The sequence below is a fragment of the Tauraco erythrolophus genome, chromosome 1 (assembly GCF_009769465.1).
Source record: "Tauraco erythrolophus isolate bTauEry1 chromosome 1, bTauEry1.pri, whole genome shotgun sequence".
Lineage (NCBI taxonomy): Eukaryota > Metazoa > Chordata > Aves > Musophagiformes > Musophagidae > Tauraco > Tauraco erythrolophus.
This window is the reverse complement of record NC_141465.1, coordinates 121,286,598-121,352,068: the sequence shown is the minus strand read 5'-3', so window position 1 is coordinate 121,352,068 and position 65,471 is coordinate 121,286,598. Positions and strand designations below refer to the sequence as shown.

The following is a 65,471-nucleotide window of genomic DNA, read 5'->3' as shown; positions in this document are numbered from 1 at the left end:
CTGACAAAACGAACACAGTTCTAGAAAGTGACATACATCTTTATGCCTAATTAGCCAGAAGCAATGCAGTTTGTCAAAAACCCTGTGTTATCATAACAGTGGGATTTTAAAATGGAATGTCTAAAATTCAGTCTGAGTCTTGGAGCCTTAGTTTAAAATGCTTTCTATGCAAAAAGTAAGGAAAAAGACCTTGAGAGATTATAGTTAAGTCGCAGTTCCTGTTCACATGGGAAAGAAAGTTCTATGTGGAAGTTTGCTTTTTCCCCCACTGACGTAGAGTTATTTATGGTATATTAATCTTTAGAAAAAATGGGATAGAGAATATGACACATTTGATTGTACTGAGATATGTTTGAATGGACAAAAAAAATTCCACGTAAACACTTTAAAAAATATGGAACAGAATCCTCAGGAAGTGTTTTTTCTCATCAGAAGGATGGGGTAAATTTTACTCTATGTTATCTGGGTTAAATCCAGGGTGACTTTTATAGATGTTGTTGGAAGCTTTCTGGATTTACGCTGATGTGAATGGAAGATTAATTTGTCTGTCTCTGGTTCAGATGCCTTCTACTTGCTACTTCCATGAAATAGATTTTTTTTTTTTTTTCTCCTTGTAGACTCATCTCCTGATACAAGGATCACAGAATGGTAGAATAATAGAATGTTTTGGATTGGAAGGGAGCTTTGAAGGTCTTCTAGTCCAACCCCCTGCCCATGGAATCTTCCACTAGATCGGATTGCTCAGAGTACACTTCTAGGTAAACCTTTAAGAACTCTATTTCCTATCACATCTTCTGAGAAATTTGCCTTATTCCCTCACAGGATTTAGTGTTGTAGGATATTTGATAAGGGACTAATATGTCCAAAGGCTTTTTATTCTAATTCCTGGAGGTGGAATTCTGGACTAGAAGTATTTTTGCATTGACTATTAAGGGAATCCATTCTACCTTTGGAGGGGATGCATGAAATATATGTATGGAAATAGAGAGGTGCCACAAAACAACTTTTAAAATCCCCTTAGTTTGATGCAATTCAAGCAGATGCCAAGAGGAATCTTTTATTAAAGGAGGGACTGTAGCAGGGAAGCGTGCAATCGAGTGGAGTGACTCTGGTAGCAATGGGTGTCTGTTGCTAGAAGTGTCCTTATTTTGTTATCAACCTGTTGGTTTGCCTTTGCATTATTACAGAACCATCAGATCAAAAGTGCCTGAGCCCTAATTCTGACCTTTGCAAGTTGTGTCTGACTGCTCCTGCTGCAAGGAGTATTTCCCTCTTTTGTAGTTGTACTGGGGCTGAGGCTGCAGCCCTCAGGGGGGTCTGCTTGTCTTCACCTACTCATTTTTTGCTTCTTCTCTTGTGTTCAGGAAGGAAGAGGATCCTAGTGTTCTCCTTGTTTCCGTTACACATTCATCTAGGCTCGTTATGACACGTTGTTGTGGTGTTCATTTTTGTGAAACAAGCGTTCCAGAAAGTTAGGTATGATCACCATGTAAAATTAAACATGTGAAGAGATGCTGGTTCCAGAGACACTGATCAGACCTCACAGCAAATGTACTAGAAAATGAATGTCATCAAGGACGTTTACTGAGTAGAAATTACAGAATTAAAAATGAAACAGAAAATAGTTTGAAGTAGAGACAGGAAGAGAGTACAGAAGACACTTAAAGAAAAAGGACGCTTGCTTTATATTTTTGTATGTGGCATATTCTAGAAAACAAGACTTGTCCTTTTTGCCCCCAACTGAATATTGTATTGATCATGGTAAGGATTTCTACTTTTTTTGAGCAGTCAGATACATAAGTTGAAGAAATAGTAAATATAATAACAAAACATTATAATAAATAATAATAATAAAGTAATATGATGATATGTAAAGTAAACATGATGAAAAGTAATATGATGAATATGGTGATAGTGATTAAGTTTAATAAAAAGAAGTGAGGCAAGCAGCATTTGCTGATGTTGTAGGAGTCCAAAGGAGTTGGATACTGCAAATGGGTGCGCTGGGCTGGCAGGTTTTTCATGGCAACTATTTGCTTTGGGATGCTCTTTGTCGATTATGGTGAAGTCTCCCTGCTGCTGCTTCTGGCCTCTTTTTACGTTGATCCTAATGATATAAATCCTGATCCTAGGCTAATGAGATCCGGTGCACTTGTTAGCTCAAGCTTACTGGGAGCTGCAGTATGTGTCATCTCACAAGTTGGCATGCCCTTCCAATAAAAAAAAGTAAAAAAGTATTTCAGAGTACAATTTGGAAACATGACTAATATTTATCATGACAGATATTGTTATAACACTTCTCCTACATTAAGCCAATCTCTTTTCTCAATACTTTGAGTAACTTGAGGATGTCACATTTGGCTTTGCAAAACATGACTTTTATGCACTTGCTTTCTGTGCACTGACATTTTTGGGAGAGGCGTGACTTGAAAAATCAGAGCAGAAGGCAAGGAAAAAAACAGCATAGATGTTAAATTTCCAATGAAGTAAGGCTCTGAGTCTCCTCACTCAGTATATCAGCTCTGTTAGATCCCTTCCTACGGCCAAGATGAAGACCCCTAGCATTTTCTGTTTTTCTGATGTGGTTTGGCTTCCATATTTTCCTATATCCCTGAGCAGGCTGCTGCTTTTCTCTATGCTGCTTGTTTTATTGCCTGTGAACTGTATTTTTAGGGCTGACAGAAAACAGTAACAATTTCCACCTCCAAATATTTTCCTCAGTCTTTTCCAACAAACAATTATTATCTGTAGTTCTCTGGCTTGTGGTGGTTCCTGCTGTAACAATAATCAAAACAGATAATATTTTCTCTAGTCTTTTGCTAACGTTTTTACTCTTATAGATAAATCCAAAATAATTCCATTGACGTCAGTGGAGCTGCTTCAGATTGACATTGCTCAAACTGAAAAATATTATTATGATACCATTAAGAACATCCTGTTTGAGGTGGGTTTTGTTGAAGGTATAATTTTATAAAAACAGACAAAAAAAAAGCATCTTGAAATTGAATTAAATTTCCAGTTAACACTATCAAGGAAAAGCCAGAGAACAGTACTGTGACAGGCCATACTTCATACTTTTGCAGCTCATCAGCTCTTTCCCATTATATGTGTGAACTTTTTACCTGTGGCAGCTATAGTGTTTATTGCTAAGGCTGGAATTGCTGCTGATGTAATTAATTTTTTTCTCCAGAGATCTTATTCCCCTGTTAATACCAGGTATCACTGGCGCTCACCCAGAGCATGTAGCAATTAAGCCTCATTAAAGAATTAAAAGCTGAAACAACAGGAGCCTTTGTGTGAAGCCAAGTTCCTGCACAGAGCTGGAGCGGGAGCTCAGCTGCCTGATGGCAGGTTTTTCCCTGGATCTGAATGCATCACAGGTGACAGGGTGGCAAGGGCAGTACCTTTATTTCTCTTAGGAACAGCAGCCAGTAAAGGCAAATATATATTTTTGTTATTCATCTGAGAAGGAAGAAGGGCCCTGGATGGAACTGTATATAAATGAGGAAGAAAATGGAGAAATATTCAGAAAACAGTGAGATAGGCAGTAATTAAATAGCCAGATGAAGATAGGGTTGGCAAAATAACCTGGTAAAAGAAGTGGAAGAGGGCCCTTGGATGGATTGCAGAGGTTGGAAAAGCAGGATGGATTTATATATATATATCCTATAGAAAGGAAAAAAAAAAGTCGAACATAAGGATAACTATACTGGATCCAAAAAATACCTGTGTAGTTCAGTGTTTGGTCTTCCATAAGGGCCGCCTAGACAAGAATATCATATTAGAGCAAACATACAGTAGTAATTCCCAAGAAAAACATATTAGCTTTTAGTAATTTGTAGGTCAGGAAGTCCATGCGGTAGGGACTAATGAGGAATCATTTAATCGATTTTTTTTCTCCATGAATTTGTACAGACAGTATTTGAACTGTATAAACTTTAAGTATTCAGATTATAAAATAAAAGAAATTTCCTCAAGAACGATGGCCCTTTTGGAAGTGAAGAGTTATGAATATTACAGCACCAGGAGTGGATTCTCATGTGTTGAAATCAGACAAGCTCCACTGAATGTCACTGTTGACACTGTGCAGAAATACCTCACTGCAAAACAAAACAAAGCTCTGGGAGCAGGTACGGTTCATGACATGACTTCTATTTTTTATTTCTTTGATTTCAGACATGGAGATACAGAAAATGATGGGTTACAGGCTGCCATATAAAATTTAGAGCTGGGCTTACTGTCACTTCATGTGTCAGAGGACCGTTTTCTTGTAGCTGAGAACTTGAAATAAAGGTGTAATTCTTACCTTGAAATGTTTTATCTAGTACTCTTTGTCCATCCTCGTGATGTCAAAATGGCCATCTCACTTCGCTCCTGATGCACTGTCTTGGTATTTTTTTACTATTGTTTGGTTTTTTGGTGGGCTGTCGTTGGGGAAATGAATAAATTAAAAGATAAATGAAAATGTCTTATGCCCAGTATAACCTTCTTCCTGGCTTTCTTTGAGTAATTAGATGTTTCAATTTCCAGGATTTCAGAAGAAACTAATCCCAAGGACATCGTGCCATGCATTTCACAGAGAAGCTTTGCATTAAAGATGATTCTCCCTTGTTTGATAGGAGAAATGGTAGATTGCAAGAAAGGACTGAGGTCATGTTTGAACGTGCATTACACTGTAGCCAAACACTGTTACAATCACCAAGGAGACAGTAATTTAAAAAATATCTAAAAAGATCTGAAAATGAGAGATGTTATATAAAGAGATTAACATGAAAGGAAAAAACAGTGACTTAATACTAGGAAAGGAGAATTGGTAAGTCCCCCCTACTCACCTTGAAATAGTGTGCATTTAAACTGTAGAAATTGCTAGTGCTTTGAGTAAAATGCTGTTTCTACTGTATTTGGCAAAGGCAGATGAGAAGAGACAGGGACTGTTCTTGTGGTATTTCTGATGGCTTAGGAAATGACAAGCTTCATCACTTTTTTGATGTCTTCAGATATAAAAATTGTTTCAAAACCTTATAGAATAATAAATATTTAAAATCTGGATAATGAAAAGACTTGCACTGTGCTTTTAGTCAGAAGAGTAAGATAACTAACCTGTGATAATGTTTCAGTTTATACTATTCGAATCTAATTTGTATGTACATAGTTATGGACAGATGAATTTATGTAAGACAATTATATTTAAAAGTATTTTTTAAAAGAAATGAAAAAAAATGAATGGTACAATTAAAATTTTCCAAACGTGTATTTTGTCTTAAAATTTTATTAGACAGCAAATGGAGTAGAATCAATAGTGTAGTGTGAATTAAAGCTAAATATTTTCCTACAGGTCCTGTGCACCTCTTGTGCACAATTCTATCACATGTACATCAACTTTGCACCCTCAGAATATCACTCCATGTTTGATGGAGTAGACTCGGGATACCTGAATAACTGGGTAAGTCCCAATAATAGCTTCTCTAGGGCAGTAACCATGACTTTTTTAAAACAGGAGTAAAGCTTATCCTTTATGTGTGGATGGTCAAAAGACCCAGCAGAAATGTGAACACATTTGAGAGTTCATTTGCTGCTCATTGTACTATCTGGAACAACAAAGCTGCATTTAAATATATTTTTATTTCAAAGAACAGTAGTAAAAGAAAACAAAAATTCAAAGGCTTACTAAAACAAAATACTATGTGATTATCCATTTCTACTTCTGTATGGAAGAGGAGGGAGCAGATGCTATCTAAACGACATAATCCACTTAGGTGTCCTCAGATATGTACTAGAGAGAACATGTAAAAACTTACACAGAATGCAGTGGAATAAAGTGAAGAAGGAAGAGGCAGCAGCACCCTTGCTGAATTTGCTCTTGTCCCTAATTTCCCCTGATGGTGGGATGTATAGTAGTAACTGCTGTGGGCTTGTAGACAGGTAAGATGCACTTTACAACAGGGTGTAAAGCCAGTGCAGTTTCCCCAGCTGTACCACTAGATGGAGACAGATATTGCGTCATTCGCGTTTAGTAAACTGGGTTTCCCCAAAGCAGGGGTCCTGTATGCGAGTGGCAGTACAACAGGAGCTGGGCAAGAAATAAGATGCTGCTGACAGGTCATCAGTGGTACTTTCTCCCTCTCTGAGGACAAAAATCCTGGCTCCTGCTTTATTTCACATGCTGTGGAGATGATAGCTGAGCGCTGCTGCCTCTCAGAGATGCCTTCTTCAAGACACAAGTGTGCTTCACTCCCACCTCGTGCTGGCCCCACTGCAGGCCAGTCAGCTGGTGTGCTCGCTGGAAGCTGTCTCCCAGATGCGTCCCATTGTCAGGACAGTCTTCCTAGGAATACACCTCTGGAGTTTTGCTCCATTCGTCCCAGTTCATATGGAAATTAACTGTACACTGGAAAACAGATCTGCTACTTCCAGTCAAGTATTTGTTCTCATGCCTTCCTCATTTGTCAGCACAGTGCCTCCTCCCGTGTGGTGCAAGGATTGTCTCATGCATCCTTACGAACGGTTCTTTCTGCACAGTCTTTCCTCTGATGATGTCTGTCTTCTCTTTAAGAAGCACTAGCGAGTAACTTGAGCTCAATAAAGAGCATGATGTGTCTCAGCTTTGTGCTATGTTCCCTGTGGGTACTTTGGTCAAGAGAATAGGGTACTTTCTGCCAACATTGCATCTTTCCAGGAACTGCCAGGTTGACCCAAGTTGGTTGAGAATCCACACAGACTGTGGAGCTCACTAGTCCCATTCTTCATAGTCTTTAATGCAGTCTGATGCTCTATTCTGGGACTTCCTTTTTTTCTCATACCTCAAGACACCTGTGCCCTCAGAATAATATTCCCTTAGCTCTAGATACTTCATCTTTGAGCTTCATGTGGAAGAAATGGCTAGTATCTGATAGGCATGTTTTCAAACTGCTGTCCTGTCAGAGGTGAGAAGCCTTTCTGAGGGGGATGCACTTGAAGGAACCATGCTTCGTACCCTATCCTCATTATCCATAACACTCTAGATGTCTCAGTCAGTAATTTATTTCAGCCATCCCACCATCTGTTGCTGCTTCTTGCAGCAGATACTAGGTTAGATGGACTGAACTAACAGGAATTATTTATGGAATAAATGATTGTCCATCTGACAGGTCAAGAGTTCTAGTTTCTCTCTTTCCCTCTTCAGCTGTTTGCTCCCTCTCCTTATGAAGGAGGTAGCTGTAGGGTTGCTGTCTTCCCATTGCTGGAGGCACTTCCAAGGCAATCACAGAGCAGTGGTGATCCTGTGGATGATGAAGATCCTTCTTCTGCTGCAGTACCTTGAAGGGAATGTGTCAGCTAGGAAGGGAAGGATCAGAAGGGAAGGATTAAAAGTGGTCAGAAGGAAAGCATGAAAAGGTAGTTTCTCAATGTGACAGAGATGAATTGACTTTCTTTCCTTACAGCTTGTTTCACATCCCTTCCAGCTCTAGGAAGCCAGGAGGAGCAAACCCCAGAGATCACTTGGTACCCAGAAACTTGGCTGGGAGTTAAGCCTACCTCGGGAACTGCATTAGTGTTTAGATGCTATCCTAGGAAATGTAGATGTCTGGTGACTGAGAGGGCAGGACATGAGTCTTCTGAGTATAGGAAGATTAAAAGTGCCTCTCCTTCTTTCCACCCAGCCCTTGAATTCCAAAAGATGCCACTGCTTTCTTGTGTTCCACATTGCCCATCAGCAGACTTCTTTCTCTCAGGTGTCCTGCACCAAACCTGGGTCTGGGCAAAACTTTTTCCCAGTTGTATGTGGACTCAGAGCCCTTGCATCACGAAGCAGCAGCACTTGAACTGGAAAAGGTTTTTGAATGAAGCCTGTGAAATGCTGCCAAGCTTTTGAGAGATTAGACCTTAATGCACATTTGGTAAATGTGTTCAGGTAGAAGAAGCCTTCTTTCCCCATCAGGGAGCATAAAAAACTCCTAATGGAGTAACCATTGGTCCCATAAGAGTTTATCCTGTTAAATATGCAAATAAGCTCCAATGTTTGTGGACCAGTACCTGTGTGCAAATTAAACTATTCTCATGACATCCTTCCCAACCTTTCCAAGGACTAAGCTGAGTGGAGTCTTTGAAGTTTCTCAGGTGATGCTTTGCTCAGGAAGCCAAGAAGGCACGGCCATTTTCTCCTGGCACTGAGAGCCATTGATGCATTTTCCGGTTTCACTTCAGCTCTTCAAGTATGGCACGAAGACAGGCATCCCACCCTGCAGCAGAGAGCAGCTCAAGCCACCGGGTCAACTGACCAGCTTCAGCAAGCAGGAGGTCAACCTGATTTTTCCAGGGTTATGCCTGTCTGTGCCTGATTTTGTTTTCTGATAATGTGGGATTAGTCTTCCAAAGGAGGAAAGGAGAATTCCTGTTTTTGTTTTTGTTTTTGTTTTTGGTTTTGGTTTTTTAAATTTCAAAATACCTGAGAGGTGTTTGAATATCACAGTGGACAATGGGACTCCTAGTCCACTACTTCTTGAAACTGCCTCTCTGGCAAACTGGGGAGGACACAGAGTTGAAAAGCTGTTCCCTTTGGGAAAGCATCCCAGCCCCTGCTGAAGGAAGTGCTGTGGAGACCTTCTCCTCTATGTATGAACTGTATGGGAAGCACACTGTGATACTGAGGAGGCAGCAGTAGGTACTGTGAAGGGCCAGGACGTGCACGGGGACTGAAAGCAAGCCAGGAGCAGGGTTTGCAACTCCAACTGTAAATGCACATAGGCTCTTTAGTTACCTGTGCCTCTATTTGGAAAGTTATTTGTCTGTCTGTCTATCACACATGCAGGAGTTATTTAATCCCCCAGTGAAATGCCAGAAGAAAAAGATCCAACATTAGACAACAGAGTATACAGGTTTGGGTATTTTTTAATTGTTAAGTGAAATTGTATAAAGTGCAAATTAATCAATATAAAAGTTCAGGGAGAGAAAGTGAAGCCCATGAGTTTACCACTTTAATTAGCTAGAGGATTAAAATTGTTTTGGAACACCAAAACAACTAGATGTGAATTCTTTGGTCTTTTTGAAGAACTTTCTTCAAGAGTTTGACGACTTTTTCCCTGTGGGAAAGAATCACAAAACATAGTGACTGTGCTGGAAATGGACCATGCAGAAAACCATGTTTTATTCCTAGTGTTCTTCTAGGATGCCCTGAGGAAGGTGATGCCTAAAGAAAAGCTAACCTGGCAAAGTTTACCCCATGACGTCAATTCTGATTAGGCTGCACTCCTACTGCTGAGTAGTTTCTGCCTTTCCTGAACTGTCACATTGACTTGGTAAGCAACATAGTATCTCTCATTTCCCTACCAGTAGTCCCACTCGCTGAAACAGCTCATTTGCACCGCAATGTCCACAGAATTTGGCTGGCAATACGTAGGTGTGCAGGAAGACAGTGTGCCAAACTGCTGCACTGCTGCTCTGTCACCTCTTGTTTGCAGTGGGGACATGCTACAGAAGGAATATAGTGGATGGAGTATACAGTTATGTGTTTTTCCCAGATTTGTTCCCCTTCTTTCTTTTTGATAATATGACAAAGCCCTTGCAATCACAGAGAGTAGTGAAACCTGTACTCCTGTAGGTTTTATCTTGAAAATCAAATCTTGTCATGAATTTACCGTATAACTTCTGAATTCCTCGCTTATCGTCCTCTGAAAGTTTGAAGGTTGCTGGGTTCACGTAAGAGTAGAGAGGGTACATCAGAGCTCCACGGACATTGGAATGAGCAAGTCCCAAAGAATGACCAAATTCATGAGCAGCAACAAGGAACAAATTAACTTCTGCAGCACAGAAGCATAGAAAAGTATGTTAAAGGTATGGCATTTTTTTAGTATACAAAGAGTTGAAGTAGCAGGAGAATTTGTATCTTTTATTTCCTTGGAATGAAACCTTCAAGTTCTGATCAGTTATTACTGACCTCTCATATGTAACTGTAATAGTTTAGTAAAAACATTACTGGTTCCTTGCATATGCATCTAGAGACCTTGAGTCTCTTTCCAACTCTGCTTTTAGTCAGCCTTATTCCTACAAGCAAGTAATTTTACTTTTTCATAATTTATGTAGAAAACAGAAGCTCATAGTCCTTGTTTAACATGTGAAAAGTGCTTTAAAATCTGGACGGAACAGGCATTATGTAGCTGCTAATGATAATGAAGCACAAGTACATAGAAAAGCAGTTGAAAAGAACAGGAATGTTGGTACTGAAATGGTACTGAAGCTTGAAGAGCTATGGCTGTGTTCTTCTAACATATACAATATTTACCTTTCCCCTTCATACACACATGTGGGTTTTACCTCGATTGAACTCTGACCACCTTTCATCATCATCAAAATGAGCATCTCCACCAATCCCTTCTCCAGGTGCAAACGCATGAGCTAGTGTGTTACCTCTTCCATCAAAAGGATATCCATCACCATGCTCTGCATTTGAAAGAAATAAATGTCATCAGATGACATCAGCTGTAATGTTTAAATTCAGCAAATTAAAGCATGTTGCTTGTTTGTTTGTTAGCAGTCCTTAAAAAAAAAAATCCTACGATAGCAGCAAGGTTGTAAAAATGAGGAGCAAGATTTAGGAAACACTCTCCAAATTCATGACTCAAGTTCAAAACTTATGTTTGATAATTCAGGCTGCTGCATGTTTCAGAAAGAGCTGAACATTTTTTATGAGCCTTTGTCAGAAATGTTTCTGAGGCAGCAATCAGGGATTATTTTGGAATAAATACTTAATGCTTGACAACATTATGTGCACCTCAGTGTTTTCAATGTTGGAAAGTGCTGGGCAACATTAGTGGTAGACATTCTCACTTATACTGATTTTAGTGGAAGACAATGATTTGGGATAGATAACCATGCTCCTGAAGAGCTGAGTTTGTTTGTCCCCAGCCGTGAGGTACAATCTATTAGCTACTTCTATCACAGTGCATGTGGAATGTTACCATTTCCTACCTCAAGTGCAAGTGCTGGCAGAATGGTATGTTTGTACCAGCTCTGAAAATTTACCCCTACCCCTTAGTAAACCTCTGACTTGCCTGAGGAGTATTTGGGGACTCAAATGTCACTCTGTGTCCTTTCCCCCAGACCATGTGGCTGGACCTTGGGGCAGGGCTAACACAGGCAGAAGAATCACAGAATCATAGTATGGTTCGGATTGGAGAGGACCTTAGAGATCATCTAGTTCCAACCCCCCTGCCATGGGCAGGGACACTTTCCCCTAGATCAGGTTTCTCAAAGCCTCATCTGACCTGGCCTTGAAAGAGACCTAGTCCTAGTGCGTGACAAGCCATTAAAACCCATTCCAGTCTCACTTTGACCGGCACACTGGTCACTTTTCATGGCAATGTAATATGCTTCCTATCAGTGAAGCATGAGCTTGGGACATTTTGGTGCTTATATGCAGTCATCAGCTTGTAAGCCAGGTGTCCAGTCTTCACTTATAGTCAATGGAGAGCCAGTAAATACTATCAATGGATCTAGAGAACAAGCCAGCTAACCTTAAAGTAGGCATTTAGTGTGGCTAAATTGAGTCAGTTTAGGTTCCAGACACAAGGAAAAGCTATGTCTACATTCAAGTAAAAGTCTGAATCAGAAGTGAGCTTCTGAAGTGATTCTACTGGTCATCTGCATTTACCATGCTTTGGCTTGCGCCTTGGTGCAATCTTGGAGTGCACCAATGGAATTCCTTCTAGAAGAAAATCAACCAGAAGATGCTCTCTGTGGCCAAACCTAATGCACTCCAGCTGCCAAAGACTGTTCAGTCCAGAGAACCAGACTAGATCTAGACCAAAGTAAATCTGTCTGAACCTGCCTGAATCCAGCCTGTGGGATCTGGATCTTCAGAACCAGCTGTTTTGCTCTGCAGACCTGTTCCCGTTAGTTTGAACTATTTGTCAAGGCAGAAAGAGCCTTGAACATCTAAGTGTAGGTGTCATTCTGGAGCCGAATTTTCCCTCCTTTTCACAGTTGTAACTGAAAGGATTTTTTAATGGCTTCATAGGAGTAAAACTGAATCACAATATATACATTTGGTGGCATGATAAAGAGAAGATAAAATTTATACAGACTTCAGAGTAATTCCAAACTCTTTGTTCTTTCTTAAAGCTGTTGCTATAAAAATATATACTTTGAGTCAAATATGGACTATTGCATTTTAAAAATGACTGGTATTCTCACCACGACGTCCGAATCCAATCACAATGTCTGCATATCCCCTGGTTACTCTATGGAACTGCAGTGGAGTCACATCACTCCATACCATAAAAGCCCTTCTAATTGCATCATCCACTTTTTTTTCAGGTAGATCAGGTGTATAATTGACAATCCTGGCAGCAAAAGGGAAAGAGAGTAATGTTTAGGATATGAAGGAAACTCACATCGTAGTTAAATATAAAGCAACCCCTTTCCCCGTAAAACCTGAAACAGCACTAACTTGTAAGTCAGATGTGTCTTTTTCCATCTTGGACTTCCAGCAAATGTATTGTATTCTGCCATATCGGGGACTCCACATCTGGGCTTTTTCATTGTTTCTTCTGTTTCTGCATTTATTTTTCCAGTTACAGTCAGGTGGAAAAACTTCTGCATTTCTTTAATCCTGTCTTCTAAGCTTAGGCTTTGTGTTTTTGTAAGAAGAGGAAAGAATTTATCAAGATATTCCTGGAGGAAGAAAGGGAAAATAAAAATTAATATTTATGATCTTTTGGTAACTGCATTTTTAATCTGATTGAATTATTTCATCATCCTGCAGTCGTGACTAGTTTTCAGTGTATTTTATCTTTCCATTTCAGTTTACCAAATGCTGTTCTCTCTGTAGTATAGAGTAGCATATATAAAAAGAATTGCAATAGCAGCAAAACACTGTAAGCAAGCAATCCTTTAAGGAAATACAATTTACTGAGCATTCAAGTCTGCAACCTTCCAACATACTATACATAATATTTTTGAGATGTTTAAAAAATTACATGCTCCCCTTTATCTACCAGTTGGAACTTGGTCTCTTTCGTAAGTTAGGCTCAGAGTGCCTTAGCTAGTCAGCAAGTTTATTTTTTTTATGTCACCGCTGCAAAAACTGTTGTGGTAATGTAAGATAAGAGAATATAAACAGAGAAAAAAGAAATCTAGAAGCTGTATCAAAAATCGGGTTATTCATAATACAGTTATGTTGTCCCCCTGGTAACATACCTTTGCATTATCTAAGTCTGTGTTGCTCCGTGGTTCTGGTTTAAGTTGTACTGGAAAAGCAAGACTCTCAGGTAGAAGGATGGCAACACAAAGTAGGAGGTACTGCATAGTGCCCAGCTTGCTGAGGAGCTTTGCTACAGCAGAAAGAGTTTGACCTTCTGTCTTCCAAGATCACAGCTGAAATACTTATATAGATCCCGACAGCTCCAAGCAGCAATTACGCATGTGACTCACTTTTTGGTGGTGTTAACGTAATGTCATCACTATTCTAAGAAGTAAATGAAAGCATGATAAACAAATCTTTCCTTTGACTTCCCTGTTGATGTCATGTCACAGCTAGCAGCCAGCTTTGGCTCTCTTTTTTCATGTTATTCCAGTAGTGAAACCACAGGGTCATAGGGAAGTTCACGTTCTGTAACTTCATCAGTACAGTTACTGTATAATCACGTCTTACTGCGCTTCCCCCAAGTTCCTTATACACAAAGGCATTTTGCAAGAGCCTTTTGGTCAGACAACCTGCCTGTATTGGGTGATGCAGAGGCAGAGATGAGATGAATGGAAGCACTGTCTCGCTGAAATTACTGGCATTTCCAAGGGAGCATGCACAACACCGTGTAGGTAATTTTTCTAATTCAAATTCTCTTGTGAGGTATCCTATGCTACAGGAAATCCAGTTCAGTAAAGTTAGAGGTTTCTGCTGTTTTTATGGAGACCAGAGGAGAGCTCTTTAAATGTGCCCTCTAGAAATAGGAGGCTTTGGGAAGCCTTTGTACTTTTCCTCCCAAATGAGATGACCTTTCAGGAGAGTCTCTTTACATTGGAGAAGTAGATATAAAACATAATGACACCAAGCTGTGTGGTGTTATGGGCACGCTGGAGGGAAGGGATGCCATCCAGAGGGACCTTGACGGGCTGGAGAGGTGGGCCTGTGAGAACCTCATGAAGTTCAACAAGGCCAAGTGCAAAGTTCTGCACGTGGGTTGGGGCAATCCCAAGCACAAGTACAGACTGGGTGGAGAATGGATTGAGAGCAGCCCTGAGGAAAAGGACTTGGGAGTGCTGGTGGATGAGAAGCTCAACATGAGCCGGCAATGTGCGCTTGCAGACCAGAAGCCAACCATGTCTTGGGCTGCATCCAAAGAAGCGTGGCCAGCAGGTCGAGGGAGGTGATTCTGCCCCTCTACTCTGCTCTTGTGAGACCTCACCTGGAATACTGCATTCAGCTCTGGAGTCCCCAACATAAGAAGGACTTGGAGCTGCTGGAGTGAGCCTAGAGGAGGGCCATGAAGATGATCTGAGGGCTGGAACACCTCTGCTATGAAGACAGGCTGCGAGAGTTGGGGTTGTTCAGTCTGGAAAAGAGAAGGCTCCAGGGTGATCTTACAACAGTCTTCCAGTGCTTAAAGGGGGCCTACAAGAAAGCTGTAGAGGAACTTTTTACAAGGGCATGTAGTGATAGGACAAGGGGCAATGGCTTTAAACTGAAAGAGGGTAGATTTAGATTAGATATAAGGAGGAAATTTTTCACTCAGAGGGTGGTGAGGCAGTGGAACAGGTTGCCCAGAGAAGTTGTAGATGCCCCATCCCTGGAAGTGTTGAAGGCCAGGTTGGATCAGGTTTTGAGCAACCTGGTGTAGTGGAGGGTGTCCCTGCCCATGGCAGGGGGCTTGGAACTAGATGATCTTTGAGGTCGCTTCCAACCCAAACCATTCTGTGATTCTATGATTCTATAATTTACAAGAATGGGTGAAAGGAAAAAAGAAAGGAGCTTACCCTAACAAACGTGAAGCTATCTTTTACCTCCAGCTGTACCAGTGCAACCTGACAGAGGTCCATGAAGCACTGGCAGGGAAAACTGAAGCTGAGCAGGGCAGCCACAACCTTCCTGGTCTCCTGAGACCAAGACTGGTCTCAGCTCCTCTCCGCCAAATGCCACTAGAAATTATAGTTTTTGAGGACTGGAAACACCAGTCCGCAGACTGGTTTGTGTGGGTTTTTTTAGTCTGTGAAGATATTACCTCTAATCCAAAAGGAAAGGCACATAAATGGGATAAGATTGTAGCTGTTTCTCACAGTAGGACAGCTCATATCGGTATAGCTGAACATGTATGGAAAAGTTTGTGGGTTACTGGCGTAAGTCCAATGTACTTCTGACTGATGTGAGGAGAAAGACTTTTTATTTCAGAGAAAGATAGTCTATATCAAAACATTGCTGAATTTTGCTGGTGAGGAGTACGTTACACAATAATGTCTGAAACAGTTGCTAAAGGAACGAGGCTTCCACCTGATATTAAAAGCAACCCAGGTACTCCTCATGTCATAATTTCTGTACATTTTGGTAAACTTGCAGGGAATCTATCAACTCACGAATTTTAAAGATCGATGAGAAAAAGGCTGTTTTATTGTTAGGAGCAGGTTCATCTTTTTCTTCCTCAAGAACTGACTTTATGTCTGGCTGTGGCAGTAAAGTAGGAACTAGACCAGGGTCTGGGTGGTAGGAGATGAGGATGTGTTTAAACCACTTTGAACTCCATGAGTCTAGCATGTGGTACTGATTATTTCCTCATACACACAAGAGGAATTAGAAAGCCTCGAGAGCCCCATGCCAGTAGACAAACTATTGAGCAGCTCACACATATTTAAGAGTTTGAACATGAGAACTTGGCTGAGAAAAGACAGGCATCATGTTCCATTTTATTGTCTGCTGGAAATTTGTCAACTCCCTTCCTTTTTTTTTTCTTTTTTTTTTTTTTCCCCAAAAAAAGAGTGTTTCGATGAACATTGGGCTTGAATTAAATAAAAAACTTTATGTGAAGTAATTTTCATTTCTTTGGGCTCAAAATCCCAGCATCTAATTCTAACAAGATCAATATCAAAAGGAAAGAGATGCTGATTTTTAGATTCAGGTATGTGAATTTTGCAGACTATATCTTTTTGTCTTGATCTTAAATGACAAAAACTGTTGTGGGTCAGGAAATTAATTTCCTGCCCAAACATCATAGTCATATCATTTACATTCAGCAGAGAACCCGTGAATATGCCAGAGAGTTTGGCCTGTGTAGAGAATGTTCAAGGAGGTCAGAAGAAATGCTGTTAGAGACATTCAATAATATAAGTTGTTGTAGCCACACAGTAAAAATAAAAGTGCTCCATGATGTAAAATTCTGTTAAGAAGACTCACAATATTGCCACTGAAATGTTTACACTGTGACATTTTCCGAAGTGAGTAACCCTACTGTGAACAAGGATGCTTCACGAAACCATGTCCTATGCGGAACTCATTGATGGGCATCAGAGCTTTTGTGGTATAGAGAAAAATATGTATATAGAAACTAAGACCTGAACCTCCTTTGAACATGCGTAGGATGAAAAAGTGAAGTAGGACTAAATGATTCAGTGGTGAATGACCACTGTTTCTTGGTCATTTGACTTGGACAGGAGGCTCAGCTGAATTCTGCCCAACCTGAATGCAGCCAACAGTGGAGTTAATGACAGTCAAGAGCTGCTCAAATGTCTTTGTGAATGTACTGGGTCTAGCTGGGATGGAGTTAACTTTCTTCATAGCAACCCTATGGTGCTCTCTTTGGATTTGTGGCTAAACCAGTGTTGATAACAGACCAGTGTTTTGGGTATTGGTGAACAGTGTTTGCACAGCGTCAAGGCTTTCTCCATTTCACACTCTTCCTTCATGGTGTATGGAAGAGGCTGGGTGAGCAGGAGGCTGGGAGGGGACACAGCCAGGACAGCTGACTCAAATTCTCCAAAGGGATATTCCGTATGGTATAATGTCATACTCATCTATAAAACTGGGCTAGCAGAAGCAGGTGGAGTGAGGATTGTCTTCCAAGTTAGTTGTTGCCTGGAGACTGGCTGGGCATCAATCTGCTTGCAGGAGGTGGTGAGCCTTTGCATCACTTCCTCTCCCACTTTCTTTCACTTATTAAACTGTATCTTAATCCATGAGTTTTCTCTCTTTCGCACTTCCTAATCTCTCAATGCCTCCCACTGTGGATGGGGAGTAAATAGGTGGCTATGTGAGTGATTAGCTGCTGGCTGTGTGATGTACCTACTACAGTGAATATCAAGCAAAAAGAACAGCCAAAAATTTCTGGGAAATGTTTTGTTTTGGTCACTTGCGAATGATGCAATATTGTACTTAAGGTTCTACCAGACTGGGTAGACCTGAATTCTTATGGTCCCCAGGACACCTGATTTGTTTCGTTCTGTTATCAGGTTATTCAATTTGACTAACAAAAAATAAAATTCAAACATGGCAATTATTTCTCCATTCTGAGGATGATGAGGCACTGGAACAGCTTGCCCAGAGAAGTTGTGGATACCTCATCCCTGGAAGTGTTCAAGGCCAGGTTGGATGAGGCTTTGAGCAAGCTGATGGTGTGCCCATGGCAGGGAGATTGGAACTAGATGATCTTTAAGGTCCCCTCCAACTCAAACTATTCTATGATTCTATGTTTCTATGTACAGGACATGGGGAAGGCAAGAGGGCAGGAGGTAAGTCAGCTGCATTTCACTGCAGCGTGGATGCAAAACTTGTCGGGCAGGAGCAGTGGCATAGCCTCTTATAGTCAACTTTCATTTGTGAATGCCCTTTTTGTTGCTGGCTGTCCCCATCCATTTATAAGTCTGGCTCAACACTGTCTTTAAAGGACTGAATCAAGATGCAATCTAAAGCCCTGCATACATCTTGTCTTGACAAAACCATATCCCTTCATGTAGGAAACCTTTAACTTAGTACTTGGACTAAGGCAACCTCAGACCGCTATAATCCTGCAGCAAATCTCTGTAATAAGCAGCAGAGTCCCATCTAAAACAGGCTGATCATGTAATGGTGTTGCAAGGGCAGGCAGGGTATGCTGGTAGCATGGGCAGGTGTGCTGCACTTGATCTGTTCACACTAAATGCAACCCAAACTAAGGAGAAGTCAATGTCTGAAACTTTTCCTGACTCATCCTGAGGATCTGCACATGTCTATACATGCTGGGACAGCACAGTGAGTTTGGGCTTTGGTGATGACGGAGGCCAGGGTTTGAAAGGCAGGGAAGGCACAGCAAGACTTTACCTTTGTGTGCCTTTACCTGTGCTGAGCCTCATGGGCTTGGATAGATCTTTAGAAAAAGTGCTGAGAGTGTATGCAACATTAACCAAAATTTTTCATTTATCCTGATTTGCAAAATCCTATTTCTAACAAAAAATTAAAAAGCCCTGAAAGACCAGAAGGTTGATAGACTTCATTGTGAACTGACATGCAGTAAAGCAATTCCAGAGGCATTACAGACTTACCACCAGGGTTTTATGGCTTTGTTTTTATCTAGTGTAAAAGATGTGATATTGAATTTGAAAGCAGTCAAGTTGGACCTTGGTTTACCTCATATGTATTAGATAAAGCTGAGATTCAGCTAGCATGATTGCAAAAAACTAAAAAAAGTCATACATGAACACATGGGTAAAAAAAATTTTTTACACCCTTTTTTTATTCCCTGGAAGTTGTCAGGTATGATCATGTTATTATCTCTATTCAAATGATTCCTGATTCACAGCACTGATTCATGGCTGGAAGCTGATAGCCTATTGGTCAGACAGGTTCTCTGGGAGTGGGAGAGAATTCCTCTGATTTCCAGTAACTGAGTATAAAGACAATAACATCACCTTGTTGGTAAACTTGGTTATACCACTGAGATGTTCTTGCACCAAAAACTTCCTTCCCTGAGCAGAGTTGCAGCCTCTGTTTCACGCAAAGCAAGTTACGCTGAGTTTTCCAACATGGTACCTTTTGACTTTGGCACCATTAAAAATCAGCACAACCATTAAAAATCAGCACAACCAAATAAGGACCGCTTGCACTCGGGTGGTGAAGCGTGAGTCACAAAGAAGCCTCGCTAACTTTAGAACAGTTATTCGCGTAGCTGCTCGCCAGCTGGAGGGGTTGCTTAATCAAACCCCACGTGCATAACTACTCTTCACTCCATTTCTTTGAAACTTTAGGATAACGCTGGGCTTCATTGCATGTAGCTAGATGCCTAAAATTGCCTGATTTTAGTTACTCAGATGTTACTACTTACGTTACAGACACCTGAAGTGTGTTATTTCCTACTCCACAGACTGTCGTCCTTAGTTATAAAAAACCTCTTATTGTTACTGCATGTTTTAATAGTACTCCTGACTCCATCTGTGGTGCATTTGTCTCAGATTTTTCCACAAAACTGCAAGAAGAAATACAATCAGATGTAGCCACAAAACCTCTTAGTTGTTCTTCTTGCTCTGTTATGATGAATGTGTAATTTAAAGGCAATAAATTTGCCATTAGGAAATTTGCCATCATGTTTACCTTATGAAAATATAAAAATTCTTGCATCATTGCCTCAAAGAGATCCATAGAGCATGAGAGCGTCCTCTCACATTTCTTTGATTTTTATTTGCCATATCTTTTATGGTCTAATATTTTGGTTTTCCATCCTGTCTGCTCTTCTACGTTTCACTTTGGTTTTTTCTCTCAGAGAGTTTGTTCTCTAAATTGTATAAAATTTACTAAACTATTAGAGCTGCTTCCAAACAAACAATATTTGTCAAATGAGTACGTTGCAATAGTGTACAAAATTTACATAATAGATACAGACTTGATGGGGGTGCAACTGATTATAGCAGGAGTTTGACAGTGTCTAATTTGTAAAAAGCTTAGTAAATACATTAATACACAAGCTAAAAAAGAACTTTGGTGTTCCTCTAAAAATATTAACGTCTAAATATAATTTCATTTCCTGTAAATACAACTTCCTGCCTTTGGTAAGACAAAATTCAACCTCAGGCAAAGCATTACTCAAGTGAAGTCTTGTCCTTGTTCCCTTCTCATTTGAATTTGTTCCAAGAAATGAATTTTCCATTGTTCTCACTCTCCCAAGCAGACTACAGGCCAGAACCAGAAAGCATGTAGGACATCTAAAACAGGAGATAGGCAGATGTTAGTGTATTGAATTTATGTGGCAAGGTTTTGGTAGCAAGGGCACTGCAAGGCTGGCTTCTGCAAGAAGACACCAGGAGCTGCCCCATGTAAGACACAGCTGGTTCCAGCAGGCTCCAATAGACCTGCTAATGTCCAAAGCTGTGATGCCTCTGTGATAAGATCTTTAAGAAAGGATGAAAAACGCTACACAGCAGCTGGGAGAGTGGAGTGAGAAAATGTGAGAGAAACAGCCCTGCAGACACCAAGGTCAGTGACGAAGGAGGAGGAGGAAGAGGAGGTGCTTCAGGCGCCGGAGCAGAGATTCTCCTGTAACCTGTGGTGAAGACCAGGGTGAGGCAGGCTGTCTCCCTGAAGCCCATGGAGGTCCATGGTGGAGCAAATATCCACCTGTCATCCTGTAGAGGACCCCATGCTGGAGCAGGTGGACATGCCCTGAAGGAAGCTGTGACCCTGTGGAGAGCCCATGCAGGAGCAGGCTCCTGGCAGGAACTGGAGCCTGTGGAGAGAAGCTCACACGGGAGCAGATTTGCTGGCAGGACCTGGGAGCCTGTGGGGGACCCTTGTAGGAACAGTCTGTTCCTTAAGAACTGTACAATGTGAAAAGGACCTATGCTGAAGCACCTTCTGAAGAACTGCAGCTGTGGGAAGGGCCCATGCTGGAGAAGTTCATGAAGGACTCTATGCTGTGAGAAGGACCCCGCACTGGAGCAAGGGAAGAGCATGAGGAGTAAAGAGCGGCAGAGACTGTTATGAACTCACTCCAACCCTCATCCCTCTGGTCCCACTTGGGGGATGCAAGGGAGGGGTTAGAGGAGTTGAGAATGAAGGAGTGAAATTCAGCCTAGAAAGAAGGGGATGTAGGAGGAAGATTTTTTTAGTTTTGTTCATGATTCTCACTATCCTACTCTGTTATTAACTAGCAAAAAATTAAAATAATTTTCCCCAAGTCGAGTCTGTTTTGACCATGACGGTCATTGGTAAGCAATCTGCCTGTCCTTATCTCGACCCACAAGCTTTTTAATCTTTTTCCCCTGTCCTGCTGAGGAGGGGGAGTGAGAGAGCAGCTGGGTGGGCACCTAGCAGCCAACCCACTAAAGTTAGAGAGCTTTCAGGGCAAAAAAAAAGAGAAGGGGGAATTTCACATCACAATTTTGTAACTGCCAAAATTATGCTTAGACTCTTCTCCAGGCACCAAACTCTATGTCTATATTGAGGAGTATAGTGGATGTAGAGGGTGAAACAGCAGGTGCTGAGGCGTAGACACCCATGTGGAAGGAGGCTGCTCCAGACCAACTCAGGTCTGGTCCAGCAGGCTGAGTGTCCGCCAGGGGGGTGGTGTGTTTTTTGGCTCAGCATCATCTGAGAGGAACACAGTTTGCTCATGTCGAGCTGATCGCGGACTGAATACAAGTGCAGATGGCTGGGAGACTGGTTTTGGAAACACACGCCTGGTCTAGAGTGAAACACTCCCAAAGGCACACCCAGCTCCCCGGCCCTTTGAAATCAACTTGACGTCATGATGTTTTCTCCAGAGGCAATTGTCACTGCCAGGTGATTATGGCTGATCACAGGTCAGGAACAACAGGCTTTTGTATATTTTAAGCCTTTGTGATATGTTACATTAATGTGTAACAAAAGAAGATTACACATTAAAGGAAGACTCTCCTCAGTCCTGACTCTGTGTCCTAAAACTTTACTGTAGGTAACAATGCGAGTTTAAATTTTTATGGAAACTAAGGAGGAAACTAGCCTTTCTGCATCCCAGAAAGCCAACCCTATCCTGGACTGCATCAAAACAACCATAGCCAGCAGGTCGAGGGAGGTGATTCTGCCTCTCTACTCTGCTCTTGTGAGTATCCCAGTACTGCATTCTGCTTTGATGCCCCCAACATAAGAAGGACATGGAGCTGTTGGAGCGAGTCCAGAGGAGGGCCACAAAGATGATCTGAGGGCTGGAACACCTCTGCTATGAAGACAGGCTGAGAGAGTTGGGGTTGTTCAGTCTGGAGAAGAGAAGGCTCTGAGGAGACATTCTAGCAGTTTTCCAGTACATAAAGAGGGCCTTCAAGAAAGCTGGAGAGGGACTTTTTGCAAGAGCATATGGTGATAGGACAAGGGGCAATATCTTTAAACTGAAAGAGGGTAGATTTAGATTAGATATAAGGAAGAAATTCTTCCCTCTGAGGGTGGTGAAGCACTGGAAGAGGTTGCCCAGAGAAGTTGTAGATGCCCCATCCCTGGAAGTGTTGAAGGCCAGGTTGGATGAGGCTTCAAGCAACCTGGTGTAGTGGAGGGTGTCTCTGCCTATAGCAGAGGGGCTGGAACTAGATGCTCTTTGAGGTCCCTTCCAACCCGAACCATTCTATGATTCTATGATTCTATGATTCTATGATTCTATGATTCTATGATTATAGAAGCTTTTCTTTCCATGATTAACCTTGAAATTTTTGATGTCAAATGGAGGCTCAAATCTTTTCTCTCAATAATTTTTGCTCCTATGTATCTCCAACTGTTAAAGTCTCGCTATTTATGTAGCATACATAATATTCCCTTAGCTGCGTAGTGTATTCATTTACTGCTTGTTCACCATATGAAAAAGTGCGTTGCCATCTTGAGGTACACTCATGTCACACTTTGTTCCATTCATAGCATTGGTCTCTATCCATTTCACTTACCTGTGTGTATGCAGTCCCAAATGATATATCTTTCTATGTTCTTCCATGATACATACTTTGCACCTTAATGTTATGCTACTACAAATATTACATGAGGTGAACAGCCTGCTAGTATGTATGTATGTACTCTGTATAAAAAATAAGTAATCATGCCTTCTGATTTCACATGTTTCTCTGCAGTTTCAGTTCATATTACAAGACAAAGTTGCAATGAAATAAGACTCAAACAAATTCATAAAAATAATATGTAGAAATAAAAGAATCGTGGGAAATGTCTTACTGTAACAGAGTCAAATTCTATAGAGGTATAAAAGATGCTAGAAGCTATGTAACAACCCAGCTATATGTTGAGTCCAACAGAGTAATGCCTACAAATTTGGCTTGGTGGGCAGCTATGGAGCTGTTTTATGATCTGCTGCAGTTTTTTATTGGGCAGGTATGGGCTCGGGTTTTATGAACCCTGGGGACAGCTATGGCAAACCAGGGCAGAGTTTCCCAGAAGCTAACTCCCCCGCGTATTATTGCAATTAATGTAACCACCCTCAGCAGTTTACATCAGACATCCCGCGTGAAATTAGAACAATATGAAGTTTTTATTTCTTCACAAGGAACTATGATAATAAGGCAAGAAATGAAGACTACTAATTCTACAAATACTGGTGTCACCAAGAGCATGATGCATTTGCTCTTTTAAGATCTGACGCCATTGTCTGTATCAACCGCAGGAAAAGCCACCCTTGCTTGACAAGAACATTCACATTATTGAAGTGACTACTTTTTTTTCTCAGGATTTAGGAAGCTGTCACAATCCACAGCGCAACACCTATGACAGCCAATACAGGCTAAGGTGCTGCTGTGACCTAGATAGAGAGTACATCCCTAGTGCAACATCCCTAGTTTTGCTGAACGCAAGTGATGAATTTAAACTAATTGTAAACTTCAGAAAAATAGCTGTATTGGAATCACAGAAAACATAGTGGGCTTCCTTTTTTTTTTCCCCTTGTCTTGGTATAGTCACTGGTCTGTTGCCAGTGCAATGAAGTCCCTCTGCCCTTTGCAGGGCAATAAATGGCAACTACCTCCAGAGCAAGCCAGAGTAACAGCAGGCTGGGGCAGGTCATGCTCAGCCAGGATGCTGTGACAAATTAAGTCTAACTGTAAAGGGCTGTTTGTTTGTAGCAAAAAAAGCCCTTAGAATCGTAGAATCACAGAACAGTTTGGGTTGGAAAGAACTTTAAAGGTCATCTAGTTCCAACTCCCCTGCCACAGGCCAGGGACACCTTCCACTACACGAGGTTGCTTGAAGCCTCATCCAACCTGGCCTTCAACACTTCCAGGGGTGGGGCATCTACAACTTCTCTGGGCAACCTCTTCCAGTGCTTCACCACCCTCAGAGGGAAGAATTTCTTCCTTATATCTAATCTAAATCTACCCTCTTTCAGTTTAAAGATATTGCCCCTTGTCCTATCACCATATGCTCTTGCAAAAAGTCCCTCTCCAGCTTTCTTGAAGGCCCTCTTTAGGTACTGGAAAACTGCTGGAATGTCTCCTCAGAGCCTTCTCTTCTCCAGACTGAACAACCCCAACTCTCTCAGCCTGTCTTCATAGCAGAGGTGTTCCAGCCCTCAGATCATCTTTGTGGCCCTCCTCTGGACTCGCTCCAACAGCTCCCTGTCCTTCTTATGTTGGGGACTCCAGAGCTGAACACAGTATTCCAGGTGGGGTCTCACGAGAGCAGAGTAGAGAGGCAGAATCACCTCCCTCGACTTGCTGGCCATGCTTTTTTGGATGCAGCCCAGGATACAGCTGGCACATTGCTGGCTCATGCTGAGCTTCTCATCAACCAGCACTCCCAAGTCCTTTTTCTCGGGGCTGCTCTCAACCCATTCTCTTATTTATTTATGCCCAGCTTTTATTTATGCTTGGTATTGTCCCGACTCATGTGCAGGACCTTGCACTTGGCCTTGTTGAACTTCATGAGTTTTGCATCAGTCCACCTCTCCAGCCTGTCAAGGTCCCTCTGGATGGCATCCCTTCCCTCCAGCGTGTCCACAACACCATACAGTTTGGTGTCATCTGCAAACTTGCTAAGGATGCACTCGATCCCACTGTCCATGTCACCAACAAAGATTTTAAATAGCACCAGTCCCAGTACTGACCCCTGAGGAACACAACTCATCACTGGCCTCCACTTGGGCATTGAACCGTTGACCACAACTCTTTGACTACGACCATTCATCCAATTCCTTATCCACTGAGTGGTCCATCTGTCAAATCCGTGCCTCTTCAGTTTAGAGACAAGGATGTCATGTGGGACAGTATCAAATGTTTTGGACAAGTTCAGGTAGATGATGTCAGTTGCTCTTCCCTTATCCATCAATGCTGTAACCTCATTATAGAAGGCCACCAAATTCATCAGGCAGGATTTGCCCTTAGTGAAGCCATGTTGGCTGTCACCAATCACCTCCTTATTTTCCATGTACCTTAGCATAGTTACTGGGAGGATCTGCTCCATGATCTTGCTGGGCACGGAGGTGAGACTGACTGGCCTGTAGTTCCCTGGGTCTTCTTTTTTCCCCTTTTTAAAGATGGGGGCTATATTTCCCCTTTTCCAGTCAGTGGGAACTTCACCAGACTGCCACGACTTCTCAAATATGATGGAATAATAATGATGAATCTGCTTGAAACATGCAAGTTTCCATTTTAGGGATGCAATCTCATGCAACTTTACTGACTTCGCAATTGAACTGTGTTCTGAATCAGCAATAGTGTGGCCAGCAGGACTAGGGAAGTGATTGTCTCCCTGTACTCGGCACTAGTGAGGCCACACCTCAAATACTGAACTGAACCACACAGTTCAGTTTTAGGCCCCTCACTACAAGAAAGACTTTGAGGTGCTGGAACATGTTCAAAGAAGGGCAACGAAGCTAGTGAAGGGTCTAGAGAACAAGCCTTATGAGGAGTGGCTGATGAAACTGATATTGTTCAGCCTGGAGAAAAGTAGGCTCAAGGGAGACTTCTTCCAAGTAACAAACAATAGGACAAGAGGAAATGGCTTCAAGTTTTGCCAGAGGAGGTTTAGATTGGATATTAGCAAAAATTTCTTCACCAAAAGGGTTGTCAAGCACTGAAACAGGCTGCCCAGGATGGTTGAGTCACCATCTCTGGAGATACTTAAAAGATGTGTAGGTGTGGTGCTTAGGGACATGGTTTAGTGGTGGGCTTGGCAGTGTTAGGTTTATGGTTGGGCTTGATGATCTGAAAAGTCTTTTCCAATCTAAATGATTCTGTGATTCTATTCAATGATGCTATGAGACCTCACTTGGTTCAGCTGTTATGTGATGTGAGAGCATCCTCGCAGAGATCAGGAAGCTATTCCCACTTCCTCAGTGAGCTGAGAAACCAACCCACTTGAATATGAGTGTATCTTTTTCAGCAATTTTCTAGCCAACATCACACGCTGAAACTACAGTATATTTTTGTTGTGAGGGAAGGAGAGATTTGCTTACTTTACCTGTACTAGCCAAAGCTACAGCTTTTAAACAGTACCAAAGAAAATAAAATTCAGCTTTCATTTCACCATCATGGGTGGGAGAAGTTTTGGGTTAATGCTAGTAACTAGGGATCAGATTAATCTCTCAGACAGCTAAAGCTGCTCTCGAATGCATGACTGACATAGCTGGATATTCAGAAAAAGTCTCTGGATTCGTAGAAGCAGGAACTGAGAGGACTGCATTCTCAAAGCCACATATCTGCTCTAGTTTGACAAGGTGCATAATTGAGGTCTTGTCATAAGACAGCACCAAAGCTGGCACATTTTCCCAGAACTAGATTTTTTTTTTTTGAAAAATACAACATTATGAATATTTATAGCTATTTATTCTCATATTGTGCTTACCTTGCAAACAGAGCATACTTATAGCATCATTAGTGTGCTCTAGAGTGGATGAGGATGAACAAGTAATCCACATAGCTTAGCTGGGCTAGATCAGATATAGACAACATACTAAAATCTGGCTTAGGACTTCAGCCTTGTCTTCTCTAAGCAGCACATTGTGTCAGTAATCCTGTCCACATCAATGCTCTTCTACAGGATTTTTTTTTTTAAAAAAAAACTACTACTCTACTAATCACTTGACTAAGATGCCTACTACAGCAGCTCAGTTCCTTCAGTTTTGGAGTTCTCCCCTCAAGATCTCATATCAGCCTTTCAACTTTCACAGTCTGGCAATCTCATCTGGTAGACAGCTGAAGTTGCACAGATGAAGGTGGGCTCAATTACCTCTAAAAGGGCAATCACAGAAGTGGAAGGCATACTGTATATCCACGTAGTTCAGGGTTTCTGAGGTGCTTGAAAAGATCAAGTATTATTAAATCCAAAATTATAGTGATAAATGAACCTATGATTGCTGTAGAGAGATGAAAATGGCAGATAAGCATTATAGCAAACATCCTTAAAAAGAGCTGCTGGAGTCATGTGAGGCGTGTGGAAGTTTGGTAGGAGTGACTAAACGCTTTGAACTTGGCATAATGAGGGAAGAGATCACAAAAGAACAATATATGAGAGATCCAATTTTAGCAAATTGGGTAATCAACATGAAACAGCAAATTGAGTAAACAACATGAAATGTGGCAATATGGCTTGGAAACAGAGGCTGGCGAAACCTAAAATTATGATAAAAACTACCATTGTCCACGTCCTTCTTGGGGATCACATTATCCTGCACAGGGTTATCCCCGACGTGTGCCTCTCTTGCCGATGACCAGAGCACAGGTGGAGTCCCCAGCTGAGGAGCAGTTCAGCAGCTGGCCCGGAGGGTGTATGTAGGAAGCTGGTGAAGGGACAAGGGCTGACTGCCCACCAGCAGCTTGTGCTCATCTGCAGAGCACACAGCGCTGGGCTTGCAAACCCACTGCTTTACCAGACCTGAGCCTGGTCTTGAGAAGAACTCTCCAAAAGGCAACACTGCTGCAGCTGATGACTAATGCTAGTCTAGCTGCTTCTGCAGTTCTGGTTGCTGCATGTGGGCTGTCAGCTCGTCCTGGGCTGGAAAAGACACAAACGCACCTCTGTAAAGATAGTCTGTGTTGGCTTGTGCTGATCTGACCAAAGGACATCCCTGAAATTTTCAAGCCCTGAAAGAAGACAATCAGAGTTCATGATTAGGTTTGTTAAGGCTTATTAAGCCCAGCTCCAGAACATGTAAAGTTTGGCCCAGTGCAATGAAAAATGATTGTGTTCAGGAGTAAGCAAAAGATACCATTCACAGGTGCCCTGCATGAAGGAATTTGCATGAATAGACATTGTGTTCCACCAGCAAAAGCACATTGCTCTGTCTCTAGAAACCATTAATTTAACTGAGTTACTGTTACGAAGTCAGTGTAGTACCACTTTGGCTCAGTGCTTTGGCTGAGTTTGGTGCTGTGAATTTAAATGCTGCTCTTTTCTGATGCTGAAGTCCTGTTGTGAGGGTTACGGGAAATGCTTAAAATGAGCAGGTGTGATACTAGACCTACCTATGCTATCAAATTTTAACAAAACAGACCTAACCAAGTTCCATCTGGCCATGTTAAAAATTGGAATGATTTGTATTAGCGTCTCATTCAAAGTGTTGGGTTTTATTTTCTTAGAAAACTTGAATTCTCCAGCTTTTCTTCTATATGGAGTGGAGAATAGGGTTTTCATATCAGCATCCTATGTGAGATAATCCAAGGGAAGCTGAAAACCATGGAGTTTTTTAAGTCCCTATTTGGAATAAACTCAAGGATATACCAGTTCCTAGTGGGCTAAGTAAATGATTAATATCAGACATAAAGATTCACAGACATAAAAGAAAAAAAGATCATAAAAACTGGTTTTAAATACTAGGGTTAGGAAACAAAATCAACTAGAGACTTTTTAAATGAAGCATTTCATGTGAAGTACAGGTATCTAGGACAGAAGCAGTGAGGCCTTCTGGAATTTGCAGGTGCACATTGAACCAGACTGTGATACACATTTAAGTTGGAAACATATCATTTGACCTCCAAAACCTAGCAAAACAGGGTGCAGTTTTAAAAAGAATTGAAATCATGTGCTGTGGTTGTGGTTAAATATTGCACATCGTGCAGGATGAGGAACTAGTTAATAGTTGATCACAAGCTGAATGGGAGTAAAAAAATGTTTTGTTCTTTTGAAAAAGGCAAACATCATCTCGGAAGTAAAACAAATGAAATCATCACCCTGGTCCAACAAGTGCTGATATGTCCCTGAGGAGAGTTTTGCATCGTTTTGTGCACCATGCATCTAGGAAGGTGGGGAGCAGCTGAAGGGAGCACAGAGGTGAGCCACAGGAGTGGTATTTAAAACATGACTTCTGTGGAAAGCTGAAGGCAATGGGGTTGCTAAGTCTAGGGAAGAGAGGGTTGAAGAAAGACGTGACACCACTCCACAGCTACATGGGTCTTAGTGGCAGAGGGGAAGGAAGTGTCTGCTGTGAGTAGATTTAACTTGGGTAGGGATAATGCTCTAACACCGGGATAGCTGAGGGTGCAGCAGATTGCTTGATGAGACTTCAGAACCTCCATTGCAGTAAACCTTTAGAGGTTTACTAACCTTTAGAGGTTAAAGAGAATCCCAAAAATAACAGCTCAGGTAATAAAACTTCCCCCGCTAGGGGTGCCGTGGGGTCGAAAGCCCAACTTACGTGCTTCTATACAAACGCACGTAGTATGGGCAATAAACAAGAGGAACTGGAAGCTCTTGCTATCCGGGGAAACTACGACATAGTTGCCATCACTGAAACATGGTGGGATGACTCGTATAACTGGAGTGCTACCATGGATGGCTACAAACTCTTCAGGAGGGATAGGAGAGGTAGAAGGGGTGGTGGGGTTGCCCTGTATGTAAGGGAAGATCTAAACTGTTTAGAGTTAAATGTTGGGGATGACCTAGTAGAATGTCTGTGGGTGAAAATCAAAGAGGGGCCTATGAAGGCGGATATTGTAGTGGGTATCTGCTACAGGCCACCCTATCAGGACAGTGAGACTGATGAGCTATTCTTTAAACAACTGGGGGAAGTCTCGCGCTCACTAGCCCTTGTCCTTATGGGTGACTTTAACCTGCCTGATGTCTGTTGGAAGTATAACATGGCAGTCAGGAAACAGTCTAGGCGGTTCCTGCAGAGTGTGGAGGACAACTTCCTCTCACAACTGGTTAGTGAACCGACTAGAGAAGGAGCTCCCCTAGACCTGCTGTTTGTGAACAGAGAAGGTCTTGTGGGAGATGTGAAGGTTGGAGGACGCCTGGGGCTTAGTGACCACGAGATAATAGAATTCTCAATTCTAGGGGAAGTTAGGAGGGGGAACACTAAAACGGCCAAGCTGGACTTTGGGAGAGCTGACTTTGGGCTGTTTAGAAGTCTGGTTAACAAAGTCCAATGGGAGACAGCTCTCAAGGGTAAGGGGGCGCAGGAGGGATGGTTACTATTCAAAAAGGAAATTCTGGAGGCACAGGAGCGAGCTGTCCCTGTGTGCCGGAAGTCGAGCCGCCGGGGTAGAAAACCAGCTTGGATAACAAAGGAGATTTGGGAACATCTCAAAAGAAAAAGGGATGTCTACAAGTCTTGGAAGAATGGGCAGGCATCCAGGAATCAATACAGGGAGGAAGTTAGGGCATGTAGGGAGATAATCAGGGAGGCAAAAGCCCAATTGGAACTTAGACTAGCCTGCTCCGTAAGGGACAACAAAAAGTCTTTCTATAAATATATTAATAACAAAAGGAGGGCTAAAGATCACCTCCAGCCCCTACTGGACTCAGGGGGTACGTTAGTCACTAGGGATGAAGACAAGGCTGAGGTCCTTAATGCCTTCTTTGCCTCAGTCTTTAATAATAAGGTCAGCAGTTCCCAGGTGAGCTGGCCTTCGGTGTCTGAGTGCAGGGAGGGAGAGCAGATCGAAGCTCCTGTGATCCAAGAGGAACGGGTCAAGGATCTGCTCCTTCGGCTGGATGCCCACAAGTCTATGGGGCCTGATGGTATCCACCCGAGAGTCCTGAGAGAGCTGGCGGATGTCATTGCCAAACCCCTGTCCATTATCTTTGGGCAGTCTTGGCTCACTGGGGAAGTTCCGCTGGACTGGAGGCTGGCGGATGTTACTCCCATTTACAAAAAAGGGCGGAAGGAGGATCCGGGGAACTACAGGCCTGTCAGTCTGACCTCGGTGACGGGCAAAGTCATGGAACAGGTTATCTTGAGTGCTATTAATGAGCACTTACAGGTTAACCGGGTGATCAGGCCCAGTCAACATGGGTTTATGAAAGGCAGGTCTTGCCAATCAAACCTGATCACCTTCTATGACAGGGTGACCCGCCTGGTTGACGAGGGAAGGGCTGTGGATGTAGTTTTCCTGGACCTCAGTAAAGCCTTTGATACAGTTTCTCATAGTGTTCTGGTGGAGAAACTGGTAACTGCTGGCCTGGATAGGCACACCCTCCTTTGGGTTAAAAACTGGCTGGATGGCCGGGCCCAAAGAGTGGTGGTAAATGGGGCTAAATCCGGCTGGAGGCCGGTCACCAGTGGGGTTCCCCAGGGCTCAGTGCTGGGTCCAGTTCTGTTTAACATCTTTATCAATGACCTGGATGAGGGGATTGAATGTACCCTCAGTAAATTTGCGGACGACACCAAGCTGGGAGGCTGTGTCGATCTGCTTGAGGGTAGGGAGGCCCTTCAGAGGGATTTGAACAGACTGGATCGTTGGGCTGAGGCCAATGGCATGAGCTTTAATAAGGCCAAGTGCAGAGTCCTTCACTTGGGGTATAAAAACCCCAAGCATCGCTATAGGCTTGGGGAGGAGTGGCTGGAGAGCTGCCTGGCGGAAAAGGACCTGGGGGTGTTGGTTGACTACCGGCTTGATATGAGCCAGCAGTGTGCCCAGGTGGCCAAAAAGGCCAATGGGATACTGGCATGTATCAAGAATAGTGTGACCAGCAGGAGCAGGGAGGTGATCCTGCCCCTGTACTCGGCACTGGTGAGGCCGCACCTGGAATATTGTGTCCAGTTTTGGGCCCCTCGCTTTAAGAGAGATATTGAGCTCCTGGAGCGAGTCCAAAGAAGGGCAACTAAACTGGTCAAGGGGCTGGAAAATAAAACTTATGAGGAGTGGCTGAGGGAGTTGGGGCTGTTTAGCCTGGAGAAGAGGAGGCTGAGGGGAGACCTGATTACGGCCTATAAATACTTGAGAAAATATGGTGGGGAGTTAGGGGAAGGGCTCTTTACATTAGTGATGGGTGATAGAACAAGAGGAAATGGGCATAAGCTTAGTCAGGGGAGATTCAGGTTGGATGTTAGGAAGTATTTCTTCTCTGAAAGGGTTGTCAGCCACTGGAATAGGCTGCCCAGGGAAGTGGTTGAGTCCCCATCCCTGGATGTGTTTAAGAATAGGGTGGATGAGCTACTTGAGGATATGGTTTAATGGGGATTAGGGATGGTTGGACTCGATGATCTCTAAGGTCTTTTCCAACCTAGAAATCTATGAATCTATGAATCTATGAAACTTTTAAGAACAGCAGGTTAAAATGACATCACTCCTTTATCTACCACTCTCCTTGGAGAGCTGGAGCTGCATTTCTAAGTCCCAGATGGGTTTTAGGAAGACAGGAGCAGGATAACCAGAATACCAGTATCTGAGTTTTAAACCTGTGGCACAAAAGCATGTGAGGAATTTTTCAGGTACTATCTTGTTTGACCAAATATACATTGCATGCATCATTTTCTTGCAGTGCCACAGGTGCTAGTATACTGAAAGATCCCATGTAAAATACACACATGCTCAAAGCTGTTCACACAAAGGAGTGCTCAGTATTCAGATCAACATCTGCAGGCTGACAGTGTCCTTTTGATGCCTCTGAACACTAATATCCAGGCAGGAATTTTTCCTATTTATAGTTATTTGCATGTTCTTGAGAGTCAGAAAAAAGGTAAATGAAATCTAGAGCAAAAATCACCTTTATTTAATTTTACTTGCTCATAGATCTTATGAGCTGTGTGTAGGACTATAAACATTGTTGAGGTTAAGAAAATAGTGGTTATGCTGGACCAGAGCCAGCATTGATTTTCTGGACCTCATACTAATGCGAAGGCAATGTAAATGGCTGAGGAACATCTGTTTTTCCTTCTCTATGCTCTATAGTAATGACTGCAGCATGTTAGTGGTGTCAGCAGGCTCTGCATGTCATGTTATGACTCTACAGCCATTGTAAAATAACCATGATTTTGTTTCAAGCATAATGGAAGTAATTTACAGGCAGTATTGATGGCTGACTGATGGAGTCAGTTAGAATGCACTGCAAAGTGAAGTGTACATGTGAAAAAATACTACATGTAAACCTTTTCCTTTGGCTCAACATTACATTTGCTACCCACCTCCTCTTTCAAATCCTGCATTTTCTGCATTTTTAATTCCAGTAATTTACAGGACTTTGTGAGTTTCATCAAAATTGAATGAAAATGTGTATATCTATTTTTGCTTGAAAGAACTGGATCAAAATCTCATGGAAGCAGCTGATTCAAATAACTGATTCCGTAACTATTTCCACACCATTCTTATTAGCAATTCAGCAAAGGGGTCTTGATATCATTCACTTCATTTTTGTCTTAAAACTCTATCTAAAACTAAATGGACTCTTTAGTTTGGATTGTTCACATATCGCTGGGAAGGTTCCTGCAGTGTTAAAGAGAGTCTGGAAGTGCTGGGAGCTTGCAGGAAAAGTTTATGCACAGGTGGCCTGCAGAGTCAGATCCCAGAGGTGTGAAAAACTATGAAACAGGGATGAAAACCCACTGACAAAACACTGATTTATCTTAAAAATAATAAAAAAAGAATAGGCCAGGGCTCACACATCTTTTTATAAGCCTGAAGCAGTTGGACCAAGTGCAGAATATGTTTTTATTCTTTTAGATCTTGTTATATTTCAGTACTTTCAGCTTATAGAGATGACACATCGCTTATCACAGTTTATTGAACTATCCCTTCCCAACAGTATATGGTAAAGATTCTCAACTAAAAGGGATGTAGAGGGAAGGAATATTGTAAAAGGGAGTATGAACTTAATTGAAAGGATTTCAATAAGGTCCCTGTGCAAGTAGTAATAATAACAGGATATATTTATTTTTTTTGGCTGGAGCAAAAGTAGCTATATATAAATTCTTCATTCTTCTGCATTCTGGATTTTTGTTCAATATGTTAAATATATTCCAAAATACTAAATGTGCTCTTTTTGAGCCAATTTTCCAGAGAACATGTATGTTTTTCTTTCAACTTAAGCATACTTTTATGATATTTTTGAAAATGTGAACTAATATTACTAAAGGACGCTGATCTATTCCATTTACCTATAATTATACTATTCCCTCCAGGCTTCAGCAAATTGTTCATCCATCTTTGGACTAGAATTAATGTTGCTATGCTATGAGGTATTACAGGGGACGAGTGAAGCTTAGCCATTCAGTGCAACTTGCTGTACAAGGGCTATATGGCTCTCAGATCATCATGGGGAAGGTAGAACTCCCTTAAGCTGAAAAATTTCTATATTATAAACACGAGAGAGTCTGCATCCTTGGAGTGCTGTTGTCCAAGAGAATGGTCAAATTCCTGAGCTATCCTACCCTGCTGGACAAATCATGTCCTAACACAAGAAAAAGAAATCTGTTAGGCTTAACATCAGAATTGAAAGTACAATTTGGCTTTCATAAGAAACTTCCATTGTTTGACAGATGACTAATTTCTGCTTTCCTTGATACATTATAATAAATGAAACATATGGAACTTAGGATTTTAAGACTAGGAGATGCAGTTGTCATCATCTATTTTAAATTTCTTCATAGCACAAAAAAAATATTTTTTCAACTTTTGTCTTTGAATTCAGTTATGTTTTTGACTGCAGTTTCCTGGGGTACCAGCTCTGCAGTCATTTCCTTGGGGAAAGTCAGATTTGACCTGAGATTAGGAACACATCTGGAAAAGGGTTTGAGAGGAGGGATACGTTTCAATGGTGAGCACTTCAAAGAAAATGCGTATTTTTGGTCAGATGCAGCAGCACTCTGAATGGGGAACTGAGAGGGGCTAATAAGTAACTACTGAGAATACATGCAATAACCCTAAACCTTCCATGCAGATAAATCTGCTCCTGGCCTGAGCTAGGAGATGGAAGGAAGCAGTAAAAATCCTTCCTAAAAATATTCTTGCAAACTGATTGTCCTTCAACTGTTTGGCACATATCACAATACAAAATCCTTGGTGAAAAAAAAAACAGTTTTGACTGAAGGTCAATGTGAACGTGCCTGCTGAGTGTCAATGTTGCTAGCTACTGCACACAAGCGGGTTTGAATTTTCACACTTCCTCGTTTGCCACATCATTGCTCTGGGCAGGATCCAAAGCTCATGGAAATCAGCAGAAAGATATCACTGGTAGGAGGTAGATGACTAAGCTGTGAGATGTAGTCCGTTGTCCAAAATTCCTCTTAATTTCAGTGAGTATCACCTCCTATTTCCTCTCCTTCACATCCTTACACATGACCTAGCACAAAATGACATCCATCAAATGGGAAAAAGTTCCCATGTTGTAGCAAAATGCATATTGGATTTTAGCTGGCAGTTTTTGTACTCAGATAAACAGTTCAACCACAAACTACTGTAATTTGAACCCAGAGGATAATATTTTCCTTCCCTGTTAAATTGGCTTTCTTTCAAATCCCTCATACGCGTTAAGTCAACAGGTATTATGTTCCCAGCTATGACATGAGCAACATCTAGGCTTACAGGGAATTAAAATTATATGAACTAATTAAAAACTTCTTTCCCCCAACATAGAGAGCTGCTAGGGGTTAGTTTCTAAGGGCAGTGGTCAAAAGATTCTCCTAAGGTGTCTGTCTCTTGGCAAATAGTGCAAGAATGCATCATGATTTAGCGTGCTCGTGCCATGTCCCTCTCTCATTCCCACTTACCTCTTTATGCCTAATAATATTTACAAAGGAAACTCTATTTTTTTCCTTAACGCACAGTTTGATTGCCTTGTGCCATTCAAACCAATGCAATTGGTTCTAGAGAAGGGAAGAAACCAGAAATATGTAATTTAAATATTTTGGCCATCAGAGTTTAGTCATCTGAAATCCATCATATCTCATTCATCAGGTTCTTTATACAGTGAAATATAAAGGGATAGTCACTTCCAAGAAACATAATCCTGTCACACAATAGGAGGCACAACAGGTGGGATGAAAGACCCTCTGAATCTCTTGTTCTCTCACAAGTGGCCATTGATGGAGTCTAGACTAGACACCGAAGTCTAACATGAAGTGAGATGACTAAGACTGAGGTTAGGTAAGAATTTAATCCTTTAAAGGTTTTGGTTCATAGATATTGCATGCATGTGATTCTAAAGATTAAAAACATTTTGTGTGAGTTCCAAGACTTGGGTAACATATTTAAAGGTCTTCCTATTAAAATAGTCCTTTGTGTGAAGATTCCTTTCCATCCTGGTAGAACTGCACTTTTAAGGTCATACTGTCACACAAAGCCCAAATTATTCTTTTACCCTGTTGTAGGTGGAAGATGAGCTGTGTATCGGAAGGACTTGAGGACAGAGAGCATCACCTGCCTGGTTCTGAGAGCCTTCCTTCCCTGTAGGACGCAGCAGGAGACATGACAGCAGCTGGAGGGAGAAGAGAAGCAGTGTCCAAGCTGGCATGCTGGAGACGCTGCTTTGGAAGTGGAAACTGCTTGGTTCAGATGTACTATCTGTTTACTATGCCACAAAGACTCACAGATGAAATTCATGCTGAACATTAGGCACCTTTAGGTACCTGTGTAACTGAAACATACTGTGTACAATGAAGGACCTTTGTGCACCATTTTTTCTTAGATCACTTAGATTTGGGCTTTGGTATTTTACTGCAGGTGGCACCTGAATTTCTTTTGGAGCTTATGCCCTGTATGACTGAAAGAAGTTCTCCTTCCTCAGCAGTGCTTGCACGAGAAGGTGACGTAGCATGAAGATACTCATCACTTTTCTTAGAAGGAAACATCTCACTTCAAAATGTCTTTTGGACAGTTGATTTACAAAAACACTTAGGAAAAGCAAACACCTTTAGAAACAGTGGTTATTCTGGTATCAGCATCTCCACTTTGCAGTTGCACAAGGTTCAGAGGTATGGCATCACTTGAGTTCCTTAGAGATGTTTTGACTATTTGATTCACCTCTTCCTGGTGGAGGTCTGTGTCATTGCATAGAAGGAAAGTTCAAAAAATATCAGTATTAGTATGGAAATATTTTATTGTCTGGTCTAGCAAGTTCTGCTTTTTTTATAGCCTCATACAAGTAGTACTAAGTGCTTCCAAACCAATGAGAGATTGACACTGGAAATTCCCTTTGCATAGGGGAAATTCTCTGAAGGCACAAGGAAGCTGCAAGCATTTTCTTTCCTTCATCAGAGTTACTGTAATCTACTTTTAGTTATTGTTTAAACAGAATGACAGAATTTCTTCTTTACCTTTCCATTAATATGAATTCATTGTGGTCTGAAGGTAATGGTGCATTTCAGTCTAAAATCAAGGTGACAAAGATATGGATCACTGCTCCAAGTCTACTCATATCATAGAGAAAAGGTTACACTCTGCTTAATAGAGTGCAAAAAAAAATCAGCTTTTGGCCACATGCTTTAAAACCCTGCTCCTGTTCTGTAGTGAAACTGCCTATTCTAAAACAGGATTGCCTAATGGTCTAATTGCTGTGATCAATGAAGGTTGACCCAGTGTCCTGGTTTTGGCTGGAATAGTTATTTTTCTTCCTCGTAGCTGTGTTTTGGATCTCAGATAAGAATGATGTTGATAACACACTGATGTTTTAGTTGTTGCTGAACAGTACACTGAGCCGAGGACTTTTTGGATTCTCATACTGTCCTGCCAGTGAGCAGGCTGGGGGTGCACAAGAAGCTGGGAGGGGACACAGCCAGGACAGCTGACCCAAACTGGCCAAAGGGATATTCCATACTGTATGACGTCATGCTGAACAATAACTCTGGGGGAAGGAGTTGGCAGGAGGGTGGTAGCATCTGCTCAGGGACTGGCTGGGCATTGGTCAGCGGGTGGTAGCAATTGCATTGTGCATCACTTGGTTTGTATATTCTTTTATCGTTATTATAGTGATTATTTTCCCTTTTCTGTCCTATTAAATTGACTTTCTCTCAGCCCACGAGTTTTACCTTTTTTCCAGTTCTCTCCCCATCCCACTGCAGGGCCGGGGAGTGAGCGAATGGCTGCGTGGTGTTTAACTGACTGCCGGGTTAAACCACAACACCCAAAAAAGATTTTGACTGCCTATGTGGCTTCTGGAAATAATTTTTAAGACTGGCTTGTCAGAAACATTTTTTTTTCTCTAAAAATGCTCAGCATCCATATTTCTTATTTTTCTATCTGTAGAAGCAAAATGCTTAGGCAGATTTATTTTGTATACTTACTCCAGATGATAATAATAGTAATGCAGTAATTAATAGACCAAAAGGGTCCTTGCTTTTGAACTACGTCCAGTGCTATTTTATTGTTCAGTATATTCTAAAAATAAAATTCTAGCTGTGACTTTATGGATATTTTGAATGACATCATCATATTATGTCTTCACAATGACAAAGTAAACAGAGACATTGTTAGAGCTTCTTCATCTCTCTTCTGACCAGCAATTCTGAAAGTCAAAACGTCCATTCAAATATTATGTGCTAAAAGAAACTTGTGCCTTCACAATGCAGGACCAGGAAGTGATGCTCAGGTTGATTCCTGAGAACATAATGTGAGTAGAACCAAATGCAGGGGGAATGAGAGATGCCCAAGCAGAGAGCTATACTGGCTACACCAGTGTAGTGATGGTGTGACAGCATCAAATTGCTGTCATGCTAGAACAGGTACATGTTACATAGTGCACGTCTGTGCACTGTGGTTATTCCTTTTTTCTCCTTTCAAGTTATTATTTTGCAAGTATATTTTGAATTTGTATTAATGTTTTTTTAAGATTTAGAAAGATGTGAAGTTGTGTATGACTATGGCAATCACAGTAACAGTGCAGAAGTATGATACCATATTCAATTTGCTGAATAGATGTTATATTTCTTAAATTAATTTTTCATTGGAGTGAATTATTTTAGTGTTGTGGGTTAGGCTGACCCCCTCCCCCCCCCCCCCCGCCCCCAGCCAGTCACTCCCCCTCCCCCACCCCCAGGAATGAGCGAGAGAATTAAAGGAGAAACGGGAAACCCGTGGGTTGAGATAAGAACAATTTAATATGGATGATTTAATACACAGTGTGGATGCTCACCACCCCCTCGTATGCGAAGCCCGTCTAGTCCCGAAGCTGCAATCCCGGACGAACGCGAGGCCCCGAAATAGAGAGGGGCAGAGAGAGAGAGAGAGAGTACTCCGAGAGCGGGAGTACTGGGAGAGAGAGAAAAAAAAAAAAAAAAAAGCAATAGAGCAAAAGAGCAGCAAGTGCAAAAGAGCAAAAGTGCAAAAGAGCCAAAGCGCAAAAGCCCTTCTGTCCGGCTGACCCTCACTTTTATACTGGGCATGACACTGCATGATATGGAATACTAATTGGCCAGTTTGGCCCTCAATCTTAAGTTCCACCACAAATCACAAGGGGAATTGTGTCCCCCTTGTCCCAGCTATGCTCCCCCCCTTATCCCGACGTGTTTCTGCACTCCGGCACACTGAAAAGTCCTTGGAGTCTCAAACATCAACTTGCTATCAGCATTCTTCTCAGAGCGAGCCTCTGAGTAAAAGCAAAACACGGAGCTCTTCTAGCTGTTAAAAAAGAAGAGCTAACACTGTCCCAGTTAAACTAGGACATTTAGGTATTATCAAAAATAGGATACCTTTATACTGTGTTACCATTCTACATCTCTAAAGCAATGGAGTCAGTTCAGCAGCCAGTGTGTAAGGATGACAAACAGCAAGGCCTTACATTCATATGAAACCAAGAGGAAGGAGAGAACTGCTATGTCTTCACATCAGGGACTCTACATTGAGACTGTTCATCTTTGTCACTTTCTGAGCATCCAACTTTCCAGCAATATGAAAACCTGTCATGGTTTAACCCTGGTTGGCAGCTGAGTCCCACCCAGCTGCACATTCTGTTCCCCTAGTGAGACGGGGAAGTGAATCAAAAGAGTAAAAGTGAGAAAACTCATGGGTTGAGATAGATAGTTTAATAAGTAAAGTAAAAGCCAGGCACACAAGCAAAGCAAAACAAGGAATTGATTCACTACTTCCGATTGGCAGGCAGGTGTTCAGCCATCTCTAGGAAAGCAGGGCTCCATCACACATAACCGTTACTTGGGATGACAAACGCCATCACTCTGAATGTCCCTCCTTCCTTCTTCTTCCCTCAGCTTTATATGCTGAGCATGACATCACATGGTACAGAATATCCCTTTGGTCAGTTGGGATCAGCTGTCTCAACTGTGTCCCTTCCCAACTCTTTGTGCGCCCTCAGCCTACTCGCTGCTGTGATGGTGTGAGAAGCAGAAAAGGCCATGACTCTGTGTAAGCACTGCTCAGCAGTAACAAAAACATCTCTGCATTATCAACACTGTTTTCAGCACAAATCCAAAACGTAACCCCCTACTAGCTACTATGAAGAAAATTAACTATCCCAGCCAAAACCAGCACAAATCCAAAGAAAGTTTGCATTTCTTTAATCTTCTTCCTGACACATTGAATGTATCAGCTGGTGTCCCTGAACAACTGTGGTTCATGCTATAAACCTGCTGCAGATATTTCTACATGAAAGTGGCAGGTTCAGAGGTTGTTCATGTTAGGAACAAGATAGTCAAAACAGGAGGTAATATGTCTAGCATCTGAAAAAAACCCTAAGAATATTGACATTTTAGGCAAAAAATTCAAATGCAAACTCAGAAGCAAATACATGCTTTATAATTTCTGTTTTTCATTGGCACTAACTGAGGAGAGGAGAGTAAGGAACACAACACGCAGGAAACTGTTAACATGTGTTAACATGTGCTGGAGAACAGAGGAAACCTCATGCCCAGACTGCACGTGCGCCACTCCAACCCACATCTTGAACTTTCTCTTGTTGAAAGACACAATGCCATTTCTGGATGTGAGTCATTGCTCAATATGAGCGTTGGAGGGAGTTGGAGGACATTGCAAGTACGGGAGGGAACAAGCAAGACCTTATCTGCCCCTAAGTAGGCATTTGTTCATGTCAGAAGACACAGAAGCCAGTCTGGTAGAGATTAAGAGAAAATCCATCTCTAACGTGTTAATAAGGCCCGGTTACTTATATACTACTGTAGTATCTAAGGTTAATTGTGAAAATAATAATAATAAAAAATTACATAGTGCTTATCGATGGTTATTCCAAAATCAGGCTATGACATTTAAAAGGATGACCAGAAATACTCATCATACTGTCGCGGGGGTTCAGTCTGAAGCTGACACACTTGGTACTTGTTCTGCTTCTTAATTTCTGTAACCCAACCATAGCCTTTGGCTTATGTGGGCTTCAACTGTATTTTAAGTCAACTCAAATGACCTCCTGGAGTCAGATCAATTCCTGGGAGCTAGTTCAGACTCCACTGTTTGCTGCAGGCAAATTCTCCTTCCGTCTGGTAGGTCTGAGTAACGACTATAGGCATTGCTCCACAGGTATCATCAACTCTCCCTGATAATAAACAGCTGCTTGCTCCACCCTTTCCCACTAACTTGACTAGCACTATTTGTAGAGTCCTGCAGCTTAGTCAGGGGGATGAGATCAGAATCTGGCCCACAAAGTCTTCATTCCTCGAAGCCTGACATCACACCTGTGGGACCCAGAGATCCTGTAACCTTTTCTTCAGTGCCTCCCATGCTGTGAAAAGGTTTGCACCTTCTTTGGCCAAGGGAAAATCGTGAATCTTTTAGGCCTGTGTTGCAATGTTAAGCAAAAATACAGTCCAGAATCTAACAAAATGAAGAAAACTGACCTATTAACTTTGTATCTTCTAACAGAAAATCCCTTTCACAACCAGTTTCCCCTACTGCCTTTCTCCGGCAGTATGGATGTGATCCAATCTTCCTGTAAGTTATTTATACCAACTTATATTTTGTTTAGGCTTGAGTCTAGTCCTGAGCCTAAGATTATTTTGGAGATGACATGCCAATAGATGGATCAAATATTTTAGGAAGAATGTTGTTGTGAATGTACTTTAAGGTTCATGAAAAAAACACTTGCACATAATGGGCAAATTTTCCCCTTTTGTCTCTTGCCACTAAAAACTGATGATATGTGGATACACCTTGTGCAAATGTAGGTTTAATGCAGAAACAGAGAAAAGTGCATTTTTCTAATACATTCCAAACAGCCACAGAAATAGAGTGGAGTGAACTTTCCCAGGGAAATAGTTAATCTGTTAAAATAATGCCATTTCGTGTTGAATAGATTGATTTGTGAGCTCAGCCTGAATTCATTAAATAATTTCAGCCATTCCCAAAAGTTTGGCTCTTTTACAACTTTTAGGTAAAATATTTTCATGCTTTGTTACAAAATGATGTTTCAAAACTACATGTAACTAAAGTTTTTAAAAAAGACAATGAAACATTTCTGGTTAGAAAAAATATTTTGTTTGACTAAAACAACAGGACACTGATAAACTGTTTGATTGACTTGAGTATTGAAGAAAATCAGTTTATTCATAACCTGATGTCCAAATAAAAATTTCTATTACTGTGAGACTTTAGGTGAGGTATATTCCTCCAAACACATAGTGCTTATCACCTTATGCAGTAATCTTACCACTAACGCCCTGATCGGAGGTATTTGTAGGATTAGATTCTTGGATATTTGAACATTTTTCTTGGAATAAAACTGTACCTTCAAGTGTGTTCTTTATGCTTTGAAAAGAAAGATACCTCATTTTTCTAAAGGGATCTGACTGGGAAAACAATCCTGGGACTTCAAATATATTTTGACTGGGAAATTGAGGTTTGTATAACTAGTTCCTTGTCTTTGACTTGAGTTGACACGAATGTCAAAACTTTAAGAGGCTATGTCAACACATAGCTTGAGTGCTTAACTCCTTGTGGTCTTACAGGCTCATCCCCGTGCATTGACTTAAACCAACCCAGGAAGGATAACATATATGAGAATAACACCACACAAAAGGACAACTTTAAGTTGTATCCTGACAGTTTGCCCTAATTTATAGCCTTCAGTTCAGCATATTGGATGTACTGACCCACTTTCTCTTGTATAGCAATTTCTGTTATAATATTTTCATTTACCACTTGTGCCGGATGAACTTACTGTGGCCAAATGTGTTTTGTGATAAACAAAATGTTTTTGTTTGACCCATCCTCTTCTCAGTAGACCCAGAACAACCTTATTCCCTACCTTCTGGATTGTCTCCAGAAGAACGTAATCTACAGAAATTAGGACACATCAATTTAGTAAGTTTTAACTGAAATTTAGTGGAAGAAGATGAACAGTACTTTCTTCTTCTATCCTCCCTAAAAAAAAAACAGAAAGGAGGAAACAAAAAAGAAATTAAATGACAATGAACTGTTCATTAAAATTCAGTCCAGGAAATTCAATAGATGTGCAGCTATGTTATATGAAACAGTGAATCGAGCACTTCCTCCAATTAAGACCTAATCATGCAAAGCCCCAGTTCCCTTCTGAGAAATTGCAGGACTTCTTAAGTAAACCAGCATTTAATGAGGATGCCAGCCTTCTGTGTTCAAAAGAAAAGATATCTGGGTTGAATTTCCCGCTGTGACTCTTAGTCATGTTCTCAAATCAAATTTTCCAGCCCAGTTCCTCAGCTCTAGATTTGACAAGAGTTACACAAATATGCCCAGACTAAAGATTTCTAAATGACCTTGTTACGGAAATGATCTGTGTACAGACCTGCAATGTACTTAGATTTGACCATTAGATTGCTAATGAGCGCGTTCATTCTTCACGGACTTATTGAAGATGCGGTTCCAAACTATATTTGCTTCCACACTGTTTACTTTCACTAATCTCAGTTTGTCAAGTGTGATTTGTCACACCACTCAAAGTGCATGAGTGGAGCTTCCTGTCTGGGCAGTGAAACTTTTGAATGACACGGTGAACAAATGTTGAGTTTTTTGTTAAAAGATGCACAAGCATAATATGTGCAGTGTTTGATAAGAACTTTGCTGAACTCAGATAATGATGAAAGATACTCTTTTGTGTTCTCTGCTTCACAGAACATTTCATAAAACATCTCATTTTATTAGTTTTATTCTTCAGATGTGCATGCTTGTTTGCATGTGAATTTGGGTAGTCTTTTGCACAATGAACAATAAATAAATAGTAATTGGGTACTTATTTATTTACATCAAGCAAAAGGAGGAATCAAGCTGCTATTAAGGAACAGGGGTCTGCGTTGGGTCTGGCACTGTTTAACATCTTTGTCGGCATCATGGACTGACTGCACCCTCAGCAAGTTTGTCAAAGACACCAAGCTGTGTGGTGTGGTCAACACACTGGAGGAAAGGGATGCCATCCAGAGGGACCTTGACAGGCTGGAGAGGTGGACTGATGCAAACCTCATGAAGTTCAACAAGGCCAAGTGCAAGGTCCTGCACATGAGTCGGGACAATACCAAGCATAAATAAAAGCTGGGCAGAGAATGGGTTGAGAGCAGCCCCAAGAAAAAGGACTTGGTAGTGCTGGTTGATGAGAAGCTCAACATGAGCCGGCAATGTGCATTTGCAGCCCAAAAAGCCAACCGTATCCTGGGCTGCATCCAAAGAAGCGTGGCCAGCAGGTCAAGAGAGGTGATTCTGCACCTCTGCTCTCATGAGACCCCCCTGCAGTATTGTGTGCAGCTATCAAGCCCCCAACATAAGAAGGACATGGAGGTGTTGGAGCGAGTTTGGAGGAGGGCCAGGAAGATGATCTGATGGCTGGAGCATGTTTCCTGTGAAGACAGGCTGAGAGAGTTGGGCTTGTTTAGCCTGGAGAAAAGAAGGCTCTGGAGAGTCCTTCTAAGCAGTCTTCCAGCACCTAAAGGGGGCCTAAAAGAAAGGGGGAAAGGGACTTTCTACAAGGACATGTAATGATCGGATAAGGGGCAATATCTTTAAACTGAAAGAGGGTAGATTTAGATTAGATATAAGGAGGAAATTCTTCACTCTGAAGGTGGTGAGGCACTGGAAGAGATTGCCCAGAAAAGTTGTGGATGCCCCATCCCTGGAAGTGTTCAAGGCCAAGTTGGATGAGGTTTTGAGCAACCTGATGTAGTGGAAGGTGTCCCTGGCCCATGGCAGGGGGGTTGGAACTAGATGATCTTTAAGGTCCCTTCCAACCCATATCAGTCTATGATTCTATGATTCTATGAATGCTAATTATAGTTAAAATGTGTACCTTTTGAGAGATTTATAACAATGAACTGGAAATGACCATTTGCTCTCTAAACATGTAGTTGCTCGTTTATGACAAATTGTCATGACTTCAACTCAGATCTACAGGGTCACTGATCTTCAAATTCTGCCTTCTTGCTAAGCCTACTGACAAAGCAATATGGAAATTTCGTTCTTGCCACCCTTTATACTCTTCAGTGAAGTGAGCGACCAAGAGTAACCCCTACATCCTGTGTCATATGATGATACAGCTCATTTCAGTCTCTTCTCCTAGAACCTTATTTCAGTTGCTCATGGGCAGTCTGAGATCCTTACAAGATGCAACCTCAAGAATGGCTACAATGTTTAAATTTTCCCAATGGCCCCTGTTCAATGTTGTACTATTCCTCCATATTTATTCTTCAAAACATAGTTTTATTCTTCTCTATGTTTTGACCCCATCCATTCAGCATTATGCCAGTTAAATTTATACACCTTTATGATTTTTTTTGTTTTCCTTTATGATTTTTTTTGTTTGTTTTCCTTTGTAGATACATCAGAGGAGGAGTGGGCAGATGAGCATGAATCAGTTAGATGAGGAACTAGAGCAGTGTCTGCAAGCTCATGAGTAAGGTACTCCTCTAATGTTAGCCGGTCACGTGTGCTTTCTCTATTGGCAAGAATGACAAACAAATATCACTAGGAAATTATTTATCCTATCCTAGAGTAGACAATAGAAAATGCTTCATTCTCTTGAAACAAAAAGTAGAAAATGTTAAGTCATGGGTCATACCTTCCTCCATGACAGGGATTGTATCATCCATTTCTGATCCTTAGTTCAGAACGTTTTACAAGATTGAGATTCCTTTCAGCTGCTACTACTGAAGCCACACTTTGAGAGAGGAAAGAGGACAAGCTGGGTACAATTGTGTGTCCAAGAGATTACTTCATGTGCTAGGTGAAAGGAGACCTAGAAGAGCTAGCCAGAGAAATAATTAACTGGGAGACCCTTTGGACTCAGAACATGGTAGAGCACCTAGCTGCTGGACATAGTCAACAGTGAGATGCTGATGGACATACTCAGAAGCCAAACTTTAACTGAGGTGTGAGTTTCACCTAGACATCTACGCTTGAGGTGTCTAATTTAAAATAATTATTGAATCTCTTTTTGTAGTCAATGGGAAGAGAAAGGCACCTCCTACTTGCTTGCTCAGCTCAGAGTAAGAAAAAATATCTCTGCATCCGTTCCCATAGACACCATTAGTTTCCTGTAGCCTTTCTGTGCCTGAACCACCAGGCAACAAAATATCAGGATCAAGGAGAGAAGAAAGGTTCCACAATGTTATTTTCAGACAGAATCAGTAGCTGTCCCCAAAAATGCTAGGAAACACAACAGTTCACAACCAGCATAGGACTTAACAGGCCCTCACTTCTGCTGCTTAGCAGGTCCTGGACTGAATGCATGTGATGATGAGTGGCAGAGCTCTTTGCTTGCCTACTTTGCTCCAAAATGGCCTCACCTGACCTTCAACAAATTGGAAGTATTACTTCAGTCCTTTTTGCTTTAGGAAACCCCTTGTATCTTGACAATAGCAACTTGAAGATGTTTGAAGTCTGCAGCTTATTCATCTGGTGTTTTTGATCCCATACCCCTTCACTAGAAGCTACTGTCAGATGTCGCTTCACTGACCTTCTTTCATCTCACATGAATCTCTTCCTTTTTTTGGCTCACCTTCCACCCCTTCACCTCTCTTTCTAGGAGTTCTTTAGCAATTGTCGCACTAGCCACAGGCTCCTTAAACAAATATACATTCTCCTGATGTTTCCCATCCTCTGTATCGTGCCTGTTCTGATAGCCTAATTTTTAACATTGCTAATGGGCAATGGAGTAAATGAGAAGGTAGAAGGTATAGTGATTTGACATGCCTTCAGGTGCAACACTCTGTTGTTAAAACATTTCTCCATGGAAATGAAAACTAACCATAGTAGTCATGCTATTAAATTGACCTAATGCTTGAATTTTTACGTTTTTGATTTTTTCATATTAACAGAGTAAAACACACATGAAATTCTTAAACACATTTTATTTCGATAATATTTTTTCTCTAACAAGGCATTTTGAATACTTTCACATTGATATTTTCTGTGCTGCAGGGGTTATAAAACGTGATAGAATCCTTATATTCAGAAAAAAAGTACTTTACTATGTTGCGTGCAGTTTAAATTTCTCAACACAGCACGCTGAAGATCACTCTTAACAGACAATTGTTTGCCATTCAAAAAATAGACAGATTATATCTGTTCATCTAAAGTCTCAGAAAAGAAGGAACAAAACCACATCCTTTTTCTTCTGTCTGTTTTGAAAACACAAATTTGAAAACCTTCAGTAGCTGCTGAAAGTCATAGAGCAAACTATATAAAGACCAGAAAAACATAGGTTAGTTTCTTTTCATTCTTAAAAACCTTCATCAGATAGAAATGTGCATTAATTAGCATTGATGAGGCATCCTGTAGCCTTCTCCTGGCTGTAGGATTCTGGGTTCAAGGGAAAGTGCAAGGCAGGAGAAGGAAATAACTTCTCCCATAAAGCATGCTCAAGTAGAGATTACCTTTTCTGCCTCACTGCTGATAAGAATGAATGAGAAAGTCCTGTTTCTGGGGGAATTACAGAATCTGTTCTTCTCTCTGTTTCTCAGAATGAATATGATACAGTATTTACTGTACCCATTTCTGAAGAATTTTCTCCCAAACTCACTTTTCTCCCAAATTACTAACAAGATGAAATGATAGGTTATTTTCACCTGAGGATTTGGATTGATCATTCCTAGGTGATATGAAATGAATGAAATCATGAACATATTTGTCCAAACACTAAAGATAGTTCCCGGGGCAAGACCTATTGTCTACATGCTTTGCCTTGTACTTTCTAAGCACCTGCACTGACTGTTGTGGAGACCTTGAATCTCATCTAGTAAGGTGTTATCAAACACTTCTTAAAATCAGCGGCAGCTTTGCTGGAGATTTTCAATGGGGCTAGGATTTCGACCCAGGATGGATTTGATTCCTCATGAGATCTATTAAGAAAAGAGAAAAAAAAATCTTGATTACACATTTGCTGTTGACTTTGCACAGCAGCCAGGAAGGGCAGAGAGTGTCTCTCATGCTAATGTTAAATAAAGTGTGTTATGTTTGCAGCCTGAGGTGCCATGCAGAGAATCTATGGTGGTGAGGATCTTGAAAAGAAACTATGTCTCTTGAATATGACATTTGTTCCCACTGAACATTATTTCCTTTTATCTGGTGGGTTTTATTCTTCTGGTCACTTCCACTTGTTTTATTTAAAGTCTAGTGGGGCTGCATGAGATTTACAGCACCATAAACAAAGGGAGAATCAAGATATCTTTTTAAAAGAAGATCCGTGTTCTTTGCATTCCTTCATGCTTACTTAGCTTTGCACACTAAAGCGTTTTCAGGGAAAAGCAATGCTGCTCTGCAGAAACATTTTTACCTCAGTATGAGCGTTCCCAGAACTGGTGTCTAAGAACACTCCTCTACTTGCGAGTGCAGGTGTGAAGAGGTATGTACGAGAGGGGATTTGCCGGATTTGGCACTCTTTATTGTTTCCGCAAACTTCATGTTTGCTTTCAGAATTAAATCCTTGGGTTCACAAACATCAGCTTTGTATTAGTGTTCCTTTCACCCCTTAACTCATCTTTGTATTTCCATGTTGAACCTGATGATGCTCTTGGCAGCAAGGCCTGTTGGGTAACATAAAACGTGCTTTGATGCACTGAGTACTGAACTGTAAAACACAGCTCCTATCGTTCACTGTCACTCATTCATGCGCATCCTCAAGGCAAAGCGGTGGCCCAAGAATGCGGTGGTTTTGGTCTGTGGGTGCTTCAGATATGCTTGGTTTTTGAATGGGGAAGTCAGAGTAGTCAAACTCATGAGCAGCAACAAAATGCAAGTTAACACCTTTAAAGGACAACACAGTTAATGAAGAGAAGAAACAGCAGTTTCAAAAGCTGAAGTAGGAGTGTGTCACAGGGAAGTAGAACACGGCTATGGTCAGGGAGAAATATGAAGCAACAGCTGGGGAATTTTTGCTTTGATACAGGATGTCTCTTTGAACAAAATAGGATCCAGGCTTGTTCTAACCAGGCTCAAGCACCAAAGTAGAGTTCCCTCCCATCCCTGTTTTTTTTCTCCCCTGTTTTCACACTACACACCAGAAGACTTCATTCTTCATTCTCATCATAGTGTATGTCTACTTCAGGTGCAGGTCCACACACACGAGGCAGTTGCCTCCCTGACCATCAAAAGTCTCCAAGAGCTGCAAAGGTATGTATGAAAACAGGCTCTCCTTTATGCTGCGTAATAACTATGCTCTTGAATCAGCAGAGTAATCTACCACCGAGTTGTCTGCAGCATGTGGTAAGGAAGTACCGAACGTAAGTCCGTAAGTTTACAGAGCGAGGACAAATATATGTCCTCCCTTTAAACACCTTTCTTTGCAAAGCTCAACACTGCAGCAGTTTTTTTGCTTTGTGTTCAAAAATATCTGTGGGGTAATATCACTCAAGACCCTCAAAGCTGATGAAATGAAGCATACAGCATATATATTGATACTCTGTAGAAAATAAGACAAAGAAATTCTCAGAAGACAAAGAAGTCTAGAAGTGAAAAACAAAGTGAACAAAGTGAAAAAATCAGAAAAAAGTTGATGATTTGGCTAAAGAGAGACATGGCACTGATAATAGTGGTATCTAAATACACATTAGCAATAGCTAAAATACACATTGTAAATAAAAAACGTCGCTTACAAGTATTTTTATAAGGCCAAGTTTCTTAGTAATTAAAGGTGATTATTCTACAACGTGTTGCAAAGTAATTAATAACTGCATTGTTTTAACGTAACTATGGTTTAATTCCACAGATGTTCATCATATATTAGGCTCAATTTCTATTTCTCTTTACTGTCATTCTTACTGGTGTCAGCTGAGCCAAATCTGCTGATTTTTTATGGAACGGGTTCTTTGCTTTCTGCTTTGGAGCCATTTTGTATGTCTGTGTAATGGGAGAGCAGCTGCTAATTTCACTACTAAAGTTCAAACACCACTCGTAGGCAGCAGTGATTCGCATTGCTGCAATGAAGAGGAGACATGATTATTTTTTTCAAGTACATCCCAGAAATTAAACCAGAACAAAGACAACCAAATTTATAGAACATAGAAAATGATGTGGAAAAAAAATATAAGAGAAACAACAAGCAGGTTTCTAATCACCAGAGGAATGAGAAGGGCAATAATCGAAGTGGCTTCAAAACAGGACTTGGTAAGTTAATGTGGGGGACTATGCGATGTGTTTGCCTGACAGCTCTGAACTCAGTTAACCAGAATGTCTTTTACAGCCTGGTTCTATAGGTTTAATTGATGAACATTTTACAGCTACTTTGCATTCATTTTGCATAAAACCAAGGGGTTTAGGTAGGTATAAGTCCAGTTTCAGGAGGTAAGGGACCATCAGTGTCATTAAAACAGGATGCTATAAAGAAAGAATTACCAGTAGGAAGGGTTGGCAAAGGAGAGGTGAAATGGAAAGTTCCTATAGTTCATCTTTAAGCTAAAAAATATTTATAGAAATCAAAATATGAAGTACACTAAAGAAGAGATTCATCTAAAAGACAGTTCCCTAAAAGGTCTAGGTTCCCCAATCTCTTTCTGGAGAAGAGTAGGCATCTTCAGAGGTTGACCTGAACCACGTACCTAAGAATTCAACAATTTATGTTGCTTTGCCCCAGGGATCCACAGCTGCTCCCAGCAAAACACTTCAGATTTGAGCTCTACAGCCAAAGACCCAGAATTTTGACAAGGACCAGAACCCATGTGAAGGGGCAGCATGTCCATATAAGACCATTCTCATCTTGATTAGTGCCCAGGCTTGGGACAGGGCATTTCAAAAGAAAGCCGCTCTCCCTAACCGAGACTCCAAGCGAACGTTTTGAAGGACATTTATGAAGATGTCTTTCTTGCCAAAAGTTCTTTCACCATGCTTTCCATGAATGGGAGTGCTGCCTCCTTTAGGTGTGCTCAGGTTACACTAGAAATTATTTGTTCTCAGTAGTTATCCTCAGAGTTTAAGATGAGGTACAACAGCAACGGAAAAATGAGATATGGCAACAGTGACAAATGTTCCTCTCTCCGTTCACTGGTATGTGGCAACAGGAACTTGACTGAACATGCCTTCACTTTCAAGATATGAGTGTGCTGCGCTGCAATACCTGCCTGTGGGTTCTCTAGAGAGAAAGAAAAAATTTAAGAAAGAGCTAATACCAAGTATCAGCACCCAGTTGGGCACAGTGCAGAGCCTTTCTGCAGTATCTAAGTCGAGCTAGATCACACAGTGTGTTCTTAATTTTCTCTGAGTTATACAACTTTGTACTATGCAAGAGTAACACAAGAGCCATTATTATAAACCACAGGGTATGATAAACTTCAAAACAAGGAAAATACATACATAATGGATTTATTGTGCAGTATTTTGGTTATATAAGCATAGTACCACACGCTTCAAATTACTATAAATTACATGTGGGATCCTGGCTTCCAAAAGTCTTGTCTCAGGGTGAAGCCTCCAACCTCGTGAGGCCAGTGATGAAAATCACTGATTTCAATAAGCCCTGCATTTCCCTTCAGATCTCTTCACCTCACTCTCACCAGCTGCCACTCTGTCTCAATCTATAGAGAAAAAATATTAAGAACTATTTCATTTTAACCTATCTGTGCATCAACCTTCAGTAAGAGAAAAATGTTAGTGAAGAAGACTGTCATGGTTTCTTTTTTAACCTTATAGAAATGAGGACAAGTTGAAAAGCAGATACACTATGTCTCTTCAAAGAGAAAATTAAGAACAACACAAATATTTTTTTCAATAAGCAAAAAAATATTGTCTTCCTGAAAATAGTTACTGGAAGTAGATAGGAAACTTTTTCACACTGAAACTGAAAAACATTAATTTTTGTAGACAGTTTAGCTAATACTTGAAAAGATTTTCACTGATGACACGAAATACGCTTGTTGTTAATTTCATAGATCATGTATATTAAAAAAAAAATACCCTTCTCTGTGCATAGTCACAAAACAAAATATTAGGGAAAGATTCCATTACTTCCAATGGTAAATCTGAATCTGAATTTCACCTTTTGCAATCTTTTCTTTGGTTCAAAAATTTTGGCATGAAAATACCTGAAAAATAATGGGATCTGGATGGCTCAGATATACAATGTTATGCTAAAATTCTCAAAATCACACTGAAAATCCCCCGAATAAAAATTGCATAAGAAAAAATAGATAGCTTCTAACATCCTATTTAATTTTAAATTAGAAAATAACCATTGTTGAGGGAACATCAGTGCACAGCGTCTTCCTAGATATATTAAAATCCAGTTAGCTCATCAGGTTCTTGACATATTTACAAGTCCATGCAAAAATTTTTAAATATAAGAATTACACATATGAATTAATTGTCAACTTATAAGTCCACAAATAAAAATCTTTTCTACTGTGACAGTAGTGTCACTTGGAATCTGTATTTTGATAATTTATAATTATAACACATATTTTCTTTATTTTTATTTAGTTATTTATTTTAGTGTTTTAAAATGTTTTTATTCAATAACCTAGAATTTGTAAAAAAATCAATGCAATCAATTGCTTAGTGCATATGATCCCAGAAATAGTTTCATTATCCCCACAGAGTAATTATTCCTCTCCTTTCTCTATCCATAAGGCCAAAGTCTGATTAAGTGTTCTGTTTTCCTTGTATGAGGGGATTCTGTTCCAGTGGAGAGGTGGTGGTATGGCTTCTCCAAATTTGCATCCAGGAGGTGTATTACTGAAAAAATCAGACTCTTAATCCAAGACTTTGATGATATGGAGAATTCATCTGTTAAAATGGCACTTGCATGTCTTACTTTGCGAAAAGTAATCTGCCTTTATGGCCATTGTCGCAAAGAGCTGCTGTGTTTTCTCATAGCTTTGTGGCTTTGAACAAGTCTCTTAAATTCTCGATGACTCTTTCCTTGTGTGTTTATACTTGTTTTCAGGACTGCTCAAAAATGTTTCCTAAATTCAATAACAGCAATAAATAGCTGTTGGCTTTTATCAGCATGTTTGACAAATCTTGCTTGCACTTTTTTGCTCAAAGAGCTGGAGACGAAAAAAGTTTTTCACTGATGACAGTGGAAAACAAAGGGATATGTACGCAGGACTCTCAGTTGGATGTGGAAAACTGGAGGCTGTTTGTAGTAGTCTCACTCAGGGACAAATTTGTGCCAGTTTTGGATCATATTTTTTTTTCCCACTTAGCTTTGTTCGGAAGTAGATAAAAAGGAAGATCCACCCACAAGAAGTGGAACAGAAGACTAAAAATAATTCAATAAATTGCAGGTACTCGAAATGAAATATATTTGTTTTCTGCATAAGTTCCACAGTTCTGAGGTGAGGAATAACAGATTTGTGGCCCACTAATACCTTGGTCCCAGGCTCTTCTGTGGGTTAAAATGACTTTTTCTGTCATTTAAGTAAATGAAAAAGCAGCAGAGAAGCTCTTGCTTAAATTGCTTTGAGTGCAAGTGGTTTACACATTTGCAGTTTCTCTGTAAGCCTGATCCATTGGCTAGACTTTTGGCCGTCATCTAAAGAGTGCTGCCTGGAACAGTTTCCAGTGGAGAAAATTTAGGGTCGGCATACAAAGGCACAAAGGGTAGAATACGAAAGGTACATATGTTCAAATACCAATTTTCTTTGGTTTAATGCAAACAACTGTGACAACAGGATTACAACAGAAAGTACCAGACTTCATGCATTTGCCTACTTTAAACTATGCTTCCTGAGTATTTTAATGAGTGATATGCAAATCCTCTACTATTGTTTCCAACTAAATAATTGTATAGTTACTGTCAGGCCTCATTCATAAAATCACACAACAAGTTCTTTCAAACTAAAATGGGGAAAAGGTGATTAGCATCTGCTCTGTCATCACCTTTTCCTTGAAAACAGATTGTGCTGATGAAAGTTCAGACTGGAGAGGCTGTAGACTGAACTCCAATAATTAGACACTGGATAGATGTAAATATTTGCTGCTCTGCTCATCCATCTTGCACAGGACCACTTGAACCACAAGAGCGGTTCTTCCTCCAGAGAGCGGCTCTCTCTGGAATATTTTTCCTGGTTCCGTTGGAAAGAGTCTGGTTAGTCACAGCTTCTGCAATGGTTTCCCTTTATGTCACCCTGTTCCCTGGAAACGCGGCTCTTTAGGAAGCAGTCAGAAAGAATTTCTCATTGAATTGCATTAGAATTGATTCTAGATAGGAGAAAAGTAACAATATTCTGAGTCCAGGAGTTTCTGCGGTGAGACTGAAGCTCTTCAAAATGCTATAACTGATCTATTTAATGGAATAGTTTTATATTGCTGGGCTAAGTTGTAGCATTCCTTGTGATCTGTGTTTACATAAAAGGGAAAACTTAGAAAAAGAGCAAGCTTGTTTCTGGTCCTGATGGTCCAGTTTTCACTTTCTTCTGCTTCCATCTGATGATCTACTGAGGACTGTTAAAGCAACCAATCAAGGAACTGATTTTAACAATATTAATCACATTTTCCTTCTCTCTGTCATATTCATAGACTTTTGGACCAGAAACGAAGTAAATAAATGCTTAAAAATGAAAGAAAGGAAAAAAGGAAAGAGTTCATTAGAGGAATTAGCTCATTCCAAGGGCTCAGTTGCAATAGTTTGTAGCTCCATATGCATGTTACATAGTGATGCTAAAATCTGAGTGACTTAGTACAAGTCCATATTTCCAGGCTTGTTTTCTAGCAGCTTTTTACATTATAGAGCTGTAACAGGTCTCATAGAGTTTTAAAACACAGAATTAGAGTATGATGCTAAATTACTAGTGATCAGTTTTAGGTCTGGGGATGCTAAGTTTGGGGAGTCAAGTTCAAGTGGAAGTTTACACCCACACATTCGATTATTTTTTTTTACAGCAGGGTCTTGTATAAGATTCTCAAATTTGGGGTTGCAGCCCCAAAAGCTCAGGGGAATTAGATATTGAAATCTAGAAGTAAGCTTTTGTCTGCCAAGTGAAAAGTTTCATGAGTGGAAAAGTCCAGGTTTGGAAGCTCAGGCAGAATGGAGAATTGTTTTGGATACCCTCAGGCCTCTCATATGGCAATTGAATTTCTAAAGTTAGACAAGATAAACTTACCCTTCATGATCAAACCAGTTTCTAATCTAATTTGAGACAGCTATATAGTCTTCTTTGAAAGCAGTGTAGTTCAATGACAGCCAAGTTAGCTTTAAGCTGAATTGCTTGGGTGCAATTCAAAGTGTGAGTGAGTAGCCTGAAGTTTGTTGTAGCTAAGGATTTACCCTTATCCTATGTACAAGCTGGGCTCTGTGCTGCTGTAAATCTAGGTACTTTATCTAAACTTAGCCTGAATGTCAATGATATGTTTCAGGCAGAAGAGAAACATTTACTCTCATCCATCTTTAACTTGATGTCATGAAGAAAAATCTTGGTGAAGAATTTCTGAGATGGAACCTCGTGCCTGCCACATCCTGTCTGCACTCGTGAAACGCCCCTACTTCTGTCTTTAGGCTAAAATGGCTGTTGGTAAACCCACATGTATGTATTTATTGCTGAGTTAGTGAGAAGAGTTTTGCAATCATCTCTAGATAGAGCTTCCAGAAGCAGTTCCTAGTGTTGGAGAGGGTGAGACAAGAGCCCCAGTGAGCACCATCTGCTGTTGACTGATGCCTCTGACCATCTGCAGACCACGTTTTGTGTTGAATGCATGTCAGTAGCTATTGCTACCTGCCACAGCAAAAACTGTTTGCCTGGCTGTTATCAATCATCTCTTCAGTTTTCTCATGCTCTAGACAAGTTATTTATATCTTGAAAAAAAAGTTCTTTCTGCTCTTAAATGTTTAACATTGAAATTCCTTTTTATTTTTTTTTCTGAAAAAAGGGTTGCTTATTTTATAGACTTTCAGTTCAGGACTTCCTTACCTATTTCTTCTTTGCAGTGGTGACTACCACCCCACTACCATGCCTCAGCTTACACCGTTAGCCAACATGGAAATCTGTGTCACCCCAACTCTGCTGTTAGTGATGGAACTGTTGACACGTAGATTCCTTAGTTGCTCCTCATAGAACGTGCCTCCCAGCCCTTTCACCAGCTTTGTTATTTTCCTTGGACCTCCTCTTGCTATTAACGTACTTAAAAAAGACTTTTTTGTTGTCTGACATGACATTGGTGATTTTCAACTCTAGCTGAGCTTTGACTTTTCATGTCTTCTCCTTGCATATGCAAATCACAGGTCTGTAATCTTCCTATGAAGCCTGACCACACTTTAAGAGATCATATTATTTCTTTTTCCTCCTGAGTTCCTAGAGAAGTTCCCTGTTCAGCCAAGCTGATCTTCTGCCCCGCTTTCTTGACTCATGACACAATGGGATTGCAAACTCATGTGCTGACCAGCACTCATCGACCCCTAAACCCTCAAAAACCAATTCCCAGTGGACATTGCTATGTAGCTCCCTAAGCAGCTGAAAGTTTGCTCTCTTGAAATCCAGGGTAACAACTCTGCTGAGCTTTTTTCCCATTACACCAAAAATTTTAAACTCAACCATTTTATGATCACTTTGGCCAAGACAGCCATCACACCTACCATCACATCTCCCTTGATTCCTTCTCTATTCACAAATAACAAGTCTAGGAGGGTATCTTTCCTGGTTCGCTCATTGAGCGCTTGTAACAAGAAGTTATCTTCCACAAACTTCAGGAATCTCCCAGTCTTGCTTGTCACAGCAGTAAGGTATTCCTATAAAGTCTAGTATTTGGCATTCGAAGCTTTCCTGTTGGAGCTGTAGTTGTATGAGATTTTCAAGCCACTTTTCAAGTCTCAAAAATGTATTTTTTTACTTGTGTAGTAAACACGTATGCAACTTTTTCCTAATTGAAACCTCATAGTTTTTATGCGTAGTGGCTTTTTGAGCAGAAAACTGAAGAGAGAGAGTTTAAAACTAACATGTAGAAAAATGATAAACTAAATGTAGATTGAAGTCTTGGGATTTGAAATCTTCTGATCATTTCATGGCTCAGATGTGAAGCTGCTGCTTTCCAGAGTCTTTGTTAAAGCAGCTGGACAGGAAGTCTCATTGAGCTTCATCACAGAAATAAATCAATAAAAATGCTATTTTTGGAAACAGACATTGTGCTTATATTAACTTCCTTACTCCCACAGAGGACAGACTGGCAGGATCAGGCCTGTTTTCTGTGTAGTTAAATATGCACCATTCACTTCCAGTGGTGTGTCTACTTTGACAGTGATTCCTTTGAACTCCTTATGAATACCTTTGGAATGTTTTTTTCCCATCTGTCCTCCCCTCCCCAGATCAAAATCCATCTTCTTGCAGTTTAAAGCCATTGCCCCTTGTCCTATTACTACACGCCCTTGTAAAAAGTCCCTCTCCAGCTTTCCTGTAGACCCCCGTTAGATACTGGAAGGCTGTAATAAAATCACCCTGGAGCCTTCTCTTCTCCAGGCTGAACAGCCCCAACTCTCTCAGCCTGTCTTCATAGCAGAGGTGCTCCAGCCCTCGGATCATCTTTGTGACCCTTCTCTGGACTCGCTCCAGTAGCTCTATGTCCTTCTTGGGATCCCCAGAGCTAAATGCAGTACTGAGGGAGGGGTTTCATGAGAGCAGAGTAGAGGGGCAGAATCACCTCCCTCGACCTGTTGACTATGCTAAAGTAATGCCTTTGATAGGCAACTAATAATAGAGAATATCTCTTTGATAGAGAACTAAAATAATGCCTTTGATGGCAAAATAATGCCTTTGATAGAGAACTTTGAATATACAATATCAGAAAGTGGGCAGAGGCAGCTCTTTTCAGTCTATTGGTGGTATATAAGGAGCAATAAGATAATAAACCCCCTCTTCCTGCCTCTTTCTGCTGTCACTCACTCAGGAAAGCATGCAACCCTTACACTTGCTCACTCTCAGTAGCCCTGCTATGGCTAACTAACTTTTACTCCTCATCTGTGCGTTTGATTTCCGACATTTTCACTTGGGTTATGGAGTTTATGTAATATAGTCTGCATGGATGCAGTCAGACATTCTCATACTTTAAAAAAAAAACAAACTACATAGGCCAGAAAAGGAAATGTTTGAAGATTTTGGTTAAATGTGCTAAGTAGAAAATCTTTAGGGAGCCATGGGAAACTGCTCAGTCTAAAATATATATAGAAACTGCAAGTAAGAAATATCATGAATTTAGGATAATGGAAATTTCCTAGGACTGGTAGAAAAGGCTCATGAAAACCCAACTCAATGTTTATTTCTCTCAGATGAGTATCCCACTGCCAAGTCAATAAAATGAAGAATCAGATTAAAAGTTTTGATGTTACTTTTAATGTTAGTCTTTATGGAAAGTCCATAGCAACTTTGCTAAGTACTAATTACAGTAGCACAGACATTTGGTTTAATTTCATCCTTCTTTATTTTATTACTCATGCCTATGCCAGAAAATACATATGCTCTGTATTCACCAAGTCAAATGAATGTAATGCCTCCTATGAAGATTTTACAGCTTTTCTGAATGTGGTTTCTTTAGAATGAATCAATGTGTTTTCTCAGTGGTTTGAACAGCTGTAATAATATTGCATTCACTCTGCATCCTTATTTCATTTGCTTAGTAAGTGGGAACTGATTTTAAGATAGATGGGCCAGAATTTTCCAGAAAACTTTTCTCGGAAAAGTTGTGGATTTTTTTAACTTTTTTTTGGTGTAACTGCCTCTCTCTTCAATTTTCAGTTACCATTTTTTCTTCCCATTTCATTAAAAAAAGCAAAGAAACGGAATTAAAATTGTTTAGATAGGTCAGAAAAAAAGCAATATCTTAGAGATAAATAATCAAAATTGTTTAGGAAGGCAAAGATACAAAAATATTTCTTTTTTTTTTCACTGGTTATCTTATCGTTTTACCAATTTTAAGATATTTTTACTTGTTATTTCTTTAACTATTGAAGTGTTTCAATTTGCATTTCTACTCAGACGGAGTATCTGCATATCTACTCAGATGGAAAATTTTAAGGATGATTGATTCTATTCTAAATGCAAGTTTGATTACACTGGCATTTGGGCTGTACATATTCTCCCAGCATGTTCCTGGAGGGAGAACGAGCAGTAGTGAGGGTGGAAAAGGTGCTCATGGTAAGAAGGGATCTACTACACTTATCTAACATATTCTCTACTGTTAAGGGCCTGGGACTTAGGATATCTCCGTGGCCTCTCTTGCTGTTTTCCTCTGGTGCAATTTGGTGTTTACAGCAGATCTTTAGCTGAACAGTTTATTTCAGGACTATTTTGTGCCTTGTACTGTTTGGAAGAATATGGGACAAGTATATTGTTGATTTTCTAAACATACATTCCTCTGAAACTGGAGGAGGCAAGATGTGATGAACCATGCTTGTGCTTTGTGTTTAACCATGGCATGAGAGTGTATCCCACTCTGCTTATGAATTCGGCAGCCCTGGGGAAGCTGGAGAGACGGCAGAGAATCTCTATTTGCCTTTAGCTCTGTTCAGTGGAGACACCCTCCAAATTATTATTCAGAGATTGAAGTAAATCACAGGTCCAGATTGAGTATAAAGGGAGTCTTGCCTGAAATTCTCATATGCAGCCATATACATTGCAGACATCTACATTTTTTCAGACATATCCCACCTTTCCAATGTTTTTAGTTTCTCTGCATTTCCTTAGTGAAAAACAAAATCTTTGTTTTCACATAGAAGTACAGTCCAAAAGGGTCAGATGGTAATAAATGTGTGTGTAATATTCATCTCCTATAAAGAAGAGCATCTCCTTTTCCTCCTTTAGGCAATCCAATGTGCTGCACTTTTTTGGAAAACACTAAGTCAAAGATGGTGTAACAGGGACTCAGTGTTTGAAATCCTTGAGTTACCCAGTAATGAGGGCCTGAAAAAGAAAAGGTATTATACAAAAATTGTCAGTATACCCACAGTGCAGTTGCAGATACAGTTCTTGAGTCTGAATTTGAAGGAAAAAGCTGCCACTGCTATGATTCAGCACAAGAGAAAATAAAACTGCTGCATGGTACAACTGGTGATGTATTTTCCATGGGATCTTGTGACACCAGTGCAGACCAAGTTGAGCACTGGTCTTCCTATATAGCTTTAAGATCTAACTGATATCTAAAGCCTTAAAGGATCTTGAATCTGATTAAAGACGTTTCACTTTTCTATGCAAATTAATAGGAAATATTTCAAATGCTAAAACATCTCATTTAAAGAACTGGGAAATTCTTCATCAAATGATGTCTTTACATAAAGATTGAATCTGTTTCTTTAAAAAAGTACACAAATGTAAGGCCTCTTGGATGAAGATAAGAAATGCTGGAGAAGTTTCTGGTCTCCGCGTTGAGAAAGGGAAAATGAAATGGTGGAATAGATCCTTTCAGATGTAAATATGCTTGTAAATGGCTCCTTCCTTATTAAACCTTTTAGTACACTAACATTCACTTAGTGTTCAGTAGTGTTCACTTACCTTCACTAAGTTTTCTCCTCTGCAGGAATGACTTCTCTGTACAAAGCGTATAATTCTTCCTGTGGCTCTTTAGGAAACTAGTATATCGCTATAAATTGGCAAAGTGTGGGCAATAAGGCTAAAAAGTAACTTCTGAGAAGGCAGAATTTGGTTTAATTTTGATTGCTAAAGATAACCTTAACTGTTACATCTTTCTTGATCTCCAGCTTACTGATCCACACAAAAAGACATTGAATTCATAATAAGCTTTAGAGATTCTCACTGTCAGTGCTGGATCTGTACTCTAGTGACCCAAACAAACTAAGTTATGGTCAGTTGTATTCATCTTTCAAGAGACTAGTAGGCTTTTTCTATCCTAAAGAACTATACTCTCTTTTTTTTGTCTGGTTTCCCCCCCATCCCTGAAATAGACGACCTTTGAAAAAAATAAACCAAACCTCTCTCAGGATCTTCATAAATAGCATCAGCATTTAACACGAGCTGAGGGAAGGAAGGAATGGTCAGTGGGCCTTGCAGTGTTGTAGATGGCTCTGCTTTGATAAATGGCACAAGGCACAAGTGATTTGCTTGCCAGCTTGAACTTTGTGTTCTCTTCAAATGAAGAGATTCAAAAAACCTGTCCGAGATGTACTACAGGGCTAGCAAGGAGAACATTGATGTAGATGCACATCGGTCTTTGTCATACTGTCAGAAGTAGGTTTTGATGACAAGTATGGATTCATCTCTCCTGACTTCATCTTCCCACCCCTGAAATTGTTCAAGGCCAGGTTGGATGAGGCTTTGAGCAAGCTGACCTAGTGGAAGGTGTCCCTGCCCATGGCAGGGGGTTTGGAATTGGATAATCTTTAAGTTCCCTTCCAACCCAAATCGTTCTATGATTCTATGACTTTAGCTGTCTCCTTTAGAATGAAAGAGCTCATTTCCCAAAAGTGCTTGTTACTTTGCACTGGCACTGCGGATTAACTTTCATGTAATCATCTGCATAATAGATACCTATGGTTAAGTGAAAGGATTGTCACCCTCTGATGTCCTACCTGTTCTTCATCTGCTGCTAGGATGCTGCTAGCCCAAGACTCTTCATGACAGGTAGCCTGCGGGCAGCACAAAGTTTTGGACAAGAAAGTGTCCTCCTCTATGCTTATATCAAAACAGGTAATGCAAGTGGAACATATGTAAAAGATTGATTTTTCAGGGCTTTCATCTAACAGGTGGAAAACACATTTACACTGTAGAGAATCTGTTGAGAGGAAAACATAGAAATGGGCACTGAATTTACTGCAACCAGGTCTGCTGCCTTGGTTACAGTAAACTCATAGCTACCTTGATGAAGCCTGCATGAGTTGGGAGGAGGAGCAGAAAAGAGTCAAAGGGTTACAAATTTGCCCAGTGCAGCTTGCCCATGTGCAGCTACCACATGCACACAGCGCCTCTGCAGTATCTTGGCTGGATCCTCCTCAAAGTTATAGAAATATATGCACACGTATATATATATATATATGTATATATATATATATGCTCATGCGTGTGTGTGTAAAAAGATTCTGTACAATTTTACTGGGCCAGCTCTCAAAGCTAATCTTGTGTTTGTTCATCCTTCCACTAGACCAATGTGTTTCACATCTATTTTGAATAAGCAGTAGGAGTCTCCAAAGTATATCCTGCTTTATAACTTCTTCCCTTTTTTACTGTGGTGTTGTGGCTTTCTATAAGCCACTGTTATGTAGCTTCTTGTGAAATGGTTGCAGCAGCTGCAACTATAATTCAAGTCCTTGTCAAAGTCATCTAAATTCTCTTGTCAGACTGCCAGGCATAAAATTAAATGGGAACTAACTAAATGGGCATGAAATTAAAAGGAAGGAGATGAGATGAGAAGAGCAGAAAGCATTTTGCCATGTGTGCCTCACTGGAAGCTGCTGCACTGCATCTATGAGCTTGGTGTTTGACTGAGTTTGGGAGAGGTGGATGGATGCTCAGGCTATGGCTGGTATTAGCAAATATTGTGTACCAAAAAACATTCCCAGGCACTAGATCTCAATCTTTGGTACCGCTAAATTGCTGGAGTGGCTCTTGGGTGGTTTCATTTCAGATCAGCTCTCTGAACGGTTCCCAGGCACTATTCAGCACATGTCATAGATCAGCGATGATTCTCAATAACCAGCTTGGGTGTAGCCAACCTATCTTGGAGATCAAGAGAGTTTCATAATGTGGGCATGAGCTGTTTCATGCCTCTTGGTCTCCAAGTCAGACAATGGTCCCAAGTGTATTTTATTTCCTGCTACAGATGTAGCTTTAGGTTTTAGACTCCATCTGGAATGCCATCTATACACTTCAGCCTAGTAACCTCATCATATCAATCTTATGATTTCTCTTTGATCTGGTCATATTGTTTATATCTACAGCTGCAATTCAGTCTCCAGCACTGATTCATGCATTAGTCTATCTACAGTCATGTTACCTCTGGTTTGTCAGGAGTTTTTGCAGGCGCTATCTCCTCCATGAGCTTCAGAATGGGAGACTGAGTGATAATAAAAAACTTTTTTATAAAACTTCCTGCCACAGATCTAGATGATTCACAGGCCACAAAGGATATGGCAACCAATTTATGAAATCTGGGGCATTTTTCAGTTCCTGATGAAAAATGAAAATTACATAAATTAAATTTTATTTTAGGAAGTTTTCTTTGTTTTCCAAGGTGTTTTGCTCGCAATCATTATTTTTAGCAAGGTGCTATTAAGGCACAAGTCCCACGAAATCCTGCCTGACTCTCTACCAGTTCATGGTACACTATGCTGAAGTGTGGCTGCAGCATAGGGGATTTCAGTGTACTGTTGCTCTGAAAAGGTACAAACATGCTGACTGCTTTGAGTCTGGAAAGCCCAAGGAAAACAGTGATTGTCACAGATCTAAGGAGATTGCTGACCGATTGTTATCTGAAAGAACTTTAAATTTTTCAAAGAAGAGGTTCTCTATCCCCTTGGTCCCAGGTTTCGCAGTAGAAGTGGCAGGTCAGCAAAGAGAGAGAAGTCCCAATTCAGCAGAGGAATTTGGCAATTCTGCTGCAAACTTTAGCTGAAATGGATCCAAACAATCATTGGCTGCCCGATTCTAAGTGATAATTTGATTGATGTTCTCACAAAAAGGGAATGCATGCATCTTCACCCTCCCCAGTCTCTGAACTGTCTGCTCAAGAGGGAACAAGTCCGAGTCAAGCTGTGGCTTTGCTTTCACAGGACTCCTTGTGACGGGGAATGATCACAGATCAGACACCATTATCTCTCAGAGTGTTTTTTCAGTCAAGATATTGTAAGGTATTTGAAGGCAGAGTCTTCCCCCAAATATGAAGGAATTTATTAATTATTTCAGTGCAGTCATGATTTAACTTCTTTATATGAAAAAAGGTGTTCATCTCCTTTATCACAGCTAGACAACAAAGTCTTAAGAACATACACAGTTCTTCTTTCTTCCAAAAGCTTATTCCCAACAAAGAAACTCAGGTTTCAGCTATTCCAAAATGAAGCTGTATAAAACATTGAGAAACTGTACGAAACAAAGAAACTGTGCAAAACATCTAGAAATATTTTGTGAGTCAGGAGGAGCACATTGGATGACAGAGGGAGTGTCAACTTTATCTGTCCCTAAAGAAGAGAATTACTTTTCCCAGCACTGTAACAGCGTCAAAAGAGGCAGAAATTGCCTGCAATTATTTTCATGTCATGTTAGGTAGATTGTTCTTTAAGAGGTATAAATAATATACCATACAATACTTAGATCCCTTTTATGTTGTCCTTTGGCAAAGAAAACCCAAATGGAGACTGGTATTTGTAAGTAGGATACATCAAAGTAGATGGATCAGCAGGATGACCAAGGCCCAGAGCATGTACAAATTCATGGGCAGCAACAGTGAATAGATTAAATCCTAAATAATTAAAAAACCCCACAGGTATTTCCATCACAAGCAGATGATTGTATTTCTTACCACCTGAGGGTTAGAGGTCAGGACTCTCAGTTTACACTGTTTTTTGGAAAGGTAAAATTTTCCCATATCTCAGAAGATCAAGTGTGGTGAACATTCGCAGAAACTCAGAGAAGATAGTGGCAATCTGTGCAAGTGGTGATTTTTGTGTCCTTGGGAATACTTTCACTTGGGTCAGTGAAGTTGGCTGGTGTTGGACCTATCTGGTAAACTGAAGGACTGGAGAAATAACATGGGATTGGTTTTCTAAATTCTTCAGATGAGACTATCTATATGGATGCTGAAATTAGGCAGATGAAAGCTGAACTCTGAGACAGATTAGAAAAAAGACAGACTAGAGCTTTGAAGAGCCTGAGGCTTGGCAGAGTAGTCTGCAGCCAGCGGCTTGTCAGATGCCTTGGATATGTTTTAAGTTGATGGTTGTTCTGACTAGAGACCAAGTGACATAGTAATCAAAGACATTAGTTTAGGTTTGAGATAAGTTTTCCGTCTCACTTCCTCATGTCTTCTCCGTGATTGCCCAGATAAAAACACCTGTGGTGTATACCCTCTATATTCTCTCTCTTGAACAGGATGACACTTACTTCTAATAGCTGATATATGGGTCTGCACAGCTGAGGAGCAGGACATATCTTCTTTGAAGT

At 40.8% G+C, this 65,471-nt stretch overlaps 1 protein-coding gene across 1 annotated transcript; it reads right to left on the bottom strand.

The window, feature by feature from the left end:
- Positions 1-9,036: 9,036 nt before the first annotated feature.
- MMP7 (matrix metallopeptidase 7) lies at positions 9,037-13,281 on the bottom strand. The gene is made up of 6 exons (XM_086613804.1): positions 13,174-13,281; positions 12,425-12,648; positions 12,169-12,317; positions 10,291-10,416; positions 9,615-9,776; positions 9,037-9,059 (listed from the first exon to the last, which is right to left on the bottom strand). The coding sequence occupies exons 1-6, from the start codon at positions 13,279-13,281 to the stop codon at positions 9,037-9,039; spliced, it is 792 nt and encodes a 263-aa protein (XP_086469930.1).
- Between the last annotated feature and the right edge of the window lie 52,190 nt (positions 13,282-65,471).

Bases quoted from the DNA above. Each gene is read 5' to 3' on its own strand.
- MMP7 (XM_086613804.1), bottom strand. From the start codon at position 13,281: ATGCAGTACCTCCTACTTTGTGTTGCCATCCTTCTACCTGAGAGTCTT. The intron at 9,777-10,290 runs GTAAAACCCACA...TCTGTGCTGCAG, and splicing joins GTGGTCAGAGTTCAATCGAG to AAGTTAATTTGTTCCTTGTT. The intron at 9,060-9,614 runs GTAAATTCATGA...TCTTTCCCACAG, and splicing joins AGGAATTCAGAAGTTATACG to GGAAAAAGTCGTCAAACTCT.